This window comes from Lissotriton helveticus, chromosome 12, assembly GCF_964261635.1.
Source record: "Lissotriton helveticus chromosome 12, aLisHel1.1, whole genome shotgun sequence".
In the NCBI taxonomy this organism is placed as follows: Eukaryota; Metazoa; Chordata; class Amphibia; order Caudata; family Salamandridae; genus Lissotriton; species Lissotriton helveticus.
In genome coordinates, this window is record NC_136073.1 from 914,425,005 (window position 1) to 914,497,093 (window position 72,089).

Consider the following 72,089-nt stretch of genomic DNA (forward strand, 5'->3'; position numbering starts at 1 on the left):
AGCATCTGTTGTGAAGGAAGGTTATTAGAGAACTGCAAGTTAGAAGGCAGAAAACATCCTTTTACATCTGACATTTCTATAATCAACACAAACACAAGGGTCCCAACACATGCATGATGCTTCTTCCCAATGAACATCAGTGACACATGTATTGTTATTAGTTCAAGTTGTACAGAATGAGGTCACACAGTGCTAGGGAGGTCTTGGACCTACAGACAGGCCTGACTGACAGATGATAGAGGATTCATAATGTTTTACTTTTATGTTTCAGAAGGAAAGAATACCAACTTGGACTTAAAAAGACAGACTAGGCTGCCATACAATTGCCCAGTTGGCAGCCCTGAATATCATAATATTTACAGAGCAAGTAAGTGTCTATCAAGGTGTCCTTGTACTATCAGATCTGGAGAATACATTATGGGGCAAGGAAAAAAGTAAATAAACTTCTAAAAGCCAGGTCTTCAAGGCTTACCTAAAATTCAGCAGCAGGGGGAGCCTGGGGCAAGTTATGGAAAGCTCTAGAGTTTGACCGCAATAACCAAAAATGATTTGCACCCGGACCCAGACCGTGTGACTCTCAGGATAGTAAGTACAAGAGTCCACTTAGAGCAAAGAGAGCTGGTATATTGTCTGTAAATTTCTTTCTTAGATAATGTTCACCAATATGCTGCACAGGTTTGAAAATGTAACAAAGGTATATAAAAACAATTCTTTTGTCTAGGAGCCAGTGAAGAGGGTTCAGGACAGTGGAGATGGATGGAGAACCTTTTCCACTTCGGTTGGGTCTGGATGGGTGGGTCAAGATGGAGGACAAAGACCAATCAAGATAGGATTTACTCAGCGCACCTCTGTTTATAAGAGTTCAGATTTAGTGAATTAAGTTGTAATCAATATGTTACAGTAGGTACACTGAGGTAAAGTTCAAAGAGGGCAGTGCCCAACTGATCCGTGGCAATTATTAATTTGATGTCATTTCCATAGCTCAATCAGTTGAGGTTGAATGGTTTTACCAGTTGTGCCAGAGGATGGATATAGATATTAAAAAGTGTCAGGCTTAGGGCTGGCCCTTGAGGAATGCCTTGATTCTGTGACTTATACTCTTGTACAAATAGGAGCAGAAGACTGCCTGGAATCTTTCCACCTAATTGAACTTACACCACAAGAGAGCCTTCCTGCTGGTACCAATCTCTGGCAGTCTGGATAGTAGCATTGCATGAGATGCTGAAGCATAGTTACAAAAGATTACCGCCACCAGGACGTCACTTTTTGCAACTGTCTGACGGCGTTAAGTTCTTCGCCTTATTTAGAAAGTGACTTTAAGGCACTTAATGTGGCTTAATGCCACCTTGTAAATAATGTCCCTAGTCAAGCAGCACTTAGCGTAAAAGCGGTGTGCAATGGATGTTGAAGTGGGCGTTCCACAGCAACACCCATTGCTTTTTGACGCTGCCCCATATTTACAAGGTATGGGGCATCGCCAAACATATCACCAGGGAATACCTGGGGCATATTTATAAGAAGTTAACGCCACCAGATTTTCAATTTTTCAGACGTTCTGGTGGCATTAAGTGCTTCACCTAAGTTACAAGGCGGCTTTAAGCTACTTAATGTGGCTTAACAGCACTTTGTACATAATGCCCATATTCAAGCAGCACTTAGAGTCAAAGGGGGGTAAAATGGGTGTTGCAGTGTTTTTTTATGCTGGCCTATATTTACAAGGTATTGGCCAAAGCCAAAAATAGTGCCAGGGCATACCTGGTCTTAAGCAGGTGATATGAGGAGAAATAATGTGTTTCTCTTTGTGTTTTGCATTCTGCAGCACACATAGAAACAGCAAATTGTTTATGTGTTGGAAGGTGCCCCTTCCTGCACATAAAAATCACCCCTGCAGTGCCCTGCAAGGTTTCGACCACAGTCTTTACCATAACATCTACTGTTTCCTATAGACAGACATTCTGAACTAGTGACTGAGCTCCTCGAGCATCTTGTCTCTCCAGTGTTGGCCGATAGGAGAGCTCCTTCCGGGTTTTGCGAGCAACCCCGGAGCGGGCAGCAGCAGGAGAACGGCGGCAGCGGCGGTGGTGAGCGCTAGAGAGCGTGGAGAGAGAGCGGCGGCTGCGATGAGATACGGCAACCGCAACAACCGCCAGCTGCGAATTACAGTAAAGCCACCGGTGAAAAGCTGCCGTGTCCCGCCAGCCAGGCACTGCCTGCGGACGCCGGTGGATGCCGGTGGATGCCCTGCACCAACGCCGGGCTGCGACCCGACCGCCACCTTCACCTTCAAGGCGGGTGATTTGGCAAGCAGGCGCGGTAGCAGAGCCCGCAGCCTGCATTCGCGGGGGCTGCGGGGGTGTCTTGCCAGTCATCCAGCGGCCGTGAGCAGCAAATCAAAGCGGCAGTAGCCGCGAACAGTAACCTAAAGTGGCAAAAATCCAGGAAATACAGAGTAATAGCAGCAGAAGCCGCCAAACATTAATTTTAAGGCAGCAGGAGCTGGGAACATCACTTTTAAAGCAGCTGACACAATAGCGACTCCGGTCAAGTAAGTGGCAGGAGCCAATATTTGTTTTAGAAGCATTGGGAGCTAAATTGTAGGAGCTGCGAACATCACTTTCAAAGCAGCTGATACAATAGAGACTCCGGTTGAGTAAGTGGCAGGAGCCAATAATTCTTTCAGAGGCATTTGGAGCTAAATTGTCTGTGTGACTGCACGATAGTGTAGAATTAGTAGCCAGTAGCCAGTGGCAGTAACCACTGTCTAATATCAGTAAGCGCCAAAGATTTAGTGCGGGCGCCTCGGTGGCAAGCTGATTACTACGGAGGATTGAGAGAAGAGGCACACCTTTAACCAGGCAATTTTATCTCTTATGCACATATTACTAATGGTCATCTGGTGGAGGAGGATGTGGTAGCAGGTTGAACCTACAGCCAGTGGAGATCAGGGGACCACTGTTGCGTTGTATAGGAAGATATTCCCCCTCCCTGATTAAAGTAGGGGCATACCTTGGTTCAAAACTGTACATCTGCACCACAAGGAAGGAAAATAGTCCCAAAAGCAAACACCCAAATTGGAAGTAAAAATGAGGTCTGGGAGATCCAGAAAACAAGTGACACAAAAAGTGGGAAACCAAGATGGGAAGAAAGCCAAGGAGATGGATGAGTCACCGGAGAAAACAATTCAAGAAAAAAACAAGCCCATTCATTCCCTTACAATATTCAATATTTGGAAAACCGCCTACCAACAGGAAATTCATGTTTTTAAAAGATCCCACGACAGCTATCTTCTCAGAAACAGGCCAACTGGAGGGCCTTCCGAACACATTGACACCTCAAAAAAATCATTTAAGATCTGAGAACAACAACTTGGAGAGCAACAATACACCGAATAACAGACACTTAGTCATCCAAGCACAAGTTCACGCCACTGACTTCTCTGACTATTCACATTCAACACCAAAATCAGTATTAAATTTAGTACCATTCAAACAAACGTCAGAAGAGATACATTTGGAAATTTCAGATAACCTCAAATCTGCAAATACTAAACAGAACAATTGATGGCTGCACTCAATTTCATTAACAAATAATACGGATCTCCTGGAGGCTCTGGAAGCCGAAACTACCAACATCCCAGAGAATAGAAAGAGTAGACAATCAATAAGAAAAAGGACGGAGCCCACGCATCCAATTATTGAAATATCAAGTACACTGGAGCAGCCCATCCAATCTCAGAGCTTAATAAGTCACAATACAAAAAAAGGTGATCAAGATCTTATGGTACGGTTGCATCAAAGTGGCAACACAACAAGTCTTGCTCAGAATAACAGATTAACAGCGGATAAAGTTGTGGAACAAGACAGAAATGAAGACAGTAGTGGAGGTACGCCCGCATTGGAAATTAAAGAAGGGTTCCAGCAGTCAGCAAATTCATCACTATTAAAAGTGTTGGAAATCACAATAACAGTGCTTAATATGCTGTCTGACAAGTTAGATACACAGATTGACCTTATGAATATAATTGCCTCATATATCGTAGGAATCAACACGAAATTGGAAACGCTAGCTGACCTAACCATGAAAGAGCGAGAAATAAACACAGATTGTGTATGTGACCCAATAACTGATAAGCTAAGCAACGTTCCTGCGATTCTAACAAGTATTCTAAACTAAAGGAAAAAGATCATTGATGCTGGGGAAACAAAACCAAATCGTATAAGTAAGACCTCAAAACAAAACCTACCAAGTTCTATTACTGGTGACTCAAATGCACCGATCATGGCAGAAACATCAATGATCTCTACTAATACCGAAAGTCTCAATAATACTAGCAGTACTTCTGGGAATGATCAACCAAAGATGAGCAGCGATGGGATAAGGATCATAGACAAAAACTTCTCCCATGCAAATGCTGGGCAGCTCTTACAAGATGGTCAAGGCAAGATAGAGATATGCCGGCAAACCAAGAGACAGAGAAAAAGAGCAAGGAAATCCAGAAAGAACAACCCTAACACAATACAAGACATGAATACCAGTAGGAAATGGTTCCATATTTTCGAAACCAAAAAAATCAATACAGGTCCTGAAATGCCATGTATACAAACAGACCAAAGGTCTAAAGCAGATGAAAAGCGTCAACAAGGAGATCACACCCAGTTGACATCATTAAGTTAAAATATACAAGCGGATGAATCACTTAATATGATGCAGATAAGTCAAAATCAAAACCTATGTGCATCGAAACGAACCCTCGCGAAGCGACCAACCACTAGCAGGAATAATCCGGTGCAAACAACGGTAACCCCGAGATGGAGCAAAGATATCCCCCATATGAGGTGGAAAAGAAGGAAAACTACACAACCGGAATCAATAAATCAACAGGGGATTTCCCAGGAAAGAAACAAAGAGAGTCAGCAGAACAGACTCAAGAGAAGCGATCATTGGATTGTAGGAGTAACGCTGTGGAAAGAAAGGGCATTACAGAGCTGGAGCGAAGAAACTTCCCAAAAGAAGAAGTGTTGAAGGAAAAATTGATAATTAAAATCAATACACAAATAGGTGACAGACATGGAAGTAATCAAAGAGATGTATTAGAACTTACTCCAGTGAAGCAATCATTTGATGATAGGAATAACCCAGTGCAAATAAAATAAAGGGCATCACTGAGAGGGAGCACACAATACCTCCGTTAGAAGATGTTCCCAAGGAAAAATGTATAATTAAAATCAACAAGCGGCCAGGTGATAGACATGGACCCAGTCAAAGAGAGGTACTTCAATACACAGCACCAATAGTCAAACATTTGGGAAACAATCAAGAAAACATTTGGAATAAACAGATCATATTGACCCCCCACTATATCTCTCAGGGGCAACAATATCTCCTCAATAGAGGGAACTTATTAAAACTAATAGCTGAAATTCCTACCTTAAAGCATTTGGCCACTTCAGAACTGCTATCAATTGAATTCATCGAGAAAGAAGAAAACAGTAGCATGGAAAAAACACTATCGACCTGGAAAAACGAAGAAATAGTAGCGCTAATAATGAATGCCAGACTACAGTTTGAAAGTTGGGGTATCACAATGACAAGACGATATCCCTCACCTCTACTAACTGAACCAAAGATTCCAAAAAAAGAACGACGGAATGTCCCAGTTTTTTCAGTACTACTAAACGCAAGGGAAAAAATAAACCTCACTAAAGATGTCACGGAGAGTCCTACTACACAACAAGATGGTAACAAATGAAATTGGATGGCCACAGCCTTAAATGTTCGGAATACGGAATGACTTGCCACAAAGGGCAAAAGCACCATTAATAGTACCGTAAAATTTCTTTCTTGGAATATTGCTGCTGCTAAAAAGGAACTAGTGGAAGATAATGCCCCAGCATATTGGGAGTATTATGACATCATCGCCCTCCAATAAACATGGATGATGGAGTGTAAGGATGTAGCTAACTATACACTCCACCAAGTAAAGGCAACCAGAACACACAAATATGGTAGGCCGAAGGGTGGCTTAGCAACTTATATATCAACTGCCCTAAATATAAATACAGAACAACTACCTAGTACGACATCAGACCAACAAGTAATTAAAATAGTCCAGGGACATAAAAATCAAACAACAGTAATATTAATAAATCTCTACATTCATCCAAACGCGAGAACAAAAGACACAATCCGAAAAACTGATGTTGTTAGTCACTTCTATAAGATTTGAAAATCCAGAGTGGGAGATAATAATAACCGGCGACTTCAATTCATATTTAATCCATACACCAGGTGATGATGACCAGATGATAGCGGACAACGAGCAATGGTCTGTTCCTCCACAATCATCCTCATTAATAAAGAGACAGGACTTAAATGGGCAAAAGCTGGTCCTGACACCAGAACATTTAGGCTTGTGAGTCTTAAATGGTAGAACTAAAGATGACACTCCTTCGCGGTGGACCTATCAGGGTGTCCACGGGCAGTCAATTCTAGATTATACAATTATAACGCTTCCTTTACTTGGGCGCGTGACAAAATATAAGATCAAATATTCTACTCGAAGTGATCATGCATATCAGGTATTTGAACTGGAAACAGGCCATCAAAAACATTGTTTGGTCCCCATTGAGATGGGTTAGTTGAGCGCAACAAACCTGAAAAGAATAAGATGGTCAGCAGAAACCCTACCTGAACTATCAGCAATAGCAAAATAAATATTTGAAGCTAAGAATACATCCGGCAAAAACTCAGTAGAGAGCTGGCCCATTTTCTCGAAAATACTATTGCTTCAGGCACCTAAAATTATTTATGCACAGACTAGCAGGTTCAAGTCCGATATAATCATGTCTAGGAAGGCCTACTTGCTAAGAAAAGAGCTGAGAAAGATGGTGGGGACAAATAATAATCAGAAAATCCCAAAGCATACATGGCGGGATATAAAGATGGGCAAGAGTCTGTATAAAATTCAAATCTGGAAGGATCATAAAGTACAACCGGAGACCCTCTGGACGAAATTACTTTTTAGTGCCAAACAAGCAAACAACAGGCTCTTTTGGGAACTTGTAAATGGCACAATAAGATCAAAAAAAGTGATCAACAACGCCTCGGTATCAGAGAATGCATGGGGAGTCCATCTAAACAAAATATTTGAAGATCACACATCATCAATTACTGTTAACACCGAGACTCCAATCCCAGTCCTCATAGGGAAGAATCATCCTGGATCTCTAGATCCCGGTACCATCATAGCCCAGGAAAGTCAATGCTACACACTAGAAGATATTGCCAGATTAATAAAAAAGGGTTGCAATGATGGGGCCCCAGGCCCAAATGGCATCCCTCGGGCCATATTCAGGGCAGATCCCGACTATTGGGCAACATCACTATTAGGTCTCTACAATGAAATCAGTTTAACAAATGCCCTTACCAAAAGCTGGAAGGGGTCAATCATTAATCCGAACTTCAAGGGGGGTGACAGGGCAGATCCGGCAAATTATCGGTTAATTGCACTTATGGACGTGGAGGCGAAATATTTTGCCTCATTAATCCTGGAGGACCTGGTAGAACGGTCAAATACAAACGGCCTGATTCCATTAAACCAAACCGGATTCTGCAAAGGATGTGGCACTACAATAAATATTTTAGCCCTTGCCACATTAGCCGATAAATGCAAACGCCCGCGGAGACCACTACAAGTGTGTTTAATAGACTTCAAATCCACATTTGATCGAGTGAATCGCGGGCTATTATGGACCAAATTACATAACCTGGGTCTCCCGGAAACAGTATTATGTCCCATTATACAACTGTACACGCACACGTGGGTCAGTGTAAAAATGGCGAATGGTACTAAACTATCCAAAAAGATACAAACTGAGATTGGATTAAAACAAGGCTGTGTATTAGCCCCCCATTTATTCAACCTTTTTATGGCCGACCTCTCACCTCGACTGGATCAAGCAAATACACACCCGCCGCGTTTGGGAACATTGCCCATAACACATTTCTTGTACGCAGATGACATTGTTTTGTTTAGCCTGACCCGAGTAGGCCTACAAAGAGCACTTAACGAATTCCTGATGTTTGCTAATACCAACGCACTGAAGATTAACAATAACAAAACAAAACTGTCATTCACAAACTGCACACGCTATCCGTATCAATTCAAAATGGGAGAGACGCACCTCGGAATAGTAAATACCTATAAGTACTTGGGGGTATACATAGACAAAAGTCTGAATTTTCAATTTCAGAAACAATATCTTGAAAAAAAGGAAATGGAATTATTTATGCTTTTGTGCTATCGCTAAGAAGCTATATGGTGCTTCATTCACGCCACTAATTTCGGTGATGGCCGCGAAGCTACTACCTGCAATAACCTATGCAAGCATAGTGTTAAATGGTAAAGATGGAAAAATCTTAGACTCTTTCCAAATAAAGGCCTACAAAAAAGTCTTCAGTCTACCACAGTCAGCAGCTCCGGCACAGGTCCGAATGGAATTCTGCCTTATGAAGCAGGAAATTGAGAGAAAATATGCTGTGATCAAAGCCTGGTATAAATTGGGGCAGAATCGATCTAATATACTAAATGACGCTTTGTGGCAAGCCCAGGAAGATCCAAACTCAAGCTACGGCAAATTCTTGAAAACGGCTTTAAATGACACCGAGACGAGGGATCTATGGGGGAAGCTTCATTCCCAATTTTCCGTAGCTTAACAAATAAGGCGTCAAAATTACAATCATTATTGGAAGATAAAGGTACCTTAGCAAAAAGATCCCACGGCTGAATGGTTCTACAATCCTATACTTCACTCCGACCGGTGGAATACCTTGGCGCAACATACTCGCCCCACTTGAAACGCAAGCTAATGGCAACTAGATTTGGGGTATTACCAAGCCTGAACGAACAATCATCGTGGAAGTATACCAGCGTCAAATCCTGTGGCTTATGTGGTGAAGCCTGGCAAGACATTATCCATCTAATATGTGTCTGCCCCAGCCTAAAAACGAAACGCATTGTACTACTAAAAAAGGCTTTTAATGACAGAGGAATTCGAACTTGTAGATCTGCAATCATTAGAGGACTTGGCACTGCAGACCCTCAGCTGACTTGTAAAATAATGACATTCCTATTGTTTTATGAGAAAAACTATGTGGCACTTCCAAAACAATAATGTTTAGAATTTTATGGCAATTTTATAAGAAACATTAAAAAAGTTTTATATGTCACTACGTGCAAAAACCATAAATCGATAACAATATGACGTCGCAGAATTATGAACATACTTTAAACTGGCATAATGAGAAGGATACCGCTTCCGGCCTGTTGGACTATATAATTAACATGTTTGTTCTTGTCTTTCAAAATACTTTTTAATCATTTTATAGGAATATCATATTTGTACTATGACATTGTTACGGTTTTAAATAACTTAAACAATAAAGATTACTTACTTACTCACCCCTGGCAACATGGCGCAACGATGCCAGCACTGGTGATAGGCAGATTCTTTAGAGCCAGCAATAAGGGAAATGCAGGGATATGCTATATTTTTGTAAATATGGCCTAATCCTGCTGTTTGAAACTGAAGGAGCGCTGCATTACCAATTTTGCGAACACTGCGCTTTGCCAGTTTCTTGTACATATGTCCCCTGGTCTTAAGCAGGTGATACGAAGAGAAATGTTTTTCTTTCTCCTCGTATGTTGCTCTTTCCATATGTGGTGCAATCTGCAGCACATATAGAAACAGCAAATCATCTGTAAAGATTGTTTATTGGTGTCCCTTCCTGCGCATAAACAATCACCCCTGCAGCGCAGGCACCCTTGCAACATGGTGCAATGGTGCCTGCACTGGTTCTAGATAGCTTCTTTAGCGCCAGCACCAGCGGAAATGCAGGAATGCACCGTTGTTTGCAAATAAGGCGCATCCCTGCATTTTGAAACTGATGAAGCACAGTGTTACTAAATTTGGTGTAACACCTCTCCCTGCCAGTTTCTTGTGGATATGCCCCACTGTGTTGAAAGCTGAGGACCGGTCCGACAGCACAAGTCTCATCGGTTTTGCCCCATCTATCAGCCATTGTAAATCATCAACCACAGACAGCATAGCAGTCTCCACACTGTGCAGCCGTTGAGCAGAGTCTGAATGGAATCCAGGGTCTGAATTTGATCTAAGAATATGGACAGGAGTTGGTGTACATGCTTCTTCAAAGGGCAAACAGGGATCACAGTTCAGTAGACTGGCCTCAGCAAAACCTCAGTGGCCTGGAACTCTGCACAGGAATCCTCAAGAGGCAGAGGAGGCTGGGCTGCCAGAGAAGGCTCAGAAAAGGGTATGTTCGCTATGGAAGGTGAAGAGGGATGCAGATAATTTGTCCTAAAAAATTGGATCATTTGTCTTCCAATTCCTGAAACTTAATGCAGTAGTGCTCCATGGAGAGGGGATGACCATATTACTAGAAAGATCTCTCATGTGGTATTGTCAGCTATCAAGATTGTGTTGATGTAAAATGCAGCCTCTGCTGGGGCAGTACGCTTTGTATATTCAATTAAGGCTTATTTTAATAACAACCAGGCAGCAATTGTATATCCCAGCTACCAGATTGTATCCAATTCTTTGCAACCCACTTTGCCTTCCCTAAAAAGATGGGTGCACCCCGGGTGGTGATTGTAGCTTTCTTAGTATTATATTCCTTAAGGGGAAGCACTCCATTTAATGCTGACTCAAGCCCTGGGTGTGTATCTTATAACCATCTGCTGTTGAAACTAGATTACCCAAAGGATTGGTTGTACTCAATCTAAGGGCAGAATCCAGGATGGACAGTTAGACCAGGGTAATTCTTTTGTCTGTTCGGCGGTAGTCTACCCTTCTGCACACTCTCATGGGCATGCTTGAAGGAAAGTAGAACTGAATAATGATCAGACACACCTACCGCAAGATTATTCAATACTGTATCAATTCTAGTGGCCCAAAAATGATATCTAACACATTGAGATTGCAGACGGTAGGACTCTGAACTTTCATATGGAGCTCCAGAGCTACCTGCCACTAACACATTTATTGTGAGGGACTTTACCAGGGATCGGTCCTAATGCACGCCTCACCAACTTCTCTGGAGTTGACTTGCGACAGGAATCGTGCAAATACTAGCTCTAAAATGGGTCAATCAAAGGCTCACCTAGGTCTGGTGGACAATCACGGACAACCCCACTCAACAACACCAAGACAGAGGATGAAATAATAAGTCCCAGAGTCTCAGCCTAGGGAACTTCCGGCAGTGCAAGTTCAAGACCTTGGTGTTACTAATACCCACCAACCTGCTGCGCCATTATAAGAGGAGGGGGTAGTAAAGAACTGTAAAGCCTCAGGGAGACATTGCCACTATGCCAGGACCTCCAGTGTCAGTGAGTCATGTCTCTGCACCCCAGAAGACATGAGTTCTCCCAACACAACCCTTCAGAAAAATTGGCTAACTTCAAATCCCCTGAAACTTAATATGCAAAAAACCAAATTCCTCCTAATTGCCCACCCAACCCTTCACCTGTCATTGAAGAATAGATGATACATCTAACAGACCTCAACTGCATTCCACAAGTCATTGACATCTGAGCCTCCACTAAAGGAGTGAGTCACCAAATGAAAATTTAAAGAAAATTAAAACCCTTCCTTCCCCCAGTGACCTCAAGCATACTGTGCACGTTCCTGGGATTCCCAGGTTCGACTATGGAAGTGTAACCTTCTCTGGACTGTCTAGATCAAAACTGGCTCCTCTAAGGGCCTTACTCAACTCTGCTGCACGGCTCATCACTGGCTCAAAAAGAAGCTACCACATCACCCCGATCTGAAATCCCTCATCTGGCTCCCTTACGAAGCAACAATCCAGCTAAGAATTGCCTGCATTTCAAATAAAGTCCTCCGCTCAGTAGCTCAAACTTTAACCTTTCTGGCTACAGATCATCTAGAAGCTCCAACACCTTACTTCTGAAACCTCAGAGATTCCACAAGAAGAACACTTACACCGATCTTTCGCTGGGATTCCCCAGAGAATTTGGAACACCTTGCCTCCTGAAGTCAGATTGAATCCCTCAACTACATCCTTCAAGAAAAAAAGCTAAAGTACTCTTTATGAATAGCTTTCTTCACTAAGGGCTAGATGTAGGTAACTTCAATTTACCGACTCATAAATACCGAATTTTACAGATTCGGTATTTATGAATCGGTAAATTTGAAGGAGGGAGATGTAGGTGAATTTTATTTTTGAATTACCGAATCGGTAATATTCGGTATTTACCGAATCGGTAAATACCGATTCGGTATTGCCCATTGATTCCTATGGGCCTTGAAGCCCATAGGAATCAATGGGCAATACCGAATTGGTATTTACCGATTCGGTAAATACCGAATCCTGCAAGGGTGCAGGGGGTGTCACTTTGACACCCTCTAGCACCCCAAATACAGGCACGTGTAACATGTGGCACACATACATGATCTAAGGGCATGTCTGTGTGTCACATTGCACAGGTGTGCATGCACACCTGTATTTGGTATTTTACCACCCAATAGGATTGGGTGGTAAAATACCGACTCTTACCTACATCTCATTTACAGAATCGGTAAATTTACCAATTCGGTATTTTACCGATTCTGTATATTTACAGAATCGGTAAATTTATGGATTCTGTAAATGAGATGCCCCCTACATGCCAAATCCTTAATACCGGTCGGTAATGGCCGAAATCGGCCGTTACAGACCGGTATTTAGGCTCCTACACCTGGCCCTAGATCCTAAGATTATGATTCTTCAATAACACGCATGACTACTTCTCACCTGCTACTTTAGTGTTTTCGATTGATCAGGCCTGACATTTCCCTCCCTTTTCTCGATACAGCCTGACACTGCTGTTTTCTTGACTAGGAACATTTTAAAGTATACCCCTCTTTAGTGGCAACATCTGTTTTTCATCTCCTGAATTTGATATTATTGTCATCATGGAACTGCTTGGTTTAATTTTGTAAAGTGCTCTGATACCCACAAGGGTCATGTTCGCTCTAGAAAAATAAAAAATACAAATAAGTAGCACATCTAATACTTTTTCCCCAACAGTTCAAAGATTTCTATTTCATGCTGGCAGAGTAGGTGTTAATTAAGCCACATTGAAGGCCTTTTTTTGGCTGTAACTGACCCTTCGACCCAGCCCAAATTTCAGATTTTGAGTTCTGAGCTACACTGTCCCTGCTGGTCATATGTTTACCTAGTGGTGCCAGCGGTTCTTTAACCCCTACCGCGCTACCGCGTTTTCCCGCTGTGCGCGGGAATTTCAAAAATGGCTTGATCGTGACAAAGCCAGCTCGTCATCCGCGCAGCGCAGGTAACGTTGATGACGAGCTGGCTTTGTCATCAGCGCCGAAGGGGTTAATATATCCTAGAATTACCTATACCTCTGACTATGGCCAACCTGTCTGTTGGAAACAGAAAGAGTTTTAAGTTACCCTAACAGCTTGTCAGGGCCAAGCCATTCCAGGCCTCGTCAATAAGTGCTTTTCTTAGCTCATCCAAAGCTGAATGTTGCAGTATGTGGAGATTTCCACTAGGACTGGTTCAAATTAAATGTTGTGGTTAAATTGCAAAAATTCCAAAATTTCTCAAGATATCACATTACAGCATTTTCTCAGGAGGCAATTTGAAACAGAAAATGTCCCACATGAAAAACAGTTTTTACTTGAACAAGTCACCACCCAGTTTCCTCAAGACTATTATGCAAGGTGCTTACAAACATCATGACAATGAGCTGTAAACCAATTTTTGTTCTCTGAAAGAGACATTTTATATTAGTTCATGGAATGTTTTTGTAACTTTATAGAATTTTGATGCACACCATTTCCTATTTGTATACCTAAGGTAGGGTGACACCACTGGTGAATATGATAACATTGACAAGGTGATATATTGTGAGGAGCATGTAGACATTCTGTGAGACAAGAATTGCTTCTGGGTTTTTGTTGTCAGCACACAATGAGGAGCATATGTAGGTGATGGTGTGCAAGCCAAGACATGCGGGGCAGTCTTCTTGCAGTTGGGGATTGGTACTTACCTGGCTCTCCTCCCTGTCCAGTGTGAGTGAACCAACATGACACCACAGGAAGGGCAATCAAAATGGCACTAGAGGTAGGAGCGGGCAACTCAGATCCCGCAGTGGACACACCGACAGATCGTGTGTGATTATATGTGGGATGTGCAAGATTTCCCACAGTGTGCAGCTCATAATCTTCTGAAAGTCCAAAGTATTGTGGTACCAATGTTTGTACCATGAATCATGAAACTATATAAACAATATCATGAAGTGGTATCTTGCCTGCCTTTTATGTGTAATAGAATATTTTGAAACTATTTTAATGCAAAGGAATGCCCACATGTCATTCATATAATATGCATTCTCCTCGTAAGACTTATGCATATTACTTTAAAAATTATATGTATTTTGTTGTTGTAATGCTGTTCTGCTATTAAATCATTAGGGTTCAAGGTAGAATGTTGATTTCCTACTGGGCCAGGAGCTCTGCTTCAGTCGCCTTTTGGAGAGTTGTAGGTTTGTGGCACAATAAAGGTGTTCTTCAGTTGTCTTTCTCCTGTGTATCTCAAAAAAAGAACAACATCTTTTTGGTGACCAGTTGATACTGCAGTTCTTGACCCATGTGTGGGATCAAAACAACAGCCACTTGAATTCTTGACACTGTTTGATAAACAGCTTTAGAATATTTGGACACTGGCTCAGGCACAAGCAATCCCATATGACATGCTTATTATTAGGATCAGCCATGAACTCACCTTACACTATTTACTATGATAGTCTGCTAGAAAGACAGCAAATGTGTACTTTTCAGGTAACATCTGGAATGGCCTTCAAAATCTATAACTCATGCTTTTGTCACTACTAGAGGAATGGATGCAGTCTTCAATTGTTTGACCTACATGCACTGCAGACCCTCCCCCTAGGGGTAGTTGTTTACCTAAATGCCCCTCATTATCTAATTCAATATTAAATGACCTTAGACTTGTAAAGGGAATTAATTTATCTCCACATATTACTATGTTGTCATTCTCTAAAGGCAGTTCATCACAAAGTTCAACTAATGGTTGGATATTTAGAGGGAAATGTCTCTCTCTTTGGTTCAGCCATTAATCAGAAAATTGAATACAATGGAAAGAAGCTCATCTTTTCTCAGTTTAGAGACCCACTCGTCTTCTTTAAAACTTCCTAAAAGACATGCATCTGCAGCAACTATTGGGCCCTCTTCTTCCTATTCTATATCAGTGTCATATTCTGGAGCACTTGGTAGGCGGGATAATGACAATTAATACATGTGATGTTCTTTACTTCAAGTAAATGTTGCACTTTGAAATGATATTAAAGTATTTTAGCACATAATCGAGGGATTCTTGGTGTGGGATCTTTAAGTGTGCATGCATTCAATATACACTCTGGGGCTTGTGATCGATTAGGATTACAAAAAACCCTGTCTCATAAAAAACCTCCTATATACCCAGCAACATGTAAGGAATTCTTTCTATGTAACCAAGGGCCTCATTTATGAGGTGTTGGCACAGAGCAGGGACACAAGGAATCTTGCTGCGCTGCCCTGCGTTGAAACAAAGGAGCAGGAAAGCAGCCACATAGAAAAACATTACTCCTCGTTGCATCTCCCTAGCGCCCACGGCAACACCCATGGAACGCCCCTCTCACTCAGTGCTCTGCGTGAAAGGGGCACATATTTACAAGGCCATGAAAATCCATGTAAAGTGGCTTTACATGGCCTTGAAAATATGCTGTGGCACGTTGCACCACCGGAACGTCAAACAAGTGGTGGCGCAAAAGTGCAGTAAGTGACCTCATAAATGAGGTCTTGAGGATTCTGTTCACACAGTTGAGTTCTGGATGCAAAACCTACTGTATGCTCTTGTTCACCACACATTTGAGTTAACACATTATGCAAACCACTTAGGCTTGCATCAATAATCACCATCATCATCATCATCATCATAACCATCATCATCACCATCACCGTCATCATCATCACCATCAATCTCTATTAGGTTTTGTGAGAAACTGTTCTTAAATTCACCTCAGCCCTCTCTAATCCACTATCAGAAGCTCCCTGATCCTTTATTTCACTCTTAAAGGCTTCTGCTTTCCCTCTTTGTGTCAGTTTTCTGTCTTTCTCTTACTCCGTCTTCACACTTTGTTTGATTTCCCCGAAAATGAGTGCTGGTGGCCCTCACTAGCAGACACCGGCTCAAATTAAGCACTGGGTGTTCTGTGAAATGATTGGACCCTCATGGAGAATGTGACGAGGGGCCCCTAGGTCTGCCATATCTCACCAATATTCATTTGCCTTAGGTTCAAATGTGGCCCTCCTGAATGGTTAAGGGAACGCCGCAAGGCTTGGAGGTGCCCCTGCGCCTCAGGGGATACAGTGGCCTCAGTTACACCATAGATGGAGGCTTATTGGAGGTAAAAAGTGGGTGTCACTAAACTGCACAACTGGATGTGTGAATGACCACGTGCACTGTGCTTCCATTGTTCATTATGTGGCTTTACAATATGCATGAACAATAAAGTGTGGTGATGCCTTACCTACCTTTCATGGATAAAGGACAACTTCACTTACAGTTTTCATGCAGACTCCTGACCAAGCATATTTTGCATAATACCTGTGCTTCCCACCACAATGGTGAGCTTTCTGTGTGGAATAAACATTAAACATGCCCATCTTTTGGTTTCATCAAGCATTGATATTTTCTTTCCACATTCAATCAGTGATTAAATTTAAACCACAGTCGATTCCCCTTCGTCTCATCAGGAAGGGCTGATGTCGACTAGGTCAAGATGGCGGGCTCTTGCAAGAGCAGGTACTTTGTGCACTTTCACACAATGGAGCCATCCCAGCATCTTCAGGCTGGGATGCCAGAGACTAGGGTCAGAAGACTATGGGTACCTTTACACTTGATTCACTTTCTCCAGCACTGGCCATACAGAAATTATCATAATAGGATGACAGTCACCATGAACCTTCTGCTGAAGGAGTTCACTCCAATGCCTGAGTTTCAAGCATTTGGAGCAGGTCACCTTGAAATGGAGTATGTCACACAGGTGAAGATTCTGAATAGTGATGACAGTCCCGGATAGTCTGTACCCTGTCGGAACAGAGGTGAATACACGTGGGGATGATATTGCCATGGAGAACTGCTAAGCACTGGATTTGTGATAGAAATCTTTATAAGGTAGATAAGTAGTTCTAGGTGTTCAAAGACAGGACCCTGGAACTAGTTGCAGAAACAGCTGTCCCTCTGAAGAACAACATCCTGTAAATCAGTCCTTTTTAATTTGATAGATCTGTGTTACTATCGATCTGGATACCAGGGATTGAGCTTTTACCATCTCCCACCACAACCTCAGAACCAGACTCTACCACATCACAGAAAGTCCACCTACCACCCTTCACCTCCAAACTCGAGAGAATCATCTGTGGAGTCCCCCAAGGATCTTCCCCTTGCCCCACCCTCTTCAATGCCTACAATGGCTGACATCGTCTGCACCTACGGATTCAACATCATCTCATACACCGATGACACCCAACTCATGCTCTCTCGCATGGAAAACACGGCAACCACCAGAGTCAACTTTCAAAATGTCACAACCAATGCCGCGGACTGGAGGAGATACAGCTGCATGAAGCTGTACACAGATGTGATGGAACGGCTCATCTTTGGAAGAAACACCTCCTGCTGGGATGACACATGGTGCCCACTGCACGCGGGCCCTCTCCCACCCCTATCAACCACACCTGCAACGTCTGCACCATCCTGGACAGTGATATTTCTATGAAACAACAGATCAATGCATGTGCGTCTTCCTGCTTCCACACCTTTCACATGTTGTGGAAGACGTGCAGGTGGATCCCTATCAGCAACAGAAAAACAGAGACTCAAGCCCTCATCATCAGCTGACTGGACTATGGAATTGCACTCAAATCTAGAACCTCCACCCATCACCTCAAGCGACGACAGATCATACAGAACACGGCAGCCAAACTCATCCTCAATCTGCCCAAATGGACCAGGTTCACCCCTCACCTCAGAAGCCTCCACTGGCCTCCACTGGCTCCCCTCCAGAAGGGATGCCAGTTCAAGGTGCTCACCACTGCCTACAAGTCCCTTCCTAATGCCAGACCCTCCTATATCAACCACCCCCTGACCTTCCACCAGCTGACCAGACAAATCCAATGCACCTCCCTCGCCCTTGCATATGTCCCGCCACTTCCGGTGGAGCTACAGTTGAGCTCAATCCTTCCCCTACCTAGCCGCCAAGTCCTGGAATGACCTCCCACTGCAATTCCGACCCTCCCCTCCACTCTCTGACTTCAGAGAGGAACTCAAGACCTGGCTGTTCGCATAAGCTCCCCAAACCTCAGCGCCTGGATGCCCCCTGGGGTGATAAGTCACGCTATACAAATATTGATTGATTGACTGATTGAGTGATTGATTGATTGGTTGATTGATTGATTGATTGATTGGTTGATTGATTGATTAATTGGTTGATTGATTGATATGTAGAACATTAGTGGCACGTTTGTTGTTGTCCTGGTTAAAGGAGACCACAGATGACATTTTTTTAACCCACAGAGACGTAAGGCACAACATACTCACCTTCATAAAATGTATAAATGGAAAAGAAACAGTGGGCCTCTTAATGGTGGAATGTCACAGGCACAAGGGTTTTAGGAAGGGTAAGGAAATACATTTAAACACTGCTTAAATGCCATTGTAAATGTATATTTCTTTGTTTGAGATATTTAATTTTTGAGTTCAATTTGAAAACCGAGATGTGAGTGTATTTTGTAGGTGACATTCACTGTGCATCATTTCATTTTTCAACCTTGGATCCTGCTCATATTTTACAGTGAGTGCTTTATTGTGGTTTCACATGCTATATATATCTCATATCATGCTGTGGCACTAGCTGGCTTACAAGTACTTATGGAGCATACACCTGGGCATATGCCACTACCTTTGCACAGTTGTACACTGGCACGTCTGGGAGAAGTACAGCCATATTTTGTGCAGTGCTCTGTTGTGGTAATACTGTCCATGCACCGCAGACAGCGCAGCATGAAAACACAGAGCAGTGGCTACCACCAGGAGTCCCTGGTCTGGGCTTCCTGCAGCATGTGCTGAGAGGCAGAGTTTGCAGGTGAGATGATGCCCTACAGACAGTGCTTAATCTGAGCAGGTGGGTGCAGGTGGGTCCACAAGCACTCCTTACTGGACACTACTTTTCTTCTGTAGCATATATTTCATTCTTGGAGACAGGCACTTATTTTTCCTCCAGACATTGATCTAGAGCAAATAGGGAAATACTAAAGGGGAAAGAAAGAAAAAGAGAGAAACAGAAATACAGTGTCAGAAGGAGGAAGCAGGGATGAAAACAAACCTGAAAGAGTGAGATAGAGGGGCTGAAAGTGTCTGGTGGTGAATGAAAGAGGCATCAGGTGGACGCAAGACAGCGCAGTCTTGGTATTCATACCCCTGACATTTGAAAGCGCCGGCCTCAGGCTTCAGAGCCAAACTTTGGGTACCAGCACTTATTCTTTCCCTAATAAGGCAATGGATAGAAGCACCAGGATTTTATATAAAAATGGCTACTACCCTGCCTAGTGTGTGTGCACACAGATGCAGACACACACACACACACACACACGCACACACATGTTTATAGTGCCTGGTTCCTTCCATCCTGACTGACCCAATATCCAATCCTTATGTTTATATAGGGGACACAACCAAACCTAATAACTTTTTATATGTTCTGATTGTGATTCAGATTATACTTAGGTTCATATTCATATAACCTCTGTGAGAGGACCAAGTTGTCAGGAATATGGTAATTACCCAAATCCAACAAACATTAAAGAGATACCAGATGAAAAAATAAGTGAGTACCATGTCACTTACATTTGTGTTAGAAAGATTACCCAAAGTAAGAAAACGTACTGTTTAATGAGAATATTGGTTCCACAAAATTATTATGATCTTGCGTTTCATTAAACAAATCTAACATCATATGCTCAAGTGTAGGTATCACACAAAATGTTCCATAAACAAAAACTGCATTTAAAACAATGCTTTTAGATGTGTTTGTAGGAAACATTAGGATTACATCCTACTTATTACTAGGAGGTCTCAGAGGAGGGATTGTTGGTATTTGTAAGAAAAGAGGGCATTATTTAGAGTGTAAAGTAGTGTTAAGAGTGTGGTAGACTGTACACTCTTCCTCTAGAGAACCACAGACATTGAAAGTTGGCTGAGCAGATGTCATGTTTCATGCAGCCACTCAGAAAACAGGAGTTTGTTTTTGAAAAACAAAATACTTATCACTTTAACTTTTCTCCCAGGTCCTGAGAGTCAAACATTGTTTTAAAGCCATCAGGTTTTTCACAGTAACAAACATCACCATCACATCGGGGGTTCAGCACCCCACACCACCATCACATCAAGGGTGCAACAGCTCACCACCATCTCTGAATAAGGGTGCAGCAGCACACACCACCATCACATCAAGGGTGCAGCAGCATCTCGCACCATCACATTAAAGGTGCAGAACCAACACCACCATCGTTAAATAAGGGTGCAGCAGCACACACCACCATCACAGCAAGTATGCAGCAGCCCACACTGCAATCACATCAAGGGTGCAGCAGCACCCCATACCATCACATTAAAGGTGCAGAACCCACACTAGCTCCCTCAAATAAGGGTGCCGCACAACACACCCCCTCACATAAAGGGTGCAACGGCCCACACCACCACCACATCAGGGTTGCAGCAGTACACACTGCCAATACCTCATGGATGTAGTGTTGGAAGAGTAGTGTGAAAAAAAGGAAAGAGCGGGAGGATGAGAAAGGGCAGATCTATGAAGGTAAGGATAGATCTATGAAGGTAAGGAAAGATCTATGAAGGTAAGGAAAGATCTATGAAGCTAAGGAAAGATCTATGAAGGTAAGGAAAGATATATGAAGGTAAGGAAAGATCTATGAAGATAAGGAAAGATCTATGAAGGTAAGGAAAGATCTGTGAAGGTAAGGAAAGATCTATGAAGGTAAGGAAGGAAAGGAAAGATCTATGAAGGTAAGGAAAGATCTATGAAGGTAGGGAAAGATCTATGAAGGTAAGGAAAGATATATGAAGGTAAGGAACGATCTATGAAGGTAAGGAAAGATATATGAAGGTAAGGAAAGATCTATGAAGGTAAGGAAATATATATGAATGTAAGGAAAGATCTATGAAGGTAAGGAAAGATCTATGAAGGTAAGCTTTAAACCTGATCAGTAAAGGGATAGATAGAGTAAGGGAGGAGATGAGCAGCAGAGAGGAAGGGGTGAAAGGGTAAGCCAGATTAAGAGGACAAAAGTCAGAAGTTTGAGAAAGCAGGGAAGGTGTAGCAAGAGGACCAAGATCATGTGCAAGGTAATAAAGGCATGTGTCTTGATTGGAGAGGTCAGGGCTAAGGTGTGTGTAGTATTTGGTGTGATGGAACTGCATACATGCCCTGGGTCCACCAATGACTCCTCAGCGCCTTGAGACCCTAACGGGTGAGTTGCACGTTTTACAAGTGTCTGATTGATTGACATGACCACAGTGACTCCCAACAATGCATGTGGACTCCCCAAAATTGAAAGATCTGCTGTAAACATCATCGGAAGTCTATAAGTGGGCACCTCTTGGAGGATATGATAGAGGTGAAATGTGACAAGTGACAGCTTAACACTAAACAATAAACAGATAATTTGAGAGAACAAAGTGACAGAAGATGGTAGACCAGAATACAGACCAGACTGAGAAGTTCTCAGAAAATCTCCCACTCACTTCAGAGAATGGCTCCTGCTCTGCTGCAGCGCACACATGGGGAGCGGAGAGAGGATGGTACTATATATTGGCTAATGCCATCGACACCAGAGACTCTAGGATCTCAAACTAGGTTTTAATTAATACTCAGAGGTAATGTTTCTCTTCTCCCCAGGAGACCTTAGACCCTCTCTCTGATCACACACCCAGCTGGCCCTCTGGCTCTCAATTAAGGCTGGATAATTGTGAATGCAACAATACTTAGAATAAACAAACATGTATCTCTGTATTAAGGATCCAAAGTAAAATCAAACAAGGAGAATGATATCCAACAACAGAAAAGAAAAACCGGGAAAACAAACAGTGGCAGAGAGCTAAAAAACAAGAAACTGTGATATTTGTATATAGTTGCACCAACAGGACAAGGTAAACACATGCTAAACAGGAAAAGGTGAATCTTATTGTGCAGATGCTGGACCCAGAACTGAACAAAGAATAATATATCAACCATGAAGGAATATTGGCGGGAGATATCCAAGCTGCACTGAGATATACCTCATATATTTACTGTGTGAAGTCACCCTCAGTGAGGTCTTGTATCTGTCACTTCTGCTAGTATGAGTGGATTTAAAATTATTTGTGCACAATGTCAGCCTCTGTGCCTTGCTATAAAATCACCACCAACTCTGTACACCATACTCATTTCACACCAATACATATATAACCACATGTTTCTGGCAGACTGCCATTAACCATTGATGTACTTCGGACCCGCAACACTTGCAGTAGGTACCACCAGCGGTGGCATTACTGCCACTTGCTGATGTAACACAGAAGCATCATGGGCGTAGGAACTGTGAGTGACTGGCGGACACGGGGGACAACCCCTCAGCCAGGTTTTAAAGACAGAGTATGTGTGGTGTTCTTTGTATCTCTGTTTGGCATCCCTGTCAGCAGTAGGTTCTAAGAATGTTAATTGTCTAGAATGAGTGCTGCCTAGCGATGTTTGAATGCTTGGCAGTTGACTTCAGCTTGTTGCTGGATGGGGTCTTGTTAAATGCCTTATCCTGAATAAATCACCATTCAACTGCCTTTCATGTGTACAGCGTCTTCTTGGAAAGAACTCACTTCCACATTTTGGCAATTTTTTTTTTTAGAAGTGAGCTAGGATGTTTAATAACATATGTACATCGTATTTTACTGAAGAAAAACATTCTGCCAAAAGTTGCAAACGTAAGAAATGTGCCTCTTCTAGTGAGAGATAGTATGAAGTGTGAGTTAGATAAGCTTTTAAAGAAAGGTATTATTCAAGAAGTTGAGGCTACTGAATGGGTTTCTCCAGTGGTGATGGCTTGAAAGGTCAATGGAGAGGCCCAGCTTTGTGTTGACTTGAGGGAACTCAATAAGGCAGTGATTGTTGATCACTACCCTTTGCCAAATATCACTGAAATGTTGTGCTCTCTTGAAGGAGTGAGATATTTCTCTTCGTTGGACCTAACCTCGGCTTACCACCAGGTTAAACTCCACTCTTCTTCGCAAGACCTCACTACCTTCGTAACTCCCTTTGGTACCTTCAAATACTTAAGAATGCCTTTCGGACTAGTTTCCACAGCCTCTGTCTTTCAGAGAGTCATGGAGGGCATACTGGGAGGTCTCGAAGGAGTTAAGGTGTATCAAGATGACGTGCTCATTTTTGGGGCTGATCTTGGTCAACATGATATGAGGTTGAGGTCTGTGCTAAGTCTTCTACAGGATGCTGGTCTTACACTTCGTGCTGAAAAGTGTAAATTTAATGTTTCAGAAATAGAATAGCCTGGTCATGTGTCTCAGCAAGAGGTATTAGACCAAAAAGTGCCTTAGTCAATTCCATTCTTGATTTACGTTCACCATCAACCAAAGAGGAGTTGGTAACATTTTTGGGGATGGCAGAATTTTACCACAAATTCATTCAGAATTTTGCTGCAAAAACGGAATCTTTGAGGTGCCTTTTGAAGAAGGGTTGTGAGTTTGTCTGGTCACAAAATTGTGAGGAGGAATTTATTGGCATAAAAAAGGATCTCACCAATGCCCCGTCTCTCAGTAGCTTTGATCTTACTAAAGTTTCCTACCTCATGACTGATGCAAGTTCAACTGGGTTAGGAGCTGTTTTATTACAGAGGGTTGATGGTGACGAAAGAACAATCTTATTTATCTCCAGGCCTTTAAGGGGTGCTGAATGTCATTATTCTGTTGTGGAGGAAGAGGCTCTTGGTGTGTTTTGGGCCATTCAAAAATTAAGAACGTTTTTTGTGGGGTAAGGAGTTCAAGGTTTTATCTGACCACAAACCTCTGAAAGAAGTTTTTACTAAGAAAGGCATTGACTTTGATTCTCATTAGATTCGCAAGTGGGTAGTAGCTCTTCAGGAATTTGTGTTTAATGTGTCCTAGTTACCAGGTGCAAATAATCTTATCGCTGATTGTCTTTCAAGACTTGGTTCTGTTAGCAATGATGATGTTGATGATTCTGAATGGCTTGGTGGTGAGTGTTTTGAAGAAGAAGTTAATTATTTCAGTTTGGTTATTAGGGATAATATCTGAGAGCGAGTGGAAGCAATGTCTTGTGGGTGATGATGTTTTGCAGATGGTTATCATTATGGCAAAAGATGGTTGGTGTGAAAAAAAGATTGTAGTGAGAATCTAAAAGGTTTTTGGAATATGAAAGAAGAATGGGCTTTAGTTGATGAAGTTCTTTTATGTGGGAGTAAACTTGTTCCTCCTTCTTCACTGATAAGTAAACTAGTCAATAACGCTCATGCATCTCATATGGGCATTGCTAAAACCAAGGAAAGAATTAGAGAAGCATACTGGTGGAAAGGATTGTTCGGGATTGTGTAGAATGTGCAAATTGCGATAAATTACTTAAATGCAGAACTCAACCCATGATTGTTTGGGAGCAGGTGGTTAGTCCTTGGTCAGACATCTCAATAGATATCTTTGGGCCTGTGAGGTTTAGTTCTCAAGACAGGTGTGTCATTTTCTGCATGGATCTGTTTTCTCGGTGGCCTGTGGTAAAAGTAGTTAACTAAGTTGAGACAGTTGGTGTGAGTGAATTTTTAGATGAGATTTTTGAAAGTGAGGGATTTCCACAAACGCTTTTGTCAGACAACGGCATACAATTTACTTTGAAAATGATGCAAGAATTTCTGTCTTTGAGAGGAATTAAACATAAAAGGTCTTCTTTGTACCACCCGCAAAGAAATGGTGTTGTAGAAAGATTTATCAAGGTCCTGAAGGAGTCTATGCAACATGCAAGATCTTGTGGTGAAAATTGGGAAGTTTCATTAAAAAAAAGATCAGGGAGTATAGGTTCACTCATCATTCATCCACTGGTGTAGCTCCTTTTCATTTGTTTAAAGGCAGGATTGCAAGTACTGCAACTGTCCCATTGTGGGTGTGTGACAAAAGGTCCTTGGTGTGTGTTAATGTGGGAAGCACGGATGGTTGGAGAGAAAGGTAGAAGGTACTAATGAATAAACGGAAGGTTTGGTATGATGAGAGGAAAGCTGTGAAGAGTACGGTTGTTGGTCTTGGATATTGGGTCAGGATTAGGTCTCCTAGGAAAACGGAAAGTGTTTCCAATTTTAGTAAGCCTTTTAAGGTTATAAAAGTGTTTAAACAAGTGATCACAAAATTTGGAACCTAAGCAGGGTTGCGAGATTTCACCCTGTCACATCATTTGATGGAACTGTTGTACCTTCTACAGGTGAAGTGGTCCCAGAGACTGATTCTGGCGAAAGAATATCCAAACCTCATCGTGTGAAGCGGGTTCCTCTGAGTTTACAAGATTGTCTCACTTGATTTTTCTATTCTTTTGTTGTTACTTCATATGTTTCAATATACAATGCGTTTCTCCTAGCAACTTGTTTTTCTTTTAAGTTGTTGATTTGTGAAGGGGAGAGGTGATGTGGTATTCTTAGTATCTCTGTCTGGCATCCCTGTCAGCAGTAGTTTCTAAGAATATTAATTGTCTAGAATGAGTGCTGCCTAGCAGTGTTTGAATGTTTGGCAGTTGCCTTCAGCTTGCTGCTGGATGGGGTCTTGTTAAATGCCTTATCCTGAATAAACCAAGGTTCAACTGACTTTCATGTGTACAGCGTCTTCTTGGAAAGAACACACCTCCACAGTATGTCTCTCTGGTGACATACTGAATATAGGCTATATCTCCTTAAAGTACTGTAAACTGGTGTGAACATTCCATGGGATCTGCAGGGTCTCTTTTTTTGTTAATCACTGAGCTGATGGACACACAGCTCCCACAATCCCTTCAGTGCTGAGCCCTTTTTTGGCTATCTGTGATAGTTGGCACTTAGGGCTCCAAAGCTTTTTCTCACAAAACGTATCCATGCCAAATTTGCATACTTGTATTTCCATCATCCTGGGGATTCTAAAGGTACCCGGGCTTTGTGAATTCCCCTAGACAGGACAATAGCCAAAATATAGCTTAAGTTATATTTTTTGGGGAAAAAAGTGCTCAGGATAAAAGTGTCTGTTTTTCCCTACCCATGGAATTAACAAACGATTTGCTGTGGTAAAGTCAACATCTTCCCAGCTTTTAGGAACATGCAGAGCTGAATTTAAAACGAATCATTTTTTACCACAGTTTAGGCATTTGTCAAAGAAGTAGCCTTTGTTTCCTACTTTTTGTGCTTGCAAACCACTTCCAGTTTGTGGCGTAAACTATTGTGATACCTATTCAAAATTCAGTGAGGGTTCATATTGTGTAGATCACTCAATGTTTTCCCAAAGAAACTGACAATTGAAATATTGAAAATGAGCAGGAAGAAATGGCCATTTGTGACAACGCTTTCATCTGTAACTCTTTGTCATGATGTCGAGTCACAAAAACAATAGACCATTACGTCTGCTAGACCCTTCTGGTTGCAGAGATATGTAGTGTTTGTAGGTTCTCCAAGAACTGAGGTACCCAGAGCCGAAAAGTGAGCTGCACAGTACAATAGTTTTTCATTGTGTACCAAGTATAGACCAATTTGTATAATGAAATATGTAAAGTGAAACATGGGTATCAAGAAAACCTATGTATTTCTGAAATGGGCACAGGATATGCAGTGTAGGAGCACAGGTAATTTGTACATCTTTGAATTTGTTGGCACCCCTACTAGCGCATGATTTAGAGGGTATTTTTTAAAATTTCTTCTTTTTTACACACTGGCTTACATTTGGAAGACACACATGTGCCAAAATCAGATTGTTGAAAACAAATGTTCTACTATTCTATGCTCCCACAGGACTTCCAATAAAAATGGGAGTTCACTTTTGTGCAGAGACCTAGTGGCCATGACAGAAAACGGGCCAAAATACAAATTCACATTTTTCTACTGAAAGCAGACCTTTTTTTTACAAAACCCGTAGCTGTGGATTTTGGGCCCTAGGTCAGCTGGAACCAAGGAAATCCAAAAAACTAGTCATCCTGGTAAGTCCAGCGTGGTGGGAGATGTGTGCCTTTCACCAAGATGTGTTACCCACAATCCCTCGCACACCCTAAATCTTCACTAAAAAACACATTTTTCTCACATTTTGTTGATAGAAAGTTCTGGAATCCTCTGGAAGCCACAAACTTCCTTTCACACAGCAATCATTTATTAGGCTTATGCCGGGATGATGCTACCACAAAACTGGGAAAACATTGGGGACCCTCCTATCAAACACGGATAAGGATGAGGATTTTAATGTCCACCTGTTGCTTGCCTTCTGATAAGGTCTGCAGAATGGTTAAATCATTTAATAAGGATTCACCATACTTTGATCACAGCCAGTATAGGGTAGCATTTAGGCCTGATTACAACTTTTGGAAATGTGGAGGGTGGGTGACCTGCCAACGCCCCGCCCCCAGACCAGCAAGAGTTGCTGCTGCCCGCCAGCCAGATTACAAGCAATTTTGCGGTCTCGCAGGCAGGCAGGCAGGCGGCGTGGCATTTCATGTGCGATGTCTCCCTCAAAGGAGGCAATACCTTTGAAAAAGGCGCCACAATGAACACGCCACACAGGTTCCTGCCCAGCATGGACTGTAATGTCAATGCCATGCGGGAACTGGGGTTCATGCACACAGGGGGGCATATGTTGTGCCACCCTGCATGCATCCCCAGGCTGAGGGGGCACAGGAGGCCCTGTAAGGCACCCTTCGTTTCAGCACCACCAGCATTTTCATGGAGGAAAGACCTCCATGAAAACGCTGGTGATCCTGAAACTTGTACTAGGCATGGCAGCAGCACCACCTGCCTCCTCCAGCGGTCAAATTACGGTCCAACCACCCAACTTGCAATAGGGTGGCCAGACCACTGGTGCGGTTGTGGGTGGACCTCCACCACTGCGCCACCATGAGTCTGCTAGTCCTCGGACCACCAGACTCATAATTAGGCACCAAGCGATATGATTGTTTCATACAATGTTTAGCTTATTCCAGGTTCCCCTTTACTTCCCCCTACATAGATGTTATTTTATTTACTGATTTAAATTTTGATATTACTTCTACCTGTGCCAGTGATCATTATCTTCTGAGGGCACAATTATGACTTAGGCGATATGGCGCCGGGTCCCTCGTACCGCTGCACCATCGAAGGCATCAGTCTGGCTTTTTTGAGGCATTCCCAGGGTAGCACCTCTAAAAATGGGCACCACAATAGGATCCCCAAAACAGTTCCTTCAAGGCATGGACAGAAAAGTCTGTGCTGTGCAGGAACTGGTGTTCACGCACACAGGGAGAGCACATGTTGTATCCCACTGTGTATCCACAGAGCCCCCTAGTTTTCATGGTGATTTCTCCACCATGAAAACCTTGGCGGAGAGGAAACTCCTAATATGCTTTGCGAGACCACGGTGGTCCTGCCAAGCATATGGATGCCTCGGGATTGCCATAACACCACCAGGGAATGGCGGTTCCCTGGCTACTGTGATGGGGCTATGGCAGTCCAACAGCCTGACTCGTAATAGGGAGGTCGGGAGGCCACCACCGCTGTGCCCCCATGAGTCTGGCGGTCCATGGATCAGCAGACTCCTAATCAGCCCATAAGTGTTAAGTTATTATTGAACCTTAGGGAAGACCCATCTGACACATAGGCACCCAGGACCCATAGCCCTATGATGTGTTAGTGTGACTTTAAGAATGAGCACCTCACAGCAGGCCTTATTGATCAGAATCATAAGGAATTTATGATGCACTTTACCATAGGGACTGAGTATAAAGTGATCTTGAGGCTATTTCTATCTCTGTCTGGGATTTGCTAACAATGAGGAAATGACAGCCCAGGGTTCCAGGACCAATATAGAAAAATAAAAACTTGCAGGTGGCGCTTGCCAAGTCTTGCAGAGACACATAAGTACAGCGATGCAGACGTAATTACAAATCAGCACTCTGTATTCAGAGAATGTCTGGGTCTCACAATTGGCAGCTTTCTGAAATAAAGCCACCACCACCTTTTGGAAGGTGGTAACTTATCTTACTTGAAAGAGACTACTGCCTGTCACTCAGGCTAACATCACAGCTCATTTCTGAGATGACCACTTTGAAAGTATTTATACACGGATAACTTCTAACATGGTCATTATAACACAGGACCCTGACAGCTGAGCACTTCCCATCAATTAGTAATGGTGTGTACAGGCTGTGAGTCCACCAGCCCTGATGGCATGTCAACTGATATGATTAATGTCAAGCTATGAGCAACTGAAGGCCGTTGCTGAGCATGGCCATCCGGGTTTGAGGCGGAATTTGATGATTGTGTCCATTTTAAAATAAGGGTAAACGGAAAAATCTAAGTGGTGTCTTCCTTTATCAACTTTAGATTCATTGGTGAAGGTTGCAAGGAGCTTTTTATTAACACATCTGTAAAATTGGGAGGAGGAGAGTAAGGTTTCAACAGATGCGCAATAGTGCTTTAGCAAACGCGCGGGTACTGTGGAGCAGGCCCTAAACTTGTATCTTTTAATCAGCAGATATACTTGGGAAGAATAAGGATTGAAGCATTGGACCAGTACTTCTGACTGCAAAAACCATTCCAAACTCTGGTGAACTCTGGTAAGGATAGGGATGGAACCGCCTATTCCTCAGGTAAAGGCATTTGAATCCTTTGGCCAGGGTACAATTGGAAGGAACAGTCAAGGCTCCAAATCCAGGGGAAGAAGAATGGGAAGTTATTCAGGGCTGTGTTTTTGCCCCTTTTTATTTATTTTGTACGATAATGACCTGGAGAGTTACCTGGTCAATGGTGGCAGGGACACGCCCTGTGTAGGAAAGTGCGCAATCCTTAGCCTGTTGAACGACAATGACTCAGTGTTTATGTCAAGGTCTGCTAATGGTTTCCAAACGAGTCCATGTACTTTTGTATGTTTTTATGAGGGGGCATGAAATAAATTAAAACCCTTCTTTTTAATTTTGTTTCTTGGTGTGGAGTGTGTGGTTGCAAAGAGTGAGGCGTGAGTATGGAGCAGAGAGGTTCAGGGCGAGAAGCGAGGGCATCTTGACAACTTTAGCAGAGACTCGGGGACTGAGAGAGAAGGGAGCCGATACCAGGCTAAGGTGCAGCATTCTTACAGAAAGATGAGTTCTCCCAATATATTTTTAGGTCCAGAGGGGGGAGAAAAGAATAAACTAAACACAGAAAGTACCTCTAATAGGACCCATATTGCTTTATCATAAGATTTTATCTCAAAGCATTTTTATAACAGAGGATGCTATAAACAGAAAAAAGACTTTTAGTTACTTCCAAACCATTATTTTATTTTTCTTTTTTTCTTTTTTTTGGTTTTTTCACTTTAGCTGTTTATACATAAATACAATTTGTTTTGTCACATAAAGACATTATCATAAATAACAGACTTTCAAAAAAGATTCTGTAAATTTCATAAAGTGCAGTTGAAGCAAAACACACCTAACAATTTATCTCATCCTACCACCATACATTCTCTCATGCATACCTTACATACCTTTGCATTCACTACTTTTTATAAAAACACATATAGACACATAAACAAAACCTCGCTTGGGAATAACCCAGAAGTATCTCTGGTGGCCCGCTGTAGATGTAGGAGACAAGGGTCCCACCAGTTAGTCATTAGCTGATCTATACATTGTTCTTCAATCAGCAGAACATTGTCCAGTTCTTTAGAGTGTTAGAGTGCTATAAAATTGTTTTGAGATAAAATCTTATGATAAAGCAATACGGGTCCTATTAGAGGTACTTTCTGTGCTAAGGTGCAGCAGTCTCCCTGGCTCTGTGCCCCTCCTGCCCACCTGCCCGCCCCCCTCCCAGCTCGACCCACCCCACGGCTGCTGTACTGTTTGTCTGCTCCCTTCGGTATAGTGGTGATGCGGGAGTGGTGCAGGGGGTGAGGAACTGAGAGTTGAGGCTTCGAGGAGTGTGACGGCCACAGACCTCGGACACTGCATGGATGCAGACAGTTGTAGGCAAGTGTGGCTTGTGCATGTGAGCTGTTCTGTCCATCAGCAGCTTTGCCCCTGCCTTAAGCGATATCATTCACTTTATGTTCCTCTCCAGCCTCCAGCCTGTTTCCACTGCCAAAGTGTATAATACTTTGAGGCTGTGGGCTACTGGCTCCAGGGACGCACAATTGAGGGCCATCTAACATTATAAACTTAACGCCGCTTTGTGAATTAGACCCCCTTTCATGCTATATGTAGCGTGTAATGGGAGGGCATTGGGTGTTGTGGTGGGCCTTCCACTGCAACACCCATTCATTTCGACGCTGCTCCATAGGGTGGCATAAATATAGGGCAGGGCCAAAATTAATACCAGGGAAATCTTGGTCCTAAACAGGCGCAATGAGGAGAAGTGTTTTATTTCTCTTCGTTGTTGCTTTTTCGATGTATGCTGCATTGTGCAGCAGATACAGAAACAGCAGAAAGCCATTGAATGTTTGAGTGCAGGGTGGTGACTCTTCTTGCACATAAACAATCAATAAAAATATGATGTTTTGCAACTTCTATGTGTGCTGCATTGTTTTTTCTTCAACCTGGTTATTCTCTCTAACTCGGATTGTAGATGTGGGTTCGGTGTTGTACTTCCGATGTTTAATTTTGAAGGTCTCTTTAGGAGTTCCTCTATCTCATCCTCGCGAAAACTCAGTGTTTTTGGCTCTGACATTTAGGCTTCTTAAAAGTGTATAACTCATAAGGTGATAACTTGGATGTTAAATAGTGTGTGTTTGTTTTGTTTTGAACGAGATGTGTACATGAAAAGAGCTTGGTAGACACACAGGGAATCCCTCCAGACACCGAAAGACAAATATAAAGAGATGCCCCTGGTCTGTGTGACCACTTTTTCTGGGACTACCAGAGAAATAAAAAAGACACTGGGAAGAAATTGGCACAGCGTCAAAAGCCTTGAAAAGTTCAAGGAACTGCTGATCTTTGCTCTTAAATAGAACGGGAGCATTAAGGACCACCTGGTGCGAGCAAACACAAAATTGAAAAGAACTCCACCAACATTACGAACCATGCGAGCACTCCCTCCAATAAAAGGACACCATCGCTGTGATCATTGTAATTCATGTGGAAGCACCATTGAAGGAAGTGATTTCACCTACGGCAATAAGAGCATTAGCCGTGAAGAATTTACTAATTGCAACACGCCCAACGTGATATACTGCGTACATGCCCCCAGATGCATCAAGCATCCATTTTGCGATTCCTTATTAGCGAAAAATAAGGATTTGCTAATAAGGAATAGCAAAATGGTATGCAAGAAGAAATCACTTTAAAAAATATTGATTTCTTAAAATTCCTTAATTGCGATTCGCAAATTGCGCGTCGCAATTAAGGAATACCTCCCTATTCATTCCTATGGGCCTAGAGGCCCATAGGAATGAATGGGAAGAATTTTCAATTTGCAAATCGCAATTAGCGAATCGCAAAATGAGAATGCGATTTCAAGGGTGCAGGGGTGTCCAAAGGACACCCTGTTGCACCCCTGAAATTGATCTGTGCACATATATTGCACACACACATGCCCTTAGGGCATGTGTGTGCGCAACATGAAACTTTGAAAAATGCACTTTAGTGCATTTTTCAAAGTTTTTGCAAATTATAATGAAGTTCAACTTCATGGTGATTTGCGAGCTGTATTAGCGAAATCGCTATTTTTTAAACTCAATTTGAGATTCCTTAAATGCAAGTAATCGCAATTTAGCGAATTCTCAATTTGCGATTTTTGCATTTGGGATGATGCATCCCAAATGCCAAATACCGGTCGCAAAGGGGAAGATTCTGAAAATCCGCCCTTTTGCGAGCAGTTTTTAGCTTCATGCATCTGGACCTATGTCCATGCAATCTGGCATTTGTCTATAAAACCTCTCACGAGTGACTCAACACAGATCACGCATCAAATGTAAAGTTTTGACAGCACCAATGGTGAAACACTGTGTAGACAAGACCCATGGGCCACAAGATATAAAGTGGAGAGTGTTAAAACACGTGAAAGGCCAAAATATAGACACCTTACTGGCAAGCTATGAAGCTAAATACATTCACAAACTAGGTACTACAGATAATGGTCTTAACGAACTTTCACAAATAATGCTTGGCTTCTAATCCAGGTAAGTGTAATTATGGGGCCAGCAAAGTACAGTAACACCAGCCAACATAAGGTACTGCAAAGATGACACCGCGCCACCGCGGTGTGCTCCACCTAGACGTCCAGAGCATTGATGGCCAGCGTTCCTGTTCCTAAAGTAACAGAATCCATGGAGCCATGTAATCATGAAACTAGTAGTACAAACCAACAGGCACGAGCGATGGCACAGAAAAACACGGGTGCATATATTCCATCCCCTACCTTTCAGAGACATCTCAAAGACCCCCTATAACTAAGCCCTGCATGCGTCGAACCAGTACCACTCTGCCTGTATGTCTGAAGCATATTATCTATACCAGCGAATCTGATATGGCCTGTGATAACACAAGTATAAACAAGATCTGTGCGGCTCTAGTGGTCTGGAGGGAGAAGTAAAAGTTGGTCCTATGATTATGCCAGGGTACTGTCGGTCCAGCTCTCCTCAGTAACATATGGTCCCCCATGAGATGACCAGATGACCAGGAGTGGGGAAAAGGAAACTGTATTATCTGGTAGGGCGAGCTCCTTTTCTCTTTCCATATGCTTGACCCAAGGGTCGGAATCGGACGGCATGGGTTGTTTGGAGGTACCCCCTCAAGAGCTTCTCTAAGGCATGTATGAAGACTAACAAAAAAAAAATACCAATCTGCCTGACATGATTCCCTTTCATCCTCCTCCACAGTGAACATAAGCTCTACCAGAGCAAACATTGAGCCTCACAACCAAAATGTAACTGCTCAGCTGTTCCAAGAGAACAACTGCTTCTTAGCAGGTCTGTCAAACCCCGGCAGCGCCTCAAAATCACCCTGGCAATATGTGCCTCGTCCTATGCTCTGAACGCAAAACTGGACATATGATGTGTTGAGGGACAGCACCCTTCTGTGCCTTACAATGTTCAAGATTTTTAATTTCGTTTTTACATATTTTTATGCATTATGTGGGGTCACTTATCCTGCAAAAATGTACTGACCAGTTATGCTGCAGGCTGGTAGAAAATCCACTTGAGCCGCAAAAAATCTACTTGAGTGGCAGCCACCTTTGACCCCCATCGCTCGAGTCCGCAAGCATTCTAAAAAGGCACTGGAAGGCTTTGTGGTGACTGGAAGTCGCGCCAGGGGTCGGCAAATCGCACTTGCAAGCGCACATTCTGGAGCCTCACAGTGAGCATATTATCAACAACAAGCGATATTTATCGCTAAATAAGCTTACCGACATTTTTGTTTATCGCCGCACTATTAGCAACGTTTATCTCTAAAGCGATAACATTTTCGGCAATAGCGGCGAAATGCGTGAATATTGCTGGAAATCCAGCGATATACAGGCATCATTGCTAACAGTGTCTTAGCCTGAATATCCACCTCCCATTGGATATAGAGGCTAAGAACTGGTCTGAGCAGGCGTTAGGTTTTGGAGATATTCGCGCTTGGCACGAATATTTCCATCGCTACACCTGCGTTGATAATAGGCGATAGCAATGTTAGCGACTCCTTTCAGTCACTAACGGGTTGGCTATGCCCACTTTACATGTCATTAGCGATAAATATCACTGACATGCAAAGCTGACCCCAAACTGCTCGCTATCGCCTACAAGCTGTTGCTAACTGCTGTTAGCAACAGCTTGCTAATAGGGAGATAAAATTATCGGAAAACAGACGCTAATGCGGTGATAATCTCTTATCGCCCGCCTTGATAATATGCCCCAGTGTTCCTGGGAGGGTCAACCAGCAGACACATTCTGCCAAGCACTGATTGGTGGAATTTGGTAGGAACTGTGTTACAATTCCATCCACTCCTGATATTTTAATGCTCCCATGTACATGAGGTGGTTGTGAATGGTGAGGTAACTTTGACTTTTCAGGGTGTTACTTCTTCCTAAATCAATTGATAATGCAGTATCACATCTGCATCTCTTGGGGATATGTGTGTAGATCTATATAATGTGCTATTTTTGCATTTGTTGCCCCAAGTGGGAATGGTGTGCCCAGACGTAGGTCCTGGCTCGCTATGCCACCAGATTCAAGTTATCCTGGCTGCTGAAAGGTGATACCCCGAAACCGGTCCCAAGATGCTTGTGTGTGGTCCAGAGAGGACCTACCCTTGCAGTTCGGGCTGGACTGTTCCCATGGGGAGCTTGGTCATGATCAATTTGGATATGGCGGATCTAAAATGGAAAGTGTGGAAAGCAAAAATTATAGATTTCACCCAGGTCTGTGACTGGGGTTAAATGATTCATTTGTTCATCATTCCATCCATCATGTGTCCTTTTTGAATACGTAGCTCTATGTGAGAAGGGTGTGCCCTGAAGTGGGTCCCGTGCTTGCTATGCCACCAGATTCAAGCTAGCCTGGCTGAAGAGGTGTCATGCACCTACACCGGTCCCAAGATGCTTGTTTCTGTTCCATTGAGGAACTGGCCTGGCTGTACGGTCTGGACGGTTCCTATGGGGAGCAGGGTCAAGACAGATTTTTAATATGGCAGGGTTTGAACTGAAGCGGCATGGCAAGCAAAATAACAATGGCCTTAACTGAGATCTGTGTCTGGGAGTGAATGTTATTTTTGCATTTTTCGCCCTTAGTGGAAAAAGTGTGCCCAGGCATGGGTTTGTTGCTCACTATGTCACCAGATTCAAGCAATCCTGGCTGGTGAGGGGTGATACTCTGAAATTGGTAGCTGGCCGAGAAAGGACCTGGCCTCACAGATTGGGCTGGACTGTTCCCATAGGGAGCAAGTCAAGACTCATTTGCATATAGCTGGATCTAAACTGGAATGGCGTGGCTAGCAAAACTAGTATGGATTTAACACCGATGTGTTACTGGGGTAATTATTTGATTTGTTCACCATTCTATCCATCATGCATTCCTTTTGCACTTTTTAAATGTGTCATTTTCAAAACATAAATAAAACATCTGGCCTTACCATTAAATAGGTTTCATCATTACAGGTCCCAAACATGATAATTCTACATTCTCCCAATTAAGAATTGCAATCTATTAAAATACCCATGTCAAACTTAAAGTACAAGTCCCACATTTAAATTACACAGAAGTAATCCCTATGAGCTACCTAGGGCCTACCTTAGGGTTACTTATATGTAATACAGGGTAGCTGCTCTGCTATGGTGGAGGATCTTTGCCCCACTGCTTTCTCGCAGTGCGAGAAACCAAAACGTAAAATTGTAATAACTTTTAGTTATTACCATTTTATGTTTGATTTGCGGTCTAAGGGCTCCTCTGCTCTCCAAGCAGGGCAGGGGAGGAGTGGTTTGCCCACTCCTGATTGCACAAACTCTGTTTGGTGTTCCCTCTCGGGCCGCCCAAACTAGTCTTGCGCACCTTGCCCTTCTCTGCATTGCAGTCTGCATTGAGAACATGCCCACCACTATAGCCCCTGGCTGAGGGCCGTGCCATGGCACCCCAGACCCATCACAACACTGCCTGGCTGCCTCCATCCTATTCTTGTTGGAGCCAGGAGAGCAGGAGCAGAGAAGACGCGCAACCTGGCAGAAAGGTAGTCTTTTCAAACTTATGATGCCCGCGATCGCCCCCCCATGCGAACCACTTTCCCAGAGTGACACCCACAATCCATGCCGTCGCTACTGACGTAATAAAAAGGAGTTTAAAGCTTGCAAAGTGTTATGGCAAGTCAACATGGCAGTTTAAAACTGCATTCAGGCTGCAATAGCAGGCCTGGAACATGTTTTAGAATGTGCCACTTAAGTGGGTGGAACAATTAGTGCTGATGGTCCAATAGTAGCATTTACTAAACTTGAGCGGAGTTCCTGGAGTTTCACTCCACGGAACTCTACGAAGTGCCAGAAAACTCTGCTACACTCGATACAGTTCTGCCAGTGGCAGAGCCTGTTAAGTTATTCTGCCCGTACTGATTTTCAGTGGCATAAGTTTGTTCAGCGTGAATAGTACCACTTGTTGTGCCAGAGGGTGCTGCTTCTTTCTGCCGCTCGAGCGCTCGTGTAGACATTGTACTCTAGTGGCACCTTCCTCAACGCGAATGGCAGAATTTTCAACGCGAGCAGTAGCAACCTGCCGCAAATACCCGCAGTGAGAAATCTAGTCAGGAGGAGGTCTAGCACGTGTTTCTTTATCGCAAGCATTCTTGGCGAACCGCTCAAGAAAATAAATTCTGCCTGCATCACTTTGCAGAGTTCTTCGGAACACCACACAGAGCGTGGAGTGGACAAAACTCCGCAAACTCCACCGGCAGAGCGGAATTATTCACCCACCCCTAGCATTTGCTTTATGGGCCCTAGGTATATGGTATACTACTCTTTAAGAGACTTAGAAGTAAATTAAATGTGCCAATTTGGCTTTCGCTAATGTACCCAGTTTTAGAGGAGAGACCACAAGCACTTAAGTATGGTTAGTAGTGGTGAAGGTCTAAGGCCAATAAAAAATAAAGTGAAAAACTGAGGGGAAACGGTGAATGTTTGTGTGACCCTGCAGAGAGGGCCAGATCCAAAACTGACCATAGCATCACTTTTTACCTTGTTTTTTCAAGACTTGAAGTCAGGCCTTTTCAAGTGGTATTCTTTAATGTCACACATTTTTGGGGTTACATTTATGATGTATGGTATGACCTAAGTGTGGCATCATGAGACACCTGCAACAGCTGGTTTATACAACATAGTCCCAGTAAGACTACACTTCTAATTGATTCAGGTTTGCGGAACATCAAGCTGAAGGTGATAGGGACCACGCTACGGTCATGGGGTCACGCTAAGTGGACAAGTTAGCCCTACGATCCAGGAGCCAGAGGCCGGCTGAACTTACTTTGAGCTTCCCATGATGTTTGTGTATTGAAGAGGATGCAGATGACAGCATAGCATACAAGAGACATGACTATCAGTAGTATGCTGCCAGTGATCCCAAATAGAGTGAAGCGGAACATTTATGTTGCACAGTCGCAGAAGGAGATCTATCTGTCCACGGACAATAGCGCACTATCCTTGGATGGCAGTGATGGTGGTGGTATTAGGCAGATGTAGGTAGCTGTACATGAAAGAAAGAACACATAGACCTGTGGATGCATGTCACAGTAATCATATAGAGAAAGGGAGTGGGATGCCTGTTTACGAGGCCTATATTGATTTTTCAACTGCATTTGAAAGCGTTGACAGGCAGACCTTTTGGAGAAATGTAAGTGCCATGGGAAAACTGGGGTGTTGGTCTTCTAAAACTCATCAGTGTTCTTCGCACCGCCACCTGGTGTCATGCTATGCCAGGAGGGAGGCTGGGAATGACTCAGAAAATCCCTACCTGAAATGACCTGAAACAGGGAGGCCTGTTGGCGCACATTCCTTTTTTCACTCTATATGGCAGATATGCCGGATGTATTGAGTTAGGTTTTTGGGGATACCCCAAAAATATGCGAACGATATTGTCCTGCTAGACCTGTCTCCCAAAGTTCTCCAGAAACATCTTGATACTTTGTCATCTTATCCAGATGCTCAGTTCCTGAAGGTTAATATAAATAAAACAAAGGTCATGATGTTTCGCCCAAAGAGTTGTCCAATTAACTAAAAATATAAGTGGACCTACAATAATTCTATCATAAAAGTAGTAAATTCATTCCCTTATCTTGGAAGAATTATGTCCGCAAATCAAATAAGGCGTATACTCATTAAAAGGAACTAAACATACTTTATAAAGCAACAGGTCACAGGCACTTTCAATCCTCTTTTAACAGTCTATAAAATAAAGATACCACAGATTTATTTTATGTGCTATAGGTACAATCAATATTTATCAGTAGCACTTTATGAATTAGGTGGAAGGGAATATTCTTTTCACTTTAAGTTCTAAAGTGTCAATAAACTCCCTAAGACTAACATTTGGATTGGTGATCAATTTTTATAAGAGGACTAGCTAATAGTTTAGTCTTTAAGGGTTCTTATGGCTTCTGAATGTCTTGTACCTATTACATAAGGATGGATCATAGTCTTAGTCATAAACTGTATTCGATCAAATACGAATTGATCATAAAAGTACAAGATAACATTTACAGCATAGAATAAAAAATATATATATATTAAAATGAAACCTATTTACAGTATTCATTTTCTTTCTAACGCCTAATATAATTTATTTCAACTGATCTATTATGTCACTATCAGACCCCAAAAAGCTATTGATAATTTTCAAACTACAGGGTCGTTTATTATTAACATCGCCCTCGTATTTCTTTTTTTCACACTGGCCCACAGAAACAAAGCTAGTGAGAAACATGTCAGAGGATCAGATAGACTGTTTAAGAAGTCTAGTGCCACCCGACATTGGTAAAAATGAATTTTCTTTAACAACGGCTTTAAATACATATGTTAAATATGCATGCTTATATGTTTTATCAGGATAACCTAGCATGAGCGGAATCATATTAATTCGAAACCTCAGCAGTATGAATCTATGCTGTCGATTGGGGACATCTGCCAAATAAAAAAAGCCTCTCTCAGAGACTAGTGGGTTTAGTCCGTATATTACGAGTAATCGGTTTATTTCTATGTTGCTCCATTCTCTCATCCTCTCATCGTTTGAAACACACCTTTAATCTTTTGTTTTGAGACTTTAATACATGTGGATGGGTCGTTGAACAGTTGGGGAAGGCCAATTTTGTTCAATAGTGTTTCTACATAACCCAACCACCTCGACATCCTAGCGTTGTCCATGTTTAAGCAGCTCTTTATTATAATTTGAGTCAGAGGCACTGTGTCTCTCCTCCATATTGAGTGCCACAGAAGAATAGGGGCCACCTATAGTGTGGCTGATATGTAAGGGAGACCCAGTTCTATATGTAAGATATAGTTAGAGGCAGAGGCTGATAGGCCCAATAAAGATTTTAAAAACTTATTTTCAATGGGTTGTAATGCGTTAGTATTTACAATGCCCCACACCCCTGCTCCGTAAGTAACTGCTGCTTAGACTTTCGACTGGTAAATATTTCTTATCGGCACAAGCGGCCTATCCCCTAATTTTTTGGCAAATGATTTTCTGTCAGAAAGGGTTCTTTCCATTACCCCCTTTCGTCCTTCAACTAGCCTTGACCATAATAAATTTTAATCGAAGAGTACCCTCAAATAGGGGAAGGAGTCCACCACCTCTCTTCTCTCCTTCTCCACGTGTAAATAGGGAGTTCTATCTCTTTTTCTCACTCCCACTATTACTGCAAAGGTCTTGGTATGGTTTACTCTTAGATCTATTGAATCCATAAAGGCTACATATGAAGTTATCAAGTGTTGTAGTCCTCGGCCTGTCCTGGCGATCAACACCGCATCAACTGCGTATGCTAAGATTGGTAGGATTTGTGAGTTAAATATGAGAACATCTCGTAACCTAAGAGAGAGCGTTTTCTACTCCGTTTGTGTATATGGAAAAGAGGAATGGGGCAAGGACACATCCCTCACTCCTCTGTCGATTTTAAACATACGTGTGCAGTCCCCATTTTTGGTGTATCGGACCGAGGCCGTCGCATTGGAGTACAGTTGTCTAATAAAGTTTAATATGGCTGGGTCTACCCCCATCTCCCCCATTATAGCCCATAGCTTTAATGGGGATCAATTTTTAACTAACATTTTATCTGCACTTCAGCACTTTTCTTTAACTGGATTAGATACTTAAAACATGCCATGAAAAATTGCTAAAAGGATGATGATATAGATATATGTAGAACAAAATCTTGTTCATTGTGTTATTCAATCATGTCAGGCAGCAGTACCCCAAGTATTTGTGAATTGGAGCCTGGAACATAGGGTGCGAAGATGTTTAATGGTATGTAGATGCAAATGTTTAGTGTTATCAACTGTGACGGATGCATCACAGATGTAATTTGGAAGGAAAGAATATGCACCTTAATTTACAATGATTCACAGACTATTGAACATGTGTTATTTTTCTGTCCTATTTCAATAGTTTGCCAGGAAATATTTGTAAAACCACTTTTTAAAAAATATGACATTACAACAGCTAAAGCTGCAATGAAGATGATAATATATTGGCCAGTGAATAAATGAATCTTTAAAAATGTGTTTACTTTGTTTTTAAAGCTATATTAATTGATGTATTTTGCATATTGTAAATCTCATTGATCTAACTCTCAAGTAAAACCTTGTACTCATATTGAGTCTATAGTGCAGACATTGAACTACTGCAGCAAATACATGTTCATATCCCAGGATAAGCCAGTAAGAGTTTGCTTGGAAAAAGCAGCCTAGTGGCTTCAACAATCTGAATGCATAAGAGAATGCACAGCACTTTATATTAATATACCACCGCTACTATGCCTTGCATGGAAGTAATATTTGATTGATACACATTTTGTGATATCTGCTCCATATTCCTGCTAATGATATGTACGAAGCAACCTACTGATCAAAATGTAATAACTGTGTGATAGGTGAACACAGTCAGTGTTAGCCAGCAGACAACAGGTCAGTAGATGATGAATACAATCACATCCAATCAATGATTACATTGAATTAATAAATTCTTGCAGAATGGCTGACTCCATGACAGTGCAGCACATCACTAAGCATACAGAATCTGTTATTCACATCACCAATGAAAAATATGCATCAATTTTTGCTTTTTAAGGGCACCCTTCACATCCTTGTTTCTTAAGCTATAGATCAGAGGGTTCAACATGGGGGTTAAACAGGCATAGCAGACAGAAAACACCCTACTAAGGGAGTTTCTTGACTTGGGTTGAGCATACGTTAAGATAGTTGTACTATAGACTAAGAAAACACAGACCATGTGAGAAACACACGTGGAGGCAGCAGTCTGTCGGCCCACGGTGGACTGGATTTTCAAGATTTTTGAGATGATGAATGTGTAAGTTGTTACTATGAGCATTAAGGGCACTATTAACACCAAGGCACTTATAACAGTACTTATACATTCTGTGATAAATGTGTCCCCACAAGCTAAATTCATAACTGATGGGACATCGCAAAGGAAGTGAAGAATTTCATGAGACTTACAGAAGGGTAAGCTGAATGTCAAAGGGGTCATAATAAGGGAACTGGTAAACCCTATGATCCATGAGCCCAAGGCCAGCTGACGACACATTGAGCTTCTCATAATAATTGTGTATCGAAGAGGAATGCAGATTGCCACATAGCGATCGAGAGACATGACAGTGAGTAGTATACTGTCTGTGATGCCACAGAGGGTGAAACAGAACATTTGTGAGACACACCCGCTGAAGGAGATGTGCTTGTCCTTGGAAACCAACCCACTGATGGTTTTTGGAACAGATGTATTGATGTAGCAGATGTCCACCAGAGACAGGTGTCTGAGGAAAAAGTACATGGGTGTATGGAGGGCTGGTTCCAGGGTGATGATTAAGAATATTATTAGGTTTCCAAGGAGAGTTATCAGGTATATAAGGATAAACGCGACTGAGAGAAGATGCTGCAGCTGCGGCGATATATCTGAGAAGCTCAGGAAAAAGAATCCACTCCCCAGGGTCAGGTTGGTGCCATCCATTGATGCACTATAATCAAGCTGCAAAGGAAATAGAGAATATATTTACATGCTGCAAAGGGTCTATTACCGACAATCAACTACCCTTTCCCCCACTCTCACTCCTACAGTCCCTCATTCCCCTACTCCCATTCTTACTCGCTCCCAAGTGCTCAGTCTCACACTCTCACTGATTCTCTCCATCTCTCTCTCACTCATAAGCAGACACACACACAAACACACTATACCTCACTCATTAAGATCCTCACTAATTTGCACTCAATGTCACTCTCTGAAAAAACTCACTCACACACATTCACTCACTAGAACACATAAACAGACCATCAATACTTTTTTTCTAACTCATCTTTATCCTCTGCTGGCGACCCCTCCAAAGAAACAACAGGACAGGAATCTAATACTGGCTAGAGAAGCTAGCAAGACATAATTGCTCTTCTGGAAAGGAGGAGTCAGAAAGAGCTGGCCTAGGATTAATGAGGGGAATGACCCCCCTCAAGCCTACTCATGGCTTAGGTTAGAACTTGAAGCACAGCCTAAACAGAAGCTTGAACAAGGTTTAGGATCTCATCCCTGCTGCTCTTGGTGGCCTAACATCGGGCACAAGGATGTACTGATGTGCACCTTGACAGCCCCATTCTACCAGACATACTGTGCTGTCTCACGCATACCCACTTTGTCTAATAAATAAAATGGATTGTTCCTAACTGAGGGGATTTTATTTGAATTATTCCCTTCAGACATGGGTAATTCAGACATTCTATTGAGACTGAGAAGGCTGACTGGAGCACTGGCACTGTTCATGAAAACACTGCTAAATGAAATATATAGCAGTGGAGGCGCTGATGGAGGCACTGACAAGGGGCATTATTAGGCAGCTTACATGTAGCAGGGCTACACCCTGAAGCCTCTGTTGATAAGCAGCCAGTGGGTGTTAGAATACTTTGTGAGAGGACAGTAAAATCAAGCACTGAGCATGAACATAACCAAATAGTTAGCATTTCTGCCATCACATCCCTCCTCAGCCTCCATATGCATTTCCATTTTCTTAAAATACTTCAAGTCTTTCCCTTAGCCAGCCAGATTTCTCTATGCACACATCTAAAATACCACAGAATGCCTCAGGAAGGGCCGGAAGAAATATGACCACACCAACCCATCATGATGGAACTCTGGTGGCCCCTGTGACCAGCCCACTTGATCCTCAAAAATAACTGCATTATCTTCAGAGCCATCACAACTGGCCCCTACCTATCTGACTGGCAATCCCATCACATCTGGAGGCTCTAGGCACACTTACAGCTTGGATTCCATCACACATAAGGATCCAATCATGCATAAGACAAAGAGGTGAAAGAAATACAAAAAGAACAAGTCAACTCGTCTTCTCTACTATATCACCCAGGACACGGAACTTCATTTCATGAGGACCATCCCAAGCCCCATCTAATTTAAAATACAACATTGAAGACACACCTCTTTAAAGAACACCTGATGACAATAACAGTCCTCCTGCATTTTTAAAACACAGCTTCCCCATAATTAGACAATGACTACATCTTTGATTTTGAATCTCTATAGAGCCCCACTGCTTTTTGGCTAGGTTTGTGCTATACATATGCCACAAACATGTATGCATACTTACAGGATTTGTCAGGGCAGGTGCGCTATAGACGTATCAATGATTCAGTAAGAATCTTTGGTCACTGCACAATCAGACCTTGAGGAGAATGGACAGAAACAAATTCTGCCAGCCAACACATCCAGAAAAGCACCATGTGTGGGTTGGAGTAGTGACTTTGTTTTAGTTAAACTTTTATTAAGAAATTTACTTTTGCTTTAGGTCTTTACAATAATTAGGACATACGATTTATGGTTTGTACACTATCTTTGTGTGTTTATTTGTCTCTGTCTTTTTTTGGAATATGTGTTCAAAACCATGCACGTAATAAAGACCAAAGAACACTATCAACCCACATTCCATTTTTATTCCACTGGTCATCTTCTCCCTGTGAACTGAATTTTGTACTGACAATATGAGCAGGCATCCTGCTGATGAGGCAATTTTAAGTTGGTAACAAAGTGGTGGTGGGGTGTACACGGGGTATGCTGAGGCATTCTGATAACATGACCACAGAGCCCAACACAACATTGAAGAAGGCATTTCAGTTTGTCTGCAAACCTTATATTGTGACATACAAAGTGATATGTATATAGATATTTGTACACTGTGTACATGCAATAAGTGGTAGAGTATGTGTGTGTGTGTAAGAGGATAGAGTTTGTAATGATCAGTCACATAGTGGTGGTTGGTGTAAACGTCCACGGTGATCACTAACATCCCTGTCTCTTCAGTGGAGGTCATAGTTTCATATAGTTAAAGTAGGTGGAGATGATGGCCCTGGGTCTACCAGATGCACCAGTGTCATCATGAACTGGTCTTCCATTGCAACTGTTGCTATCAGCCAGGGCAGGATCTAGATAAAGAATGTCATCATGTCCCCTGGTGTCTCCTCCTCATTTAGATTTAAGATGTTCCCCAGGCATCTCTAAAGTGCATTGCAGAAGTTTATTGTGGGATTCCATGAGGTGGTTTTAGGTTGTCAGGTAGCACTCACAGGCCTGAGTGCGTGGGGTTGAACTCTAATTCCGCTTCATTTTGAGCATACCATTGCACACAGTGCTGTTAAACAAAGAAGTGCTCCTCAATAGCTGCCCTTTCCCAAGCTATCTGACAAGACAAATGAGGTTGCCTCGCTCAGGTTGAAAGACAAATATATTGATTTGAAAACTATTGTGTGACATGAATATTTTGTCAACCTTTTATTCTCTAAGAAAATATCAAGTGACAAGCTATAGAAGATATGAATATGGTTTGATTATGCATAGATTGTAGTTTTTAACAATATTTTAAATAATGTTGCTTTCTTTAATAGAGTTTATTAAATATAGTTTTTTAAATTATTTTAATTAAGTTAGTCAGACTAATTTTAGGTGGAGATATTTACATGTGATTGTTTTCAATTATTATAAGCATAATTTATACTTTTTCAAGTGTAAGTAATATTTTTTCTCACATTTAATTAATCATTTATAATTTAAACGTGAGTAATTGGGTTTATAGGGGAATTGGATGCGAAGTTTTTTAGATTATAAATTATTGTAACCTCACAAATTGCACCACATATGCTACGCACAAGTACATAATTAATGGAATCACTGATAACATCTCAAATTACATAATTGATGACAACACTGTGCATGGTTGTGGCACAAGTTCTAACTAATATGCATGTACAGTGTTCTTATCAATGACATCATTTAAAATGCTACATTAATGGTATCAACGATGCCAAAGAACATGTCATATGTGATGTATTATGGGAGGTAATTAGCAGTGCATGCTGAGAACATACAGTGTCTTAAGTAAATGTCTTGTTTTTTTAATGTAAAGTAACATATTATAATTCCTAACTATAATGTCACTTTAACTTTTGTTTTATTTGTTGAAATTCTAGGATTTCTTATGTAAAGTAAGATGTTGATCATCATGCACTGTGTGAGGTTGGGCAAAGGGCCTGGCCTGCTACCAGGCCCTGCACCCAACCAGTTACTGGCACCCAACTTCCACTGCCCAAGACCTTTGGCCCAGCATAGGGTTGGGCATATGGCCTGGGCTTTGTCTCAGCCCTGTGCCCATCCCCCACAGGATAACTATGTAATGTTACAATATAAAGAGTTTTCTTTTTAAGTAAGGCAGGCATACTAACTTTGCCGTGTTCCCCTTGCTGACAGGACAGATTGGGGCATATTTTTCGAATTGAGGAGACACTGCCTGTAATCTGGGTTCCAGTCTTGAAGTCCTCCCACTGCCGCACTTACAGCTACCGCGGCCGCTGTGTGGAGGACTGCACCTCCCAGGGTGCCTAGCGGCAGGGGCCGCCCACGCTATCATCAGCGCCCGGAGGCGTCTTAAATCCCGCGTCCTCCCCGTGTCGCGGGATCGCGAGCGGGTCATGCCGAAGCTAAGCCCAGGCAAAGGGAGGGCCCTCTGTGGCCCTCCGAGGCCTGAAGAGACTGGAAGCACAGCACTGAAACCGCCCTCATCGCAGCAACAGACGACATTCAAACTCTACTGGACAATGGAGACACAGTCGCCCTCATCCTCCTCGACCTCTCCGCAGCCTTCGACACGGTCTGTCATAGCACCCTTCTACAACGCCTCAGAAACGTCGGAATCCATGGAAAAGCACTGGAATGGATCACCTCGTTCCTCACCGGAAGAACCCAGAGAGTCCGCCTCCCACCATTCAAGTCAGAGGCCACTGAAGTCATCTGCGGCGTACCCCAAGGGTCCTCACTCAGCCCCACCCTCTTCAACGTTTACATGAGCCCCCTCGCGACCATCGCTCGCCAACACAACCTCAACATCATCTCCTATGCTGATGACACTCAACTGATCCTCTCACTCACCAAAGACCCAAACATAGCCAAAACCAACCTGCATGAAGGAATGAAAGAAGTAGCCGAATGGATGAAGCACAGCCGCCTAAAACTGAACTCAGACAAAACAGAAGTCCTCATCCTAGGCACCTCCCCCTCCGCCTGGGATGACTCTTGGTGGCCAGAGGCCGTTGGTAAAGCACCTATCCCGACTGACCACGCACGCAACCTGGGCGTCATCCTGGACTCCTCACTCTCGATGAACAGACAAGTCAACGCCGTTTCTTCATCTTGCTTCAACATTCTTCGCATGCTCAAGAAAACATTTCGCTGGATCCCCACCGAAACTAGAAAAACAGTCACTCACGCTCTGGTCACGAGCCGACTAGACTACGGAAACACCCTCTACGCCGGTACCACCGCAAAAATCCAGAAAAAACTCCAACGCATCCAGAACGCTTCAGCCAGGCTCATATTAGACATACCGCGTAAAGAACACATCTCTGGCCACCTGAAAAACCTCCACTGGCTCCCCGTCAATAAGAGGATTACTTTCCGGCTCCTAACCCACGCACACAAAGCACTCTACGAAATCGGACCCGAATGCCTCAACACACGATTGTCCTTTTACACCCCCTCCCGCCAGCTACGATCCTCCAACCAAGCCCTTGCCACTGTACCTCGCATCAACAAAACCACCATGGGAGGTAGATCCTTCTCCTACCTGGCAGCTAAAACCTGGAACTCACTTCCCACTCATCTTCGCCTTACTCAGAACCACCTAGCATTCAGAAAGCAACTTAAAACGTGGATATTTGACAAGTAACTCCCCACCCTTCTTCAAGCGCCTTGAGACCCTCTGGGTATGTAGCGCGCTATACAAATTTTTTGACTTGACTTGACTTGACTTGACTGGGCCAGAGGCTCTGCTCATTTCTATTTAAATAACAAACTTCGGAAAGAGTAAGCTATTGATCTTGCCAAATGTAATTTGTTTATTTTTGGACACAATACTAAGCACATAAAGCTATTCATTACATGGTTTCCAGATTTGCAGAAAGGATCCTTACGTTTGTTATTTGTTTTGAATTACCAATAATTGCAACCTGTACATATTTATAGCCCAATTACAAACTGAATGCACTTTTGCCCATTCTTAACAAACACCTTGGATGGTGTATAGATAATAGCTACTTATTCCTCTTTTCCTTTTGTTCCACCATCCCATAGCTCTTGTTCAGGGGATATACATAGTATACAGAAATGGTTCCCCGTGAAACCAGGAGTAAGGCAGCAGCAGGTGGCACAAAATTGACAGGAACACTTGATGATTTTATCGTACGCACCAACACTCTGATAGACCAGGGAATCGTCCTTATGGAGAGAAGGGTTTCACAGGACCTCGCGTTAGCTAAGAGGTCTTCCATGGGACATATCGCTGCAGCGCGCACGCCAGAAAGTATTTTAAATAATTCCAACAATTCCAACCTCCTACAGACAACTGCTGAGGTCCATAAGACCATTAGCAGACAACCTGAGTTCCAGGATGTAAGTCTCAATGATCCGCAGGTGCTGGCAATCTCAGGAAATATTACAACTGCTCCATTATTAGATATGCAGATGGACAGCAGCAACCATCAAATAAAAGGAAAAAGGGAAGGAGCCATCCCAAAAAACAAAAGCAAGCAAACTTACAAAAACAATCGCTCTGTTAAAAAAGGGAAAGTGACAGAGAACACTGATAGAAATTATGTAGGTACTATAGGGGTGACCTCGAATACCCACGGGCAGGAGTCAGAGACACAAGGGGCAGGACTTAAAACCCTACCATTAAGCATCCAAGATGACACAATCCTTGATGACTCCATAGCTGACATACTATTTGACAACTCGATAGCTGATAGTATAGGTACAAGATCGGATAAGGAAGATCTTTTCTTGTCATCCTTAACGTCACAACTCAAAACCCTACTTCTTCCTTTAGAAGAAAGGCTAAGAGGGATGGAAAACCAACTGCTCAAGCTACAGAAAGATATAAAAACCCATTACACCTGTCAGGTAAAAAATGTAACCCATGCACCTGCTCTCAACACCGCACTGCAGATACAAAAAAAAATGAAGCAGAAAGTAAAAAGGTAGCACCCAAACCCACTGTGCCAAGCTTAATCTGCCTTGAAGCAAGCAAAGCCAGGCCAAAGCCTCCCATGGTAACTGAGTCAATTGCAAAATAAACCAGCCTGCCTTAATACACCGACTCACAATGCTGACAAAACTCAACCAGATATGATAGAAAAGCGCAGGAACATTAATTTACCACCAGAGGCATGTGATTATGTGGTGATTTTGACGGGTGTCCCAGAATTGGACCCCTCAATTTCTGAACCACATGGGGCGCTTAAAAACAAGGTGTTTTATTGGTTAAATTCTAATTACCCTCTACCACCAACAAGAAGTAGTAACATCCAAATGGCCGAGAGAGCTCCCTGGGTAGGCTACAACAGAAAAAGAGTGCAGGGGGGCTGTGTGGTCATAACCTTTGAAGATCGTAGATCTGTGGACCACATTCTCTTGGGAACCTCCAGAAACGATGGATCTACAATTGTGGCAAGACCCTTGACGTATTTTTACACGCCAACGGAACAGCCTGACAATAGATAGAGTTGGACCAGGGGCAGTAATCATGTTAGGGGCGGGAGGGGGTGTGAGGTGTACAGGCACTTGAACTATAACAACTGGGGAGAGGAGAGGGATGATGGCTGGACCCTAATACAACGCAGGGCCAGGAGATTTCCAGATGGTGGTCCACAGCACTATGGAGGATGGAGGGGCCCACCGTTTGTACCACCCTTCATACCATGTTATAATAGGTTCAGTGAATTAGAGGCAGTCGATTGACTTAGAGTACCCGAGGAGGTTTCCCAACCCACACTCTCCCCTTCTGGTCCATTGACTCCCCTTGGTAGGGTGTTGAAATATCGATTACAAAAATATAGTTGACAAAAATATAGTTGTAAAAATATTGTTTACAAAAATATCGACACCCTATACCTAAACAGGTAAGTACATGAATATCGACTCAAAAATATAGTTGTAATAAATATCGATGTAAAAAATATCGACTTTTTAAATTAATTAAAATTACATTCAATATTAAATAAATATAAGTACTATTAACAAAATACATTACATTACTTTTATTTTTTGACTATTGAAAACAAATTAACTACACTTTTTCATTATAAACTTAATAAATGTGTACATATACATATATTTAACACATTACTTTATATAACAACAATAATACATACATAAAATTAAAATATAAAATATATTATTAATTAAAACATTTGATAGCGAAGGGGTAAAAATTACTATTCCCACTCCAGAGGGTGCAACAGTAGGGAAAGCGTTGGATAGCGTAGGGGTTTAAATTACTATTCCCACTCCAGAGGGTGCAACAGTAGGGAAAGCATTGGATAGCGTAGGGGTTTAAATTACTATTTCCACTCCAGAGGGTGCAACAGTAGGGAAAGCGTTGGATAGCGTAGGGGTAAAAATTACTATTCCCACTCCAGAGGGTGCAACAGTAGGGAAAGCGTTGGATAGCGTAGGGGTAAAAATTACTATTCCCACTCCAGAGGGTGCAACAGTAGGGAAAGCGTTGGATAGCGTAGGGGTAAAAATTACTATTCCCACTCCAGAGGGTGCAACAGTAGGGAAAGCGTTGGATAGCATAGGGGTAAAAATTACTATTCCCACTCCAGAGGGTGCAACAGTAGGGAAAGCGTTGGATAGCGTAGGGGTAAAAATTACTATTCCCACTCCAGAGGGTGCAACAGTGGGGAAAGCGTTGGATAGCGTAGGGGTAAAAATTACTATTCCCACTCTAGAGGGTGCAACAGTAGGGAAAGCGTTGGATAGCGTAGGGGTAAAAATTACTATTCCCACTCCAGAGGGTGCAACAGTAAGGAAAGCGTTGGATAGCGTAGGGGTTTAAATTACTATTCCCACTCCAGAGGGTGCAACAGTAGGGAAAGCGTTGGATAGCGTAGGGGTAAAAATTACTATTCCCACTCCAGAGGGTGCAACAGTAAGGAAAGCGTTGGATAGCGTAGGGGTAAAAATTACTATTCCCACTCCAGAGGGTGCAACAGTAGGGAAAGCGTTGGATAGCGTAGGGGTAAAAATTACTATTCCCACTCCAGAGGGTGCAACAGTAGGGAAAGCGTTGGATAGCGTAGGGGTAAAAATTACTATTCCCACTCCAGAGGGTGCAACAGTATGGAAAGCGTTGGATAGCGTAGGGGTAAAAATTACTATTCCCACTCCAGAGGGTGCAACAGTAGGGAAAGTGTTGGATAGCGTAGGGGTAAAAATTACTATTCCCACTCCAGAGGGTGCAACAGTAGGGAAAGCGTTGGATAGTGTAGGGGTAAAAATTACTAAATGTATTTAGATTGTTTAAAAATTAACAAATCTTTATTTTTATTTAATTAATCATTAATTAAATAATTATTCAATTAAAATGTAATTAATTCACTACTTTTTCACTTAAAAATTCAACTACACACACCTAAAATTAATTAAACAATTAACATAATTAATTTACATAATTACGAATCAATTAACTATTTGAAATTAATTAACTATTATTTATTACACTATTTATATTCAATTAACACATTAATTAATCAATTATTTTATTATATTTAAATTACTTCCCACCCTACTCCCCTATAAACCCACAACCCGCTACGGAACTATTAACACTAAATTCAACATAAAATACGGTATTAACTAATAAAATACTACAAAAAATACTACTTTGACAACCAATACTCATTAAAAACACTTAATTACTTATTATTATTTAAAAAATGATATTTTTGTAAACTATGTTTTTGTAAACGATATTTATTACAACTATATTAATGTTAACGATATTACTTACCTGTCTGTCGATATTCTTGTTAAACTATATTTTTGTCATCGATATTTCTTCTTGTCGATATTTCTGCGGCGATATTAAGGTTAGTCGATATTTTTTCGACGATATTCCCGCTCTGCACCACTCCCCTTGACAGTAGTTCACCTAGGCTGTCAGATCACCATGATAGCCCTGCTCGATGGTCGCCATCGCCTCGTTTACAGAGGGATAATAACTTGATTATCTTAGATTCGGAGCACGTCAAGGGATTGATGGCAAGAGTGGGCCTACCAAATTCAACAGGAAATGGTGTATGTAATCATAACAATGCAGGAGTAGATATTACAATATGCAATTTGTCACCACTTGTTGGAGGCAATCTAATCTCCGGTCCCTCTGGGATTAAGCTTGTTTCCTGGAACGTGGCAGGAGTGGGTTCAAAAACAAGCGATCCCGACATGATTATATAAATACCAGTGACATCTACACCCTGCAGGAATCATGGGCGACAAAATCTGTCCACAGGGTATGATACAAAACCTTCCAGCTGGATGCAGTTCCATCGGTAAGAGGCCAACCCTCTGGAGGGTTGATAATATGGGTCAAGGTGGTCACTAACATAACCATTAGCAAACTAAGTATTGACTCCTTAGACATACTTGGATTGAAAATGGTTACCAACGACAAACGGGTGATATACTTATTTAACCACTTGGATGCTCAGCATATTCCCCTGCTGTGCTGAGAAATCTGAAATCCCACACAACATGACGAGCTGGGCTCGTCATGAGCGTGCGAGGAGGCTACTTCATGACGAGCCCAGCTCGTCATGAGTGTGGAAGGGGTTAATGTGTACAATAGGCCTTGTCCAACTTACAAGGAGTCACCCTGCGTTGATAAACTAGAATCAATATTAGATGCTCTGGACCCAGGATCAAGCAACATCATATGCGGGGATATGAACTGTAATTTTGAGCCCATTACAGGGATGAATAAACTGTACGAGGATGAGGACCATGCAAATGGCATACCATGCTTATCTAGTAGTGGGGTAGTTGCTGGTACAACTTTAGCTCTCCAAATTACTAGGGTAATGGTAAGCCACGGTATGAGGGCGTGCAATGGCCGCCTACCATCTGACAGCCCCAAAGCCCCGATTTTGTTCAGACAAAATTGCCAGAGCAAAATTGATTACATTATTGTCTCCTTGGATCTGTGGCCATATGTCATAGACATGGTGGTCAAAACAAGATCAGATATTGACCATCGCCCTCTTGAAGCAAGCTTCTCTAGCACCCTATTACTGGGGTTGGAAATTAAAGATGGTACACATAAAGCAATCCCAGACAACATCGTATGTAGTAATAATAGACGGTCTGTTAAATGGGCTTACATTTTAGAACAAGAGGAGATCGTGGCCAACATCTATAGTTGCCTCTCAAATATATTTGAAGCATACAACCCCTCCCAAAGTGAACCCAGTCTATTTCTTAAACTGCAGCAAACTTTTTTTAATGAATTATTAGAACTCATGACAAAAAGATTAAAAAAAGGTGCAGGAACTGTCAAGCTACATTCTGTAGGCAAACCCTGGTTCAACAAAGAATGTCGCAAAGCAAAACTTACCTTGATTGAGACAGTCAAAACTAAAAACGCCGTGGCAGTTAAAGAATCTAGGAAAACTTTTAAGAAAGTGTTGGCCAATGATCAATCATCATGGGATGATGAATTATGGTCATCCATGCTGTCGGCGGCTAAAATGAAGGACCAAAGGGTATTTTGGGAAGTAGTAGCAAAGGGCAACAAAAAGGAGAAGGGGTCACAAGAGGTTTTTCTAGATGAGGCAACCTGGATTGTCCTCTTCACAAAATTGTATGCTGCTCCAGAGCTTGAAGGTGTTGTCTACGAAGAGCATGCTCTGTCGCCTACAGATGATGAAGGCATACAATTAGCCTTTGATCTGCAGGAAACAGAACTAGCTATAAATTTAGTTAAACATGGGAAGGCTCCAGGGCTTGACAAAATCCCAGGTGATTTATTTAAACAAGAAGTGGATGTCTGGGTACCATACCTAAATCACCTATGCAATGTTATCGCGGCTGGGGGGAAAATTCCAGACACATGGAAGGGAGCGGAAATTATTACCATTTTTAAAAAGGGCGATAGAAGCGATCCGGCTAACTATCGCCCTATAAGTCTTATCGACATAACACAAAAAAATTCCGCTAGGCATATACTAAATCGTATTAATACATGGATGGAAGATGAGTTAGTTCTTACTAAATATCAAGCTGGGTTCAGAACAAAAACAAGAACTATTGACCAAGTATTAAGGTTTTGTTGTTTATATTGGAAATATGTCACTCTTCGCAAAGGCCACTTGTATGTGGCATTTGTCGACCTACGGGCGGCGTTTGATTTAATCCCACGTAAACTTCTCTGGGAATCTCTCAAACGCCAGGGCCTTCAGCTAGACTTACTGAAATTAGTTATAAGATTGCACATGGATACTTATGCAAGGGTCAGATTGGGTCCAACTGGGGAGCTAACGAAACCAATTCCAATATAGAGGGGAATACGTCAGCGGTGTGTATTGGCCCCGACCCTATTCTCCTTGTTTGTAAATGACATCCCGTCCTACATGGATGAGTGCGACAATGATTCCCCAAGATTGGGGGGTGAACGGGTTTCGTCCCTCTTTTTTGCGGATGACACTATTCTTATTTCCCAAACTCCCCGGGGTCTCCAGAACTTGTTGCATAGGTTCCAGTCCTACTGTAATTCCAAAGGCCTAGAAATCAATGTTAAAAAAACCAAATACATGGCGCTGAACCCGCATAAAAACTTTAGGAAGAATCTTACATTAAATGAACAGAAGCTTGATTACGTGCAGAATTTTACCAACTTAGGCGTATCACTTGATTCTACCTTATCATGGAGATCACAGCTAGAAAAGAGTAAAATAGTTTTTAAACAAAACTGGGCCATATGTAGGTGGCCAAATACCGATCGCTAACACCGAAAAAGGGTCATTTCCGGTGTTACCGACAAAAATGTAGCCATGTGAGATGTAGGTAATACCGAATAGGTTCGATAATAACGAATCGGTAATAAACATAAGTTACCGACTCGGAATTGCCGAAACAATGAATACCGAATCGGTATAAACGATTCGGTAATAACCCCAAATATGCTATGTAGCAAACCCGGGTAATACCAATTTTGACCAAAATCGGTAATACCGATTCGTTAATTACCACGTTTCAGGAGCATGTGGTAAACAGGAGGAGTCTATATAAACAGACCCAAAATGCATCACTGTGGACACTATGGCAGGCCTCTATCTCATAGCAAGGCGGCTACGCCTGAGAGCAGCAGGAATGAGGATCTGGAGACGTGAGGAGCAGGTGTACAGAGTACGCATCACTCTGTTCCAGTTGACAGAGGCAGAAATACATGAGAGATACAGATTGCACCCACAAACCATCCTGGATCTAATACGGGACCTAAGACCCTATCTGGAGCACCAGACGCCAAGGGCCCACGCAATCCCCACCCATGTCCAGGTACTCTGCTGCCTGCACCTCCTTGCATCAGGAAGTTTCCAGGGCGTGATAGCAGTAGTGGGTGGAGTATCACAGAGCTGCCTATCCCGGTTCTTCAACACCTTCCTAGACGCCATGATGGACAGAATGGAACACTACATATCCTTCCCCAGTACGCAGGCGGAGCTGCAGAGAACCAAGCTGGAGTTCTATCAACTTGCCCACTTCCCCCACGTGATCGGCTGCATCAATGGGACCCACATTCCCATCTGCCCACCTGCAGCAAGTGAATATATTTACAGGAACCGCAAATCCACCCACTCAATCAATGTGCAGGTGATCTGCAATGCTAAACACATAATAACAGACATCGTGGCAAAATACCCCGGGAGTACCCACGATGCTTACATCTTCAGGAACAGTGGCATACATACACGTCTGCTTGCTGGTGAATTTTCCGACGGATACATACTTGGTAAGTAAATGTCACACACCCTGATGTACACCCTGGCACAAGCTGTTGGTCACACCAATCAATGCAACTTACTTCTCATCATAGGTGACAGCGCATATGCCCTCCGGCCTTTTCTCCTCACACCATATCTGAACCCAACCACCCGAAGGGAGAGGAGATATAATGTGGCACATAGGAGCACACGCAACGTGGTGGAGCGCACTTTTGGTTTGCTCAAAAGCAGATTCCGTTGCCTCCACAAAACAGGAGGTGCGCGTCTGTACAGCCCCATCAAATGTTGCAAGATCATTGCTACGTGTGCAATGCTACACAATCTGGCCACTAAAAAAGGAACAGCAGTGGAACTAACTGAGTCAGAGGACGAGGACGAGGACAACCCTCAGCCAGAGCCCAGCGCGGCTGGTGCTGCTATTGAACATGATGGGAGACATAGACGGGCAGAGATTACATCACACTATTTCTGAGTGAGTAACGACACTGAGGCATTTCAAATTACATATAGAGGTGTTTATTTGGCACACCTCCAGCATTGTGAGCATAGTCCAATTGGACATGGGTTACATCACCCATCACATGCATGTGGACAGCCAGTGTCCTTCACTTCTTGCGTCCCCGTGCTGCACGTGCTTGTTCCCCATCGACACAGACTGGTGAGTCGGACCGTTCCTGTGCTGGGGCATTACGTCCACTACGCCTCCTGCACTCGGTGGGTGAGGGTGTAATGCTACCACGGCTGGTAGCCTCCTCACTGTCCCCCCCCTTCCATATTAGAGGCCTTGGCATTCTGCATGAGCTCTAGCACTGAGGTCATGGACACCATCCCCCTGGCCACATCCCTGCTGCAATGCGCCATCTCCCCCTGCATGGCGATGGACCGGCGACACATCAGTGATGTTGTAGTGGCCAGCCGGTTCACCGACTTGGTATAGTCCTGGAGTCTCTGTCTCTCCCGGCGCATGCCAACACGGTCCAGCTCCAGCTGGCTGCAGAGGTTGTCCACCGAGGTTGCTACCGTCTCCATCCCTGCAGACATATTCTCCCCCATGGCACTGATACCCTTCTCCATCTTGTGCATATGTCTGTTAATGTTTGCCACCTCCCTGTGTAATGACTTCATCTCCCTCCATTGCAGGCGCTGGACCTTCAGCATGTTGCCTTCCAGTCCATCGAACACACTGTCACCCTGCTGAACTGCCACTGGACTGTCTGGCCTTGCCCTGCGGCGTCGTGATGAGATGTTCGCACCCTCGGATGCAGACCCAGCCCGCGCCCTGTTGGATCTCTCTACGATAGGACTTTGTGCGCGCTGGCTGCCCTCCTCCTCCGACGACTCCATCTGCTGGAGGGTGTTCACGGCATGCCTCCTGCCTGACTGTGGTGGTGGTGGTGGTGGTGGTGGTGTTGGTGAACGTCACAGTGGTGACTGAGTGAGAGGGGATTGCGGACCTCCCTGGTGCTGTGGTGATGGCTGTGGTGGAGGATTGGCTGGCTGCGATGGCGCAGAGCTGGTGTTCCCTGCAGGCATGCTGTCTTCATCCCGTCCACTCCCCTCTGGCCTGGCTGACCTGCCTCTGCTGCCCTCAGCTGCACTGCGAGATGACTCGCCTGCAATGACACAAATGTAAATATTCTCAATGCTCTGTCTGCATTGCCATTGCATTAAAGTACATGCCAACAGTGCACAGTGGTTATCCTGACCTCTCGAATTCTATTACCATGCTATTGTGTTAGCTGCCCTGACAGTCCTGATCATGATTTCACACTGACTACATCACCCAGAATGCATTGCAGGTAAGCAGTAAGACATGGTGTGGAGTGGGAGCACATTTACCACTATGGGGGTTGGGGTGGGGGAGGGGGTAGGGCAGCATGCTGGGCATGCTTCTTACCTTGTTTTCTAGCTGCTCTGGCGGAGTTGTCTGCGCCTCCTATGCCACTCACACTCTCCCGCTGGATGGTGGACTTTACCATCTGTTCCAGTGGTGTAGGTACTGGGGCTCGATTTTTTCCTCCTCCAGTTTTCCCTGCCAGCCTATGTCTCTCTGCCATCCTCTGTTTTGCAGTTTTTCTGAGGTCATACCACCTCTTTCTGATGTCCTCTATGGTGCGCAGGGTCACACCTATGGCATTGATCTTGTCCCGAATGCCACTCCATATTTGCCTCTTCTGTGCGTCTGGCACTTGTTGGGACTGGGCTCCAAACAGCTTGTGGTACTCTTGTGTGACATCCTCGATCAGGATCTCAAGCTCCTTGTCGCTGAACTTGAGTTTTCTTTTTCTTTCACCTGCCTCCTTCTCCTTGTCCTGGCTTGCCATTTCAATGCTTGTTCAGTGGTTTTCCTTTTTATTTTCTTGGCTGTGTTGGTGCTGGCTCCTCAGCTCTCCTGCCTGCCTGCCTGCCTCACAGTGAGCTCCAGGCCCTGTGCACCTGGCTGGGTGTGGCAACTTCCTGTTTGGGAAGTAAATGGGTGTATCAGGATTGGCTGATTCACCAAAACGCTATTTTTTTAATTACTGAGTCGGTAATACCGAATTTGGGTGTGGAATCTGTATCACCGATTCGGTAATAGCCTTTCGGTATGTATTTTTATTACCGATCTGTTCACATTCGGTATTTAATACCGATTTGCTACGATTCGGTAATGTTTACCGAATTTTTACCTACATCACGTTTACCTCATTCTTAATACCGATTCGGTATGAATCGGTATTAAGGATTCGGTATTGGCAATTTACCTACATATGGCCCACTGTCTTCTAATCCTTAAAAGACATGCTAAATGCCTGAGCAAAGCAGTAACCCCAGTTCTAGAGATCTTTAAATATAAGGTACAATCAGCATCATTGTATGGGGAAGAATTGTGGGGTCCCTCATGTAGAAGTACATTTGAAACAGCAGAGAACAAGTTCTTCAGGGGGTTGTTTAAACTACCTGTAAATACCCCTCTAACCCCGCTCATTCTGGATCTTAACATAAAGCGTATTGATCACTAAGCAATACTGAGACCCCTAATGTTGTGGGTTAGACTGAGGACGACTCCCGACTTATCTAACTATAAGGAAGACTTGCAAGAAGTAATGGCTCTTGATTGTTGCAACAAAGTCTACTGGCTCAAACATATTAGAACCTGGATGGCCAAGATTGTCTTATCCCATTATTGGAAGGACCTAGTGGCCATGAATTCTAGCGCAAAGAAAATTGGTAAACGTTCCTTTTGGACATTTGTGAGCTATGAGTCTGTGTATGTAAAAGCCCCTCTAACAACAAATTTCATAATGTTCAAAGATACCGCATTTTTTTAATTGTTCCTAGATGAGATCAACCCGCCATTGGCAAAAACTCTGTATATGAAATTTAGATATGGCACACTTAGGACCAATGTGAACAAAAAGAGCTGGTCAAAATCGAGATGTAATCTTTGCACTGTATGTACTAATCAGGTGAGGGAAGATGATTTACATGCATTACTGTTTTGCCCTAGTTATGCGACACCACGGAGAAAGTGGATATTGCCACTTTGTCATAGGATTGGCTCAAGATCCTATAAGGAGGCAGGAAGAATCCTAAAGTCTGACACGAGTCAGGTTGTAGTCTTTGGCGTTAGTAGATTTCTCCTTGCTGTTAACTTTATTAGGTTCAAATTGGGTCTCCATTTTTAATGAAAAACTATTATATCGAATACAAGGTGGATACGCAAAAATTAACATGTTAAAATAAGTTGTAGGGTACGTATTTATACTGCACGCCAATTTGCCCATCCATGTGAACAAATCAATTGACATTAAATTGATTTGTTTAAAAAAAAAAAAAAAAAAGGGATCAATTTTTAAATTATGAACTAGCGGTTTTCTGTTTAACTAAATTTTCTAATTCTGTTGTTTTAATTCGTATTTATTTATTATTTTAACTTGTGTGTATAATCTCCGCTCCTAGAATATTGTTTGACATGAAAGTGTCATTTTGAGATAATGAGCCCTGAAATATGTTGTGAAACTTGTCCTTCTGGTTTTTAAAAAATTTTCTCTTGTATGTGCAGCAGTTGTAATGTTAATGAATTGTTATGTTTCTTTTATGATGCTTAAGCGTCGAAATAAAGATTGAATTGAAATACTAACTTTGCCATAGAGTCACAACACCGAAATAATAAAAGTAGGCCTATTTTTGTATCAAGGGGAGGGCATATCACGATATATGAAACAGACCTATCATCTTTGTTTAGAAAAATCACTAATGAGCATAATTACATGTATATTTAATTAATTCAGACAATGAAATGTTTAATAAAAGTGATTATCTTGAAAGGCTCTATTAAATAAATCAAAGTCTCTAAGTCTTTTGTCTAAAAAGATTTTCAACCCAAAAAAGAGTCATAAAAACAACCACAAGTGGTCCCTGCACTCCTGCTGAAGAGCTTAGAGATACAGCAAAGTGTGCTTTGAAATAATATGATATGCTCTCCTTGGTTCATGGATTTATTGATCCAGGAGAAATACGATTTTTTTAATAGTGCTTGGTGACAGCTTCACTTCCTACATAACATGTATTTTTAAAGCGCACCTTCACCCAAAGGTATCAGGGCGCTGAATAATAAATGTTTATTTTTCCTAACTCAATGGTACCCATTTTCTTGTATTGACCTCAGAGGGATTGAAGTCTGAATGCCCTGCTGGGATTTGAACCTGTGACCATGAGGTGAAACACAGGCCTCTACAGTGGATGCATTAGTCCACAAAGCCACCAGACCCGCAACTTATGGCAAGCGCCTACAGTTTCCTACAGCATTAAAGTATGCTTGGTGGTGCTCCTGCCCCTTCTAGGGGCACCACCAGACAAAACAAAAATGTAAAATAAAATTGGGGCTCAATTCCAGACCAGTGAATAATAACTAAGCGGCTCCATCTTTACTTTTTGTTTGAGGGTGCAGGGGGAGAGGCAGCACCCCTGTGGCACCACCAATAGCCACACAGGAGCCAGAAACATGTTCTTCTAACAACTGGGGTGCACCCATGTAGCCTATTCCGTAATGAGGCAAAGGAGGAGTAGGTGGGCGCCTCTGGCCAACTAATGACCATGCCAAGCCATGGGGCATGCTCCAAAGTCCCTGCAGCCTCAGCCAGATCCCCAACCAGCACTATACTGGGTGCTGGCTGAAGTCAGCTCTATTACTCTCTTTCCACCTAGGAAAAAGCAGCATTGTTCACTCCTCTGGCCCAATTGGGAACAAGGTTCCTGGACAGGGAAATACAGTGTCCTGGGAGACTGAGTCTGCAGTACATTGCAAGTTATCAGGCACCTGGGAATGGGGTGTTCTGGGCTAATCATAAGCTTGGGGTAGGGATCTGCATGCCCCCTCCCCTTCATATATATGTTTGGCCTCAAGGAATGGGATACATGGGGCATGGTGAGGCTTGGACATGGTAGACGCTTTAACGACCTATTTAGAAAATATTGTCCCAGGGTGGATGGGGTCCTCAGAGCTTATTAGATGCTCAGAGAGGAAGGCTGCATGCTTCCCACCCTGTTATAAGTGTTTCCAGTATGAGGGGACAGGGCCTCAGGAAGGCTCATTGACGGTGACACATGACCCTTCCCTAAACGTTTTCAAATATGCCATCTTCCTGAGCCTAAACCACCCCAGAGGGTTGAACAAAATAGGTGGAAATCCGCTGTGCTTTTTTATCCACCGTACCAATTACAGAAAATGCTTTTTTTGGCCCCTCAAGGTGTAGGGAGCTCAAAAACTCATTTTAGCCATTCATTTTTCTAATGGAAAATTAGACACAGATAAAACCAAAACAGCTGAACAGAATTACACCAAAATTGGCAGAAAGTAAGATCTTGCTCTAGGAAGTGTGGTGTTTGTGATTTTGTATAATTCTGTTTACTACTTTTTAAGAAATAAAGTTCAAAATGTGTAGATATTTCACACTATGGAGGATCTGCATAGCTAACATTTCTCAAGATGAAGTCTGATTGGCTGCAAGGATATGACGGCAGTCATTTTAGAGCTCAAATATGCACTTCCCTGCCCTTCAACAAAGTAGAAAAAATATATAGTGGGCAATGTATGGATAAAACAGGCACAAAAGAAGGGGGTTGCCTAATCAACACTACGAGGAAGCCCCCAAAGCAAGAGCAAGAGCCCAAAGGTTGGATTCGGATTCTGTCTATTGCAGGTCACGTAGGGCCATTCAAAAACAAGGAGGCCATCCTTAATGGAAGAGGATGCCTCACACACAATATTGTGATATGCGTCATCATAGGCATCCTCTCTATGCCCTGGTAAGGTTATACTACCAGGATGGACTCCTCTGCAAAGACTCAGCAGTGGGATGGAGTTCTTACACAAAACTTGCAGGACAAGCTCAGGACCCAGTTTAATTTAAAACACCTAAACTGTCACCTTTATTGTTGAGGACCTGAGGTTTACAAAAAACAATTCAAGTGATGGAAACCTAAGAGAATGATGATTGTAAACAACAAAACAAAGCTGAACAGTGCATCACTATAAATAAGTGACACCATGCATTGCATTCACTACAATTCATTAATCAGTTGCTTTTTCAGGAGTTACTACACTAATCTAATCAAGCATATGTTAAAATATTTCTTAAATGGTTATATCTGCTACAATACTACAAATAAATGTAAAGCACTCTTAAATTTTGGGAATCCTTTTGAAAATATCACCCCTGGTAGACAAAATGATGTTTTAAATGCTGATGACCCATATAAACAACATCCCAAACTGTCGTTTTTTTCCACTAATAGTAGGTAGAAGTTTTTTTGATGAAACAAAATATGTAATTTTTTAGTTTCAAAGGCAGTTTGTGATTTTAACTTAATGCTGCTGTAATTGGATTATGTACATTCACTATTAGACTTTACTTACACAGTGAAGTATTTAGATGTGGAATAACTCCTTTCTGGAAGATAAAAAGACTGTTGGATTTTGAAGAAATTTTGAAAGACATTACCCCATATAGGTTGAATAATGTCTAAAAGACTGATGAACCACCTAGAAGAAACACCATGCACCATTTTATCATACAGATATCCTCCTTATGACTTCAGTTGAAGAAAGAAAAGATAGAGTTTGATAATTTGAAAGGAAATGTTAGTTTCAATTTTAGGTTGACAGCATTGCATTCAATCAATCCAGATTCACTCTTTAAAAGAAGAGTCTAGTGTCCAGAGGCTGTATTATTTTCTTTATGAAAGACGATAGCCAAAGGAGTAAATGTTCTTTTCAAAATAGATATTTGTCTAGCTTTGAAGTTTGTAATTTGAGTGTCAAATAATTTTAAATAATTGCAGCATTACTATAAGGTATTTCCCAGTTCTCATTAGAATTAATGTTGAGAAAACATCTGGGGGCAGATTTACAAGCCCCCTACACCACCACTACGTCACTTTTCTGACGTACTGGTGGCGCAGGGGGCTCCTTCATATTTACAAGGAGAGGAAAAGCCACCCTGCGTGACTTATCCTCTCCTTGTAAATATGGCCCCTTCACACGCAGCACTGTGCGTGGAAGGGGCGTTCCATGTTGCTGTGGGTGTTCCCATGCAACACCCATGGAACAAGCACATCTCCAGATTTATGAGAAATCGTAAATCTGGAGATGCGTGTGAATGCTACGCCACCCTAGAGGTGGCGTAGCGAGGCGCAACGAGGAGAAATATTTTCATTTCTCCTCGTCTTTCCTCTTTCATTGCGTGATGCATTCTACAGCTCGCATTGGAAGAGGAAAAAGCCTCTTGTGATTGTTTTTGTGCAGGAAGGTGCCCCTTCCTGCACAAAAACAATCTCCCCACGATGCATGCATCCTTGCACCATGGTGCAAGGGTGCCTGCACTGGCGCATGGCTGAAGCTTGTGCGCCAGCGCAGGGAAAGCACAAAGATGCAATATATTCTTGTAAATATGTTGCATCTCTGTGCTTTCCAAACTAACGCAGCGCGGCACAGCAAAATGACTTGCTGCACCGTGCTGCGTTACTTTGTTGAAAATCTGCCCCCTGATCTGCAATTTGGGTAGGTCAGATTTTGGTTAGCCTTCTTCAACAATATGTCAAAAGGCACATGTTTGAAATCTGGTAATGTTAAGTGGAGAAAATGCTTAGAATTTATTAGAATGGTAGATGAATAATCACAATCTTCACAGTCATGGTTTCATGTGTAACTCAGTCTGAATAAATCATCAATATTTATATGTTCTTGTTCTAAAACTCCAAACATGACCATAATAAATTCTTGTGCATCTCGTTGAGTGTTTAAAAAGTAAATATTATTGATCTGCTACATATATCTAAAAGATCACGAATACCTGAAGCAAAATGTATCCCCGTTCAGTCAGTCGGTAAAACCTTCGAGCAAGTGGTACAGTGCAGAACAAAATCTCTTATCTAGATTTTGTTGAATTTGGTTTACAAGATGCAGTAAATGAAACAGTACATTGAGAACATCATTTGCATAGTTGTTGACACCCAAACTGTTTTACAACTGGCAGCCTGCAATGTATCCGTCATTTTCTAGTTATCTTTTCTTAACAGCTTCTGGATTGTCCTTGTTTCCTTTCTTTTCTTCAGCATCTGTACACTTTTTTGAAATCTTCTGTCTTGGAAAGATTATCCATTTCTCATAAACAGGGTATTGGCCAAAATGAGGAGTGTATACACTTCTTAACCAATTGTACTCTCTTACACAGCTTGCATGGGCCTTAACTTTGTTATCATCAACATCAATCAGTAACAAACCGGATAATGTTCTTACTCACAACAATGCTACATATGACATTTCTTCTTTAAAGACAGTACTACCAATATTAACAAAAGCTGCATCTACACTTAAGCCTTGTGATTTATGAACAGTTAAAGAGAGAGAGAGTGAACTGATGGCCCCTCACATATAAGTCTTTCATTAGCAAAAAATGTACAACACATCAGGCAATCTGTTTCAGCCCATCAACCTTATCAAATTTTATGGCCAAGTGTTGAACCTCATCTCTAGTTGTAAAATGAATGAAATCAATAACATTACCCATTGCACCATTTACTAGTTCTTCTTCATCATTTAAATTACGTTGCCAAATTACTCGACCATTTTTGCATACGTCTAAACACTTTTCTAGTCCTGCTGTTTTGGATACAAACTCCTTCAAAGAATCCAACTTTGTTTGTTCTTTATCTATGAGTAACATTGTGAATCTCTGATGTTTCAGTTTATTAATAGCTGTAATTTCCCAAAATATCTTCTTTCTCCAGCTGTAGTAATTGTTTGTTAAAGTTGAAGCACTTTTGATGTGTTGGCGTTAAACAAATTAGAGATTCCTGTTCTTGAATTAAATTGTACATTTGTTTGGGTGCTATAATGTTAGGTGGAAAACATTTCTTGATAAGGCGACTTTCCAAAACATATTTCCCCTCTTTTGTCAGGTTTCTTATTCTAATGTCCTTCAGTATATCTCCACATTCCACATCAGATGCTTGACCCATATTTTTCAATATTCCCTTGCATTCAAAGTTTAATCAAATATTTGCAGTGCCAATACTCCCCTGGAATTTCTTGTTTCATTATGTAAAAGTGTTTTGAAAACAGGTTGTCCTTTTACGAGAGTACGTTGCAGTAGGTCACCAAACAAAATTAATTGCTTCCAAAACTCTACTGCACTTTTAAGTGCTTACTTCATCAATGATTAGAAGCTTCAGTTTTTTCAATAATCTTGATACCTCAATACATGCATCACCAGGTAATTTCTGGTATTCCAGTTTATAGTCATGTTCAAGAGGTAGCATTAGTTGTCAATGTAGAGTAATTCCTTTAATGTTATGTGCAGCTAATCCTGTTGATGCTTTTACTACACATGACGAATCCTAAGCCACATTTTTCTGTAAAAGAACCTGTGAGAACTTTTATTAGAAAGCTTTTTCCAATGCTAGCTTGGCCACTGATGTATAGTAATATTGTTCTGTATGAAGAACATTCATATTGTTTCTTCTCATGGAGAAATCCTTGCTCTATTTTATCTTTAACTCTGTTGCAAATTTATTTCTGTTCATTGTTCAGTTGTTCTAGTAACTCTTCAAAATCCACAGTTTCCCCTCTTGCTTGCTGCATTGCATTCTCCACCTCATGCATAGTTGCTTCATTTTGAATAATTTTTTCTCCAAGAGGATCTTGACTCAGTGATGCAGAACTTTGTCTGCTTTTGGCTGAACTCTCCTTTGCTATCTCAGCAGCGATGGTTTCTTCCTGTTCAATCTCATCTTTCAACATTTGCAAACAGGTTGGAAAGACTGAACTTTCAATGCTGTCTTTCTCAGGGTTTAAAGAGCCTTCCTAACCATCATAGCGTTCAAGTAAATCTGATTTAGCACGCCTTGGCTTGAACAACTGCAAAAGTGTAAAGGAGAAAAACTCTCTTCTCTCCGGAGTTTGGCAACTAAGTTTTCGGTGGTAAATTAGATTTCCATTGGTGTGTCTCACCAAACATCCATCACATCCAAGTACCTCATATTTCCCTTCTTCTTCTATGATTTCAGTTACATTACTTCTATTTGTGCAATACTGAAGTACTGCCTAGAGACACATGTTTTGAAGATGTTTACTCCTTGGGTAGTGCATATCCAACATATTAATTTTCAGATTATTGCTCTACTTTCTTTATCAAATTCTGCGAGATAATGTCTTTACGGGAAACATTTTTATACCTTATTTTGACTGCTTTCAAGGTTTAGACTTACTCACACAATTCCTCTTGACTTTGAGAACAAACTAGCTGAGTTCAACCAGTCTGAGCACTCACGGGAACCTATTTCTCTGTGTGAAATAATTTTCAAACTGGAATTATATAATTTTTTGGTAGGACTCTTTTCTGCCGCGATCGCATCCCACCTTCTCTTTCATTCCGATTTTCTCTGATTTTGTTCTACACGAAGGGCCTGGTTTACAAAATTAAACTGGGACGAAAGTCTAACTTTACAACTTTTGATATTCACAAAGGGCATTCACTGCTCGAAAATGCCATTTATGAATACCAAAAGTTGAACTTTGCGACTTTTGGTATTCCCAAAGAGCATTTACGAGTAGATAAAGCACTTTGTGAATACCAAAAGTATTACCATTTAAAAAAAACAAAAAAACTTTGTACATATTTTATTTTATTCAAACATCGTTTGAATTTTTTGAATTTAAATATTTTTAATGTAAGTTTTTTAACTTTTGATCTAAAAATGAGTTTCAATTTCCTAACAACTGGCATCAACCCCATGACTGAAATAAATGCACTGCACAGCAACAGTCATTGTGTAAGGATTATTCCATTGTGACCTGCACCTCCCTGTGTGCCACATCCCAACTTGATGAACATAAAGCAAAAAGTTACATCTGTATGCTGTTGTTGCTCTTTCTGATCCTTCTTGAGTGTACTCTACACAATGAAAGTTTTTGTTGGTTTGGTTTTATGAATGGATAGTTAGACCGTATTATTGCTAAGTAACCACAATAAATGATATTGTTTGTTTCTATTACTACTTGAAATGCAACAATGCCATGCTTCACTCATGTTCTTCTTGCTTGTTTACTTTTAGATGCACAAGAGAAAAGACATCACCCATAGTGCTGCCGGACAGAAGGCCTGTGCATGACGTGACATGTGACTTACTACCCAACACATACATGTCTTCAGCTTGTTCTGAAGCTTAGTGCCACTGCCACCTTCAAGATGGCCTATAAGAAAGGTTCTGCCAAGAAAGTATCTAATGGGGAGGAGAAGAAGCAGATTTCCACCACTGCTGTGCTGAACGCAACCTTTTTCAGGAAAGTTGTGCCAGCCACACCGGCCTCTGGCGAGCAAGCTGAGCACATGCCAGTAAACGTTCTTGCACCTTTTTGCTGTAACAACTGAAAAAACTAATTGCTCACGTAAGGATGTGTCAAGATAATCACCAAATTCACATTGGGCAGCTATGATGCGTGGTAGGCAGACAAAATATCAATATTTTAATATTGACCGACAATAATATCAATGTTTTATTATCAAAGGGACGGAATGTAGAAGGTAAGTAATATTGATTTTTTTAATATTGAAGGGACAGAATTTCGAAGGTACGTAATATCGATTTTGTTACTATTGATGTAAGTAATATCGATGTCACTAATATCGACGTTAGTAATACCGATGTTACTAATATCAATTTTTATAGGATTTTTATGTATTTTATTATGTATTTAATATGTATTTTTTTAATGTAATTTAAGTAAATTTTGTATTTTAGTACCGTAGCGGGTTGTGGGTTTATAGGGAAATAGGGTGGGAAGTAATTTAATTATACTAAAGTAATTATACATTTTTAGTAATTATAAATTAATTTTAATTAATTTGTAATTAATTGTTATTAATTGGTAATTGATAATTAAGTTGAATTAATTGATGAATTGATAATTATGTTCTGTAGCGGGCTATGGGTTTATAGGGGGATAGGGTTGGAAGTAATTTAAATTTAATTAAGTAAAAATGTATTTTCATTAACTGTTTTTGCCAATTATATTATTGTTAATTAATTATTAATTGGTAATTAATTTTTATTAATTGGTCATTCATTTTAATTAAAAGATTAATTGATCATTATGTTAAGTGTATTATGTTATTATTGGAGTTTGTTGTGTGTTTATAGGGGAATAGTGTGTAAAGTAATTGATATGTAATTAAGTAGTTATTACATTTATAGTTGGGTATTGATAATTAATTTGTTGGATATCAATTATTAATTGGTAATGAAATATTACTAAATAATATTTATGGACATTTTTAATTTATATATTAATAAGTAAGTATTAATTGGCGATTAATGTTTGATAGTTAATATTTTTGGTTTAACAAATGATTTAAGTGTTCAATATTAGTAAATTGGTAATTACTTTTTAATAATGAATATGCTTTTGTTATGAGAAATATTTTATTGTTCAATGGTTATTAATTGAAAATTTATATTTATTAATTATTTATAAGTTTGTAAAATAATTATTAAAAGTTAATATTAAGTAAGTATATATATTATGTATGTTATGTATATGTTTAATTTTTATAATTAAATTATACATATTAATAAATAATGTTAAATATTATTTTTCAAAAAATAACTATGTTTATTACATTTATAAGTATTATTTAATTTATTTTACATATTTTTTTTATAAAAAACGATATTTTTTAATTACGATATTTTTGACATTCGATATTTTTTTCCGATATTTTTGTACTTACCTTATTGGAGATAGGATGTCGATATTGTTGACATCGATAATTATGTTGTGATATTTTTGTATGTCGATATTTTTAGTATCAACATTTTGTCAGACATTCATGATGAGTAAGTTAAAATTTACTCCTCCACACTTTCAATAAGTTTTTACCTCTGATTAAACTTGTGCCTCTCAATCAGTCAGTCAGTCAGTCAGTCAGTCAGGATTCTTTATTCGATGATTAAAAATCACCATAAAAGCACAAACATACAATGTATTTTTAAAAGAACAATTAAATTAACATACGAATCCCAATAATAATACAATCAAAGTCACTGAATATAAAATGACATTTGTAGACATTAAACCTATCGTTAAAATCTTACAGTCCTCCCCCCCTAGTTGCCCTTAATCGAACCGCCACTTTGATAAAATTAATGATACAGCACAGTGTGAGAGGGTCAGTCGCTTGTTGTAGGTAAACCAAGGCCTCTTTGGCACATTTCATCTTAGCTCATTTTAAAATATCAACCAAGAATCTACGCCTAGGCATTGAATAAAATGAACATAAAAATACAAAATGAAGGGGATCCTGCGGAGACCTATTGTCGCAGCCGCAGGTTCCCTTCTGCTCAATTGTAGTTGAAAACCCTAATGGTGACGCCAATAAATACGGTAATAAATTGAGCCTAAAACGGCACCTTAAAAATCTATCCTGGGCGTTGTGTAACAGATATAGATATGGCTCCATTCCCTCTGAAAATCTTAATAAGGTTATAAGCACACACCGTAGTTTTAGCCCTTTCTAACTCTGATCTCCGTGTGACTTTGTGTGCCAGGAACGCTTTTTTTACAATCTTTTTATGCTGGGGGATGATCACTGCTGGGTCGATAAAGAGATTCCCGAAGCCCAGGGTTTCTAGTGAGATCTTTACATAACTGAGCCACGGGATTCGCATCCATTTGTCTCTACCCAGACAGTCATTCAGGAGTTCCCTGCTTAAGGTCGCCTCTGGATTAACCCAGATTTTTAGCCAAGCTAAAATTGCCCTGACCTTCACCAGATCTTCAAGGTAGGGTATCCCTAACTCCCTGTGTGAAATTTCTGCAGCTAAACTTTGTGGAGCTTTCAGGACGGATCGTAAATATTTGTTCTCCTCCCGTTGCAGTTGGTCAATATTCACAAAGCCCCATACCTCTGCCCCGTAAATAACTCTAAAACAAGACATCGAGTTGTACAGGTTCAACACCTGTTCAGGGCACCATCTCCCCAACCTTCGCCCATAACCTTCGATTGCGCCGTTCGTAACATTCATCTTACGGCAGCGTTCCTCCACCAAACCATTGAATTTTAATGATCCATCGAATAGTAAACCTAGATACGAGAATGATTTAACTTTCTCTATTTTGTGGCTCCCTATCATGAAGGTACATTTAGTGCAGGGTTTGTTGCCAACTGACAACACATAGGATTTACCCAAATTAACAAACAGGTCTAATGAGCCCATAAAAGATACAAAACCATCAATTAAGATCTGTAGACTCTTTGGTGTACGTGCGAGGAGGACCGTGTCATCTGCGTAAAGTAACACGGGAACATGACGCGGCCCTACTCGTGGGCAATCAGATCCCAACTGTAGGAGATGCTGCTCCAACTCATTGATATAAAGTGAGAATAAAAAAGGCGCCAAGATGCATCCTTGGCGTACCCCACTTTTACAAGGGAAGGGTTCTGTGCATCCGCCCTCCGTGTTATATCTAACTTGTGCTGAGGTACTACTATGCAGCTCTCTTAAGATATTGATAAGGCCAACCTCTATCCCCATTCTGGTCATCATGTCCCAAAACTTGTCCCTGTTTATATGGTCGAAAGCGGCTGCCAAATCCATGAACCCCATATAAATAGATTCATTACTGGCCTTGGTATATTTGGCTGCCAGCATATAAAGGTTCAAGCATTAGTCACTCGTAGACCGGCCCATCCTAAAACCGTACTGAGTATCTGAGATAATATTGTTTGCCTCTGTCCACTCAGTCAGCCGGTTTAGTACCCCCCTACCCAAAATTTTAGCAGATACATCGATAAATGAGATCGGTCGGAACACTGGGGGTCGTCCCTGTTGCCATTTTTAAAAATAGGGACAATAATAGCTGTTGACCAGGAGGGCGGTAAACCACAGCAAATTGCTGTGTTTATAACCCTAGTCATTATAGGGGCCCACAATTCCACAGAGCTTAGGAACAAATCTGGCGGGATACCGTCTGGGCCAGGGGCTTTATTTTTGGTCAGACCCTCAATCCCGTCCATCATCTCCTTGATTGAAAAAACTACAGGCTGGCCCTGATCGACATTCCCTGCCTGTTCGTCAGATGTTCCCACTTCGTGATTAAATAGGCCCCTATAATGAGTCACCCACATGTCAGGCGTGATATTTGT

The 72,089-nt window shown here is 41.9% G+C and overlaps 1 protein-coding gene across 1 annotated transcript; it reads right to left on the minus strand.

Moving 5' to 3' along the window:
* Nucleotides 1-6,552: 6,552 nt before the first annotated feature.
* Nucleotides 6,553-43,204, minus strand: LOC144798228 (olfactory receptor 2B6-like). The gene is made up of 4 exons (XM_078668976.1): nucleotides 43,160-43,204; nucleotides 42,287-43,042; nucleotides 9,605-9,728; nucleotides 6,553-6,653 (listed from the first exon to the last, which is right to left on the minus strand). The coding sequence occupies exons 1-4, from the start codon at nucleotides 43,202-43,204 to the stop codon at nucleotides 6,553-6,555; spliced, it is 1,026 nt and encodes a 341-aa protein (XP_078525102.1).
* Between the last annotated feature and the right edge of the window lie 28,885 nt (nucleotides 43,205-72,089).

Coding starts and splice junctions, on each gene's coding strand:
- LOC144798228 (XM_078668976.1), bottom strand. CDS start 43,204: ATGGAGAGAATCAGTGAGAGTGTGAGACTGAGCACTTGGGAGCGA. Junction 43,043..43,159: donor GACTGAGCACTTGGGAGCGA/GTAAGAATGGGA, acceptor TTTCCTTTGCAG/CTTGATTATAGTGCATCAAT. Junction 6,654..9,604: donor GCGCAGTGTTCGCAAAATTG/GTAATGCAGCGC, acceptor TATTCTTTTCAG/GTTTGTTGCGCTCAACTAAC.